Source organism: Ipomoea nil, unplaced genomic scaffold, assembly GCF_001879475.1.
Source record: "Ipomoea nil cultivar Tokyo-kokei standard unplaced genomic scaffold, Asagao_1.1 scaffold2845, whole genome shotgun sequence".
NCBI classification, from domain to species: Eukaryota; Viridiplantae; Streptophyta; class Magnoliopsida; order Solanales; family Convolvulaceae; genus Ipomoea; species Ipomoea nil.
This window is the reverse complement of record NW_017619273.1, coordinates 4,198,510-4,270,598: the sequence shown is the minus strand read 5'-3', so window position 1 is coordinate 4,270,598 and position 72,089 is coordinate 4,198,510. Positions and strand designations below refer to the sequence as shown.

General features: G+C 35.3%; 7 protein-coding genes and 1 non-coding gene across 12 annotated transcripts in view; 3 read left to right on the top strand and 5 right to left on the bottom strand.

Moving 5' to 3' along the window:
- Positions 1–829, bottom strand: part of LOC109160284 (feruloyl CoA ortho-hydroxylase 1-like) — a 16,582-nt gene extending 15,753 nt beyond the window's left edge. Inside the window, exon 1 of the mRNA XM_019308583.1 lies at positions 793–829. The gene's annotated coding sequence lies outside the window, so the exon portion shown is untranslated. The remainder of the gene's footprint in view (positions 1–792) is intronic.
- LOC109160285 (feruloyl CoA ortho-hydroxylase 1-like) overlaps positions 1–853 on the bottom strand; it is a 1,389-nt gene extending 536 nt beyond the window's left edge. Inside the window, exons 1-2 of the mRNA XM_019308584.1 lie at positions 277–853; positions 1–190 (exon numbers count right to left, since the gene is read on the bottom strand). The exon at positions 1–190 is cut by the window's left edge and continues 536 nt beyond it. Of these exons, the coding sequence (XP_019164129.1) occupies positions 1–190; positions 277–776 (690 nt within the window). The 5' untranslated portion in view covers positions 777–853. The remainder of the gene's footprint in view (positions 191–276) is intronic.
- A 24,671-nt stretch (positions 854–25,524) lies between these two features.
- Positions 25,525–26,124, bottom strand: LOC109159863. The gene has a single exon (XM_019307972.1). The coding sequence runs from the start codon at positions 26,122–26,124 to the stop codon at positions 25,525–25,527; it is 600 nt and encodes a 199-aa protein (XP_019163517.1).
- A 1,336-nt stretch (positions 26,125–27,460) lies between these two features.
- On the top strand, positions 27,461–32,709 carry LOC109160335 (feruloyl CoA ortho-hydroxylase 1-like). Of its 2 annotated transcripts, XM_019308660.1 has the most exons (3): positions 27,461–28,025; positions 28,121–28,705; positions 32,690–32,709. In XM_019308660.1, the coding sequence occupies exons 1-2, from the start codon at positions 27,523–27,525 to the stop codon at positions 28,695–28,697; spliced, it is 1,080 nt and encodes a 359-aa protein (XP_019164205.1). In that variant the 5' UTR covers positions 27,461–27,522; the 3' UTR covers positions 28,698–28,705; positions 32,690–32,709. The 2 variants fall into 2 exon arrangements, with proteins under 2 accessions (XP_019164205.1, XP_019164204.1); XM_019308659.1 differs by lacking the exon at positions 32,690–32,709 and having other exon boundaries at positions 28,121–28,804.
- A 2,347-nt stretch (positions 32,710–35,056) lies between these two features.
- Positions 35,057–42,549, top strand: LOC109160336 (feruloyl CoA ortho-hydroxylase 1-like). Of its 2 annotated transcripts, XM_019308662.1 has the most exons (3): positions 35,057–35,650; positions 35,729–36,298; positions 42,414–42,549. In XM_019308662.1, the coding sequence occupies exons 1-3, from the start codon at positions 35,151–35,153 to the stop codon at positions 42,418–42,420; spliced, it is 1,077 nt and encodes a 358-aa protein (XP_019164207.1). In that variant the 5' UTR covers positions 35,057–35,150; the 3' UTR covers positions 42,421–42,549. The 2 variants fall into 2 exon arrangements, with proteins under 2 accessions (XP_019164207.1, XP_019164206.1); XM_019308661.1 differs by lacking the exon at positions 42,414–42,549 and having other exon boundaries at positions 35,729–36,424.
- A 1,345-nt stretch (positions 42,550–43,894) lies between these two features.
- Positions 43,895–51,260, top strand: LOC109160282 (transcription initiation factor TFIID subunit 12b-like). Of its 3 annotated transcripts, none has more exons than XM_019308580.1 (10): positions 43,895–44,095; positions 44,169–45,088; positions 45,526–45,741; positions 48,107–48,673; positions 48,941–49,015; positions 49,145–49,223; positions 49,636–49,700; positions 50,084–50,125; positions 50,229–50,454; positions 51,010–51,260. In XM_019308580.1, the coding sequence occupies exons 2-9, from the start codon at positions 44,378–44,380 to the stop codon at positions 50,412–50,414; spliced, it is 1,941 nt and encodes a 646-aa protein (XP_019164125.1). In that variant the 5' UTR covers positions 43,895–44,095; positions 44,169–44,377; the 3' UTR covers positions 50,415–50,454; positions 51,010–51,260. The 3 variants fall into 3 exon arrangements, with proteins under 3 accessions (XP_019164125.1, XP_019164124.1, XP_019164123.1); XM_019308579.1 differs by having other exon boundaries at positions 48,098–48,673; positions 50,090–50,125; XM_019308578.1 differs by having other exon boundaries at positions 48,098–48,673.
- A 697-nt stretch (positions 51,261–51,957) lies between these two features.
- On the bottom strand, positions 51,958–52,031 carry TRNAI-UAU. The gene has a single exon. It is a non-coding gene; the product is annotated as a tRNA-Ile (tRNA).
- Positions 52,032–61,998: 9,967 nt separating this feature from the next.
- Positions 61,999–64,164, bottom strand: LOC109160316 (probable polyamine transporter At3g13620). The gene is made up of 2 exons (XM_019308636.1): positions 63,404–64,164; positions 61,999–63,219 (listed from the first exon to the last, which is right to left on the bottom strand). Exons 1-2 carry the CDS (start codon positions 64,033–64,035, stop codon positions 62,391–62,393), a joined length of 1,461 nt encoding a protein of 486 aa, XP_019164181.1. The 5' UTR covers positions 64,036–64,164; the 3' UTR covers positions 61,999–62,390.
- Positions 64,165–72,089: the final 7,925 nt, after the last annotated feature.

Here is a 72,089-nt window from a genome sequence, read left to right as displayed (position 1 = left end):
ACGGCCGACGCCGACGGTGAGATCCGGGTTGGGGCACTTTGGGTAGTAATTGATGTTGATCCTACGTGAACCCATTAGAAGTGATTGTTTGGCATCATCAATTTCGTTCACGTTTAGTCCTTGCATCAATGCCTCCAATAGCTTCCTACTCACCATTTCACAGCTTTTCAGGTACTCCAGTGCACCATCTCTGCAGGGACAAATTAAAGAAGTTCAGAATATATGTTATTTTCATTCTTGCATGGAAAAAGGATGAACATATAAATAGTGAGGTACCTGCAAGAAGGAGGCCAATATTGAGCAGCTTCTTCGTCGGAAACATAGAACATACTGAGGTGATCTTTCCACTCCAAAGCCTTCTCTATCTGTGGAAGAAAGCTTGTACTATACCTCACATGGCTAGTCGGACAATTCTCCTTGGAATACTTCTTCTTCTCCTCCGCCGGCTCCCTAAAGAACCGGTAAGTGGCCGTCTTAGCCTTCTCCAGCATCTCAAGGGGAATCCCATGGTTCACAATCTGGAAGAAACCCCTCTTCTCGGCGGCATCGCAAATGAGCTTAGCCACCTTTGGGTCCTCCCAGTTTGAGACGTCAATCACCGGAATGGAGTCGTCGGTAACGACGTCCATGCTGGATAACCTCTCCTCCGGTGGGTGAACGTATTGGTTGGGGAGAGTTTGGAGGCCAAGCTCCGAAAGGCCCTTCACTCCATGGCCTTGTTTCACCACGAAGTCATTGATGTCAGAGAGAACAGTGGAGAGTGTTGATGAAGGCATAGTTTAATAATAAAATGTGCAAATTAAATATATGTATTAAGATGGATGGGATGAGACTTGAGAGGTGAGTGAATTCTTTGATTCGATCTTGAACCCCTTTTTATAGTGGTTTGGGGTGTTGGAGTTGGTGGCTTAATTCAATTATTTTATTTGGTCTTAAGTATGTAGTAAAGTAGCCTTTGAAGACCAATGAAATGAAATATATCTTTTTATGGCAGCTAAAAATGACTTTTCGACCTTCAAAGAGGTGTAGCCCACACCCCATAGCATGCAGACTCAAACTACATACGTTGTAATCGTTTCATACTTAGCCGTTTTCAAAAAATTGGAGTCCAACTTTCAATTATAGTGTGCAAATTTAATTTGAATTATAGATCCTATATCATTATGCAAATTCATCTACACTGTATATATATGCTCAAAATTTGAATTATTTATATATTTGATTTTATGGTTATTATTAGATATTTTCACATCTGAATACAAAATATTATTTTTGTTACATTTGGTATTCGGTCATATCTGGTCCTTCTAAACAAATCTCCTATAGCAAATGGTTGAAATGTGTCACATTTTCGGTTCAAAACCATGTCAAATTAAACACTTTATTACTTTTTAAACGATAACATACAATTTTGAACTAGAAATTAAATATGATGCATTCTAACTAATTTTTACAAGAAATTTGGTTAGAAGCATCAAATGTGTCATAAAAATCATGCACTAAATGTGACAAAAATAATACTACTTGAGAACAAAATATAAGAAACAACGTAAATAATGAATATGAATGAATAGTTAGACTTGTTTTCTTATTTAGAAAACTTAATAGCTGTAGATCAAAAGTGAAAATAATTCTCTAATAATGATTTTATTAGTCACTTTATTTTATTTTTATATTATTAAATGGTATTGATTCATTTAAAAAATAGTAAAATCCAACCTGATCTATTTTACAAGTTATATCAATCATTTACCTGTGACAATGATGATGTCCTTGAATTGTCACATAATTAAACTTAATTGTTGAATTTAATATTGATGGAGAAAATTAATTCGGGATGATTCAACCTAATTGACCAAATTAAATAAATGACCAGAAATATAAAACGGTTAATATAAAAAGTAAAATTGGGAGATTTTTTTTTATTATTATTATGTGAAGAATATAGTCAGGAATGAATAAAAATTTAGTTTTGGTAATGAGGGAAAAAAAAGTTGTCATTCTTGTAAAATAACTGGTTATTAGTATAAAATAAATTAAAGTCCAACTTACTTTTGCAAAAAGAACTATAAGAGATAGTATTTCAAAATAAAAATATTAAATGCAATTTGTAGAATTAATTAAACCGATAAGCAAAAAATAAAATAAAAAATTAAGCCGATGTAATTTTTTTTTTTTTTTTTATCTATGTATTATAAGTGCATAACTGTAACCATTTTCTGTAATAATTCTAAGTTGACATGATACTTTTGATTTGATAATGACACTTTTTATTAGATATTTTAAAATTAATTAAAAATTAAAGTCATTTTTCTTTAATTAATTAAAATTAAAGACATGTTTTGATAAGCAGAATGGATAGTGCATGTACCTAGTCTAACATAGCGCAAACCAATTTCCTCTGCAAACAATTAAAAAATCTCAGCCGCCAAAGCATTATCCAAAAAGCAACGTAAAATAAAGATAATGTTGAGATGAATGTGTAACTATTCCGATCTTTGAGAAAGATCATTATCCTAAATTCTTAATCTCTATATTGCTCAAAGATCATTATCCTAAATTCTTAATCTCTATATTGCAAATGACCAAATCTTAGGAGTTGATGACTGAAATGGGAATACAATTTGTTTTGTTGATAAAATGTTGATAAAAATGGAAAGATTTTAAAACTTGGACTAAAATGGCCTTCTCCTCCTTCCTCAAGTTTAGGCTCGTTTTCCCGAGCATCCCTGAGAATCACGATTCCCAACAACGCCTTTCAATTTCATTCATCCCCTCCTCTGTCCCCTTGGTTTAATAGGCTTCACATCCCCACCATTACCAACGTTTCTCCTGGGTATATTTACACTAAACCACTGTACATATTAGACCATATGCATGAGATTAGCCAGGGATAATTTTGTCAATCTCCTTAGTTGGTTGCAACGGCCTTTGGCGCCTTTTTCCTTGTGTACTTAATGCTTCATACCTGCTTGTAACTGACCAACTTTCTCATTCATTGAATCGACTGGTTTCATTCCTTCCTTCCAGTATGATCTCTCTTTCACATTCACAATAGCGAGTCACTATTCCATCATGGTATCAGAGCCATGGAGGTCGAGTTACGCTACGGCAGTTACTGGCGGCGTATCCAATCAGCCGGCGAGTCCGACGCCTTCAACGAATCAGTCTCCGGCAATTGCAGTCGCACCGAGCAACTTCCAGAGAAGTCAAGTCGAGGATATGGAGAATCCTCTGTATTTCAACGCGAATGAGAATCCTAATAGCGTCTTAGTCAGTCCGGTTCTCACAGGCAGTAACAATTACGGATCATGGAGCATCTCCATGCAAGTGGCGTTGGAGGTGAAGAACAAATGGTCCCTTGTCGATGGCAGTGCGGCGAAACCGGACAGAAATCAGAGCAATTACGGCGCTTGGAGAAGATGTAATTTGATGATTAAGTCGTGGATTCTCAAGGCGGTGGATCCAGGGCAGTGATCTGATGAAAAATAAATCTGAAGCCAGGGCAGTGATCAAAAGCTTTCACAGAAAAATTCAGACTCAACATGGTGCAAATATAAAGATCATTCGTAGTGATAACGGATTAGAATTCAAGATGGCCGAATTTTTGGTGAAACTGGGATAATCCATCAGACATCATGTGTTAATACTCCCCAGCAGAACGCAGTGGTTGAACGGAAGCATCAACATGTCCTAAGTGTGGCTAGGGCACTTCGTTTTCAAGCCAATCTTCCTCTTGAGTTCTGGGGATTGTGTGTTCTTTATGCTACATACATTATCAACAGGGTTCCTTCTCCGGTTACAGATTGGTTAAGTCCCTATCAGAAATTATACAAGCAGCCACCAAACCTTAATGATATGAGGGTGTTCGGTTGCCTTAGCTATGCAGCCACTCTGCCTACAGCTCGCCACAAAATGGCACCGCGCAGTAAACAGTGTATCTTCATTGGTAGACCAGCAAACACCAAGGGATACCTGCTATATGATCTGCAAGACAAATCCATTTTCATATCCCGAGATGTGATCTTTTATGAACATTGCTTCCCTATGGATAATCAAGTTTTTGATGACAATTCACAGGTGTTCAACCCCTCGTTACCACATATTTCCAGTAATGAAGACATTGGTCTACCCACACCTGATCAGGAACACTTGCATGGTACGAGTGTTAGTCACAGTGAGGGACCTCCTTCATTCTTGAGACACAACCCCCCAGTGTTCGAACAGCCAGTATGTGAATCATGTGAGCCGGCAATCCATCCTAGCAATAATGATGTAGATGGCAGCAATAATGATCATCCTAGCAATAATGATCAGTCTAAGCCGCAATCTGTTCATGATGAAGAATCTGAAGCTGGTCAGATCAATATTAATCCCAGGAGATCAAGCAGACAACGAAATGTGCCAACAAAGCTCTTTGACTATTACTGTGACAGTGCCATAAGTCACAGGAGTTCTCCACATTTGCTATCAAAAGTAATGTCTTATGATTCCCTTACTCCTGCACATAAGATGCTGGCCTTAGCTGTTTCCTCAATTAAAGAACCTCGGACTTACAAGCAAGCTGCTCAGCAAGAATGCTGGCAAAAGGCAATGAATGCCGAGATCGTGGCTCTTCAAGACAACCACACATGGGAACTCACCGACCTTCCCCTAGGCAAAACACCAATAGGGTGCAAATGGATTTTTAAAGTCAAGTTGCGCTCGGATGGCACAGTCGAACGGCACAAGGCGAGGCTTGTAGCGAAGGGATTCACTCAACAATTTGGTGTGGATTATTTGGAGACATTCTCCCCGGTTGCTAGACTAACCACCATTCGAACTCTACTGGCTGTGGCCACATCTAAAGATTGGAACATCCATCAAATGGATGTCAACAACGCCTTCCTACAGGGCGACTTAAATGAGGATGTTTATATGGTTTTGCCTCCCGGATTTTAGAGTGAGAAGCCCAACCAAGTCTGTAAGTTGCTTCGATCATTATACGGACTCAAACAAGCGAGTCGTCAGTGGAATGAGAAATTGAGTTCGGCTCTGCTACAAATCGGCTTCCAACAGTCCAAGACCGAACCTTCTTTATTTACCAAAGGGGTAGATGACAACTTCATTGCCTTGCTAATATATGTCGACGACATAATTGCTGCCAGCCCCAGTATTCAAGCAATTAACGCTGTTAAAGAATTCCTAGATGCTGCATTTAAAATCAAAGACCTGGGGCCTATCAGTTACTTCCTGGGAATAGAAGCACGCCAAGTGGATGGTGGTTTGAATCTCTGCCAACGGAAATTTGCGTTAGACATCCTTGACGAGGCAGGCTTTATTGACTGTAAGCCGGCGAGATCTCCCATGGCACAAGGACTGAAACTTACGCATGATGATGGTACTCCTTTGCCAGATCCCAGCAGTTACAGAAGACTGGTGGGGCGTATGCTCTATCTCACTGCCACGAGACCGGATATAGCTTACTCCGTCCAGCAATTGAGCCAGTTCGTGGACTGCCCTACTGACAAGCATATGTTAGCCGCACACCGCATTCTGAGATACATCAAGCAAGCTCCAGGTCAAGGGCTGTTGTTCCCTAAACACTCTGAGCTTCATCTGAAGGTGTTCTCAGACTCCGATTGGGCTGCTTGTTCCGAGAGCCGGAAATCCATTACCGGCTACTGTGTTTTTTTGGGCAATGCTCTAATCTCCTCGAAATCAAAGAAGCAGAGCACAGTCTCACGATCTTCATCCGAAGCTGAATATAGAGCACTGGCTGCTACCACCTGTGAAATTCAATGGCTGAGCTATGTCCTAAAAGATTTACATGTTGAGATGGATAAACCAGCCACGTTATTCTGTGATAGCAACTTGGCCATCGCCATTGCCGAGAATCATGTCTTCCACGAGCGCACCAAACACATCGATATAGATTGTCATATCGTGAGGGAAAAACTTCAAAAGGGATTGATCAAGCTTCTGCTGGTTTCCACGCTGAACCAAGTAGCTGATGGCTTCACGAAGCCCCTTGCCACACTGCAATTCTGTCAATACGTTTCTAAGCTGGGCATACAAAACTTATACGCTCCAGCTTACGGGGGGTATTAGACCATATGCATGAGATTAGCCAGGGATAATTTTGTCAATCTCCTTAGTTGGTTGCAACGGCCTTTGGCGCCTTTTTCCTTGTGTACTTAATGCTTCATACCTGCTTGTAACTGACCAACTTTCTCATTCATTGAATCGACTGGTTTCATTCCTTCCTTCCAGTATGATCTCTCTTTCACATTCACAATAGCGAGTCACTATTCCATCAGTACAATACAAGGTCTAAAAAGAGAAGATGCTAGAAACAACTGTGGACCAATTCTACGAGAGAGAAAATATAACATGTACTAAATCAATTGAATAAAATATACACAAATATTACTCCTTAATATGCCCCAACATGGTGGAGGAACCATCGATTACACAAATCTTGGACCTGAATCGTTGAAAGATGGCCCAACCCAAAGGTTTAGTTAACACATCTGCAACTTGGTCGATGGCGGAAACATGACGAACAGATAGAAGACCTCCAGCCACCATATCACAAACAAAAAAATAATCTAAGGCAAGGTGCTTCATTCTCATAGGCATAAGTCACCCCAATTCAGATTATCACATAGCAGAGATGGCGGTTTAGATAAGTGAACCCCAGCTTCCCGTAAAAAGTTCTAAATCCAAACAAGCTCAGCAGCAGCATGCGCCAAGGCCCGATATTCCACCTCTGATCTGTGGAAGACCTAGACACCGTCTTCTGACGCGTAGACTTCTAAGAGATGACATTATTCTTAAGAGAATCAACATAAGCGGTCGTCAACCTCCCTTTCCCCGTAAGTTACCTCAATCCGAATCAGAAAAAGCGAACAAGCGCAAAGAGGCATCAACTTTCAACAAAAAACCATGATGAGCTGTGGCTTTCAAGTACTGCGGAACACGCTTCGCCCCTTTCCAGTGTTTCGCAATTGGCGCATGCATGAATGTCTGGGCGAGTGATGAGGAGATATCAACCACCTGACTAGAATCATCACGCAACACATAGCCGATAGCCATAGGAGTGGACACTGGTTTCGCACACTCCATTCTAAACCGAGATAGGATGTCGGCCAAGTAATTCCTTTGTGACAAAAAAACGCTAAGAGGAGTGGGAATCACCTCAACACCTAAGAAGTAATAAAGGGGACCCAGCTCTTTTATAGAAAATTTGTTGGCCAATGTCATCCAGAAACCCAACATCATTCTCGGTGAGGATAATGTCATCAATGTACACCATGAAATACGCCATGACTTCGTTTGAGGTATAGACAAACAGAGAAGTATCTACCCGAGAGCGAGTAAAGCCTGCAGAATCAAAAATTTTTGACAACTCCAAATACCAGCACGAGGTGCCTACTTTAGGCCATATAACGGCTTATGGTACAAACAAAGGAAGGATATTGGGTGTCACAATACCCCGACGGTTGTTCCATATATACATCTTTATACAAAGTTCCATGGAGAAACGAGTTGTTAACGTCTAACTGCCTAAGAGACCACCTACGACTCAAAGCAATTGCTAAGATAATTCGAATGGTGACGGGCTTCATGATAGGACTAAAGATTTCAAAATAATCTCGCCTTGATTCCTGACAAGACTAAAGGTTTCAAAATAATCTCGCCCTGATTCCTATAAGAAACTTTTTGCGACCAGGCGTGCCTTATAGCGGCCAATCATTCCACCTGAATTCCGTTTGATACGGTATACCCACATGAAACCTATAGTACAGTGACCATCCCTTGGAACTAAATCCCACGTCTAATTCCGTTGCAACGCCGCAAATTCTTCGTCCATGGCGGTACGCTATAGTGGATATTATATGTCTGAGCATTACAATAATATTCTGTCATCATCGAGAAATTAACGCTTTAAAGGCAGTGTTATTATTACATAGCAGACTCCATTTTCAGAAAGATTGCTAACCTTTATTGATGTTGCTAATCTTTCCCAACAGTTAAAAGCATTAACAATACAACAACAGTCAGCTTCTCAACTCTCTGGCTCCCTATGTCATACCCGATCTATCCAAGATTGTTTCCCTCGACAGGAAAAACTACAAGCGTTGGGTACAACCAATGGTGAGCGCCATAATCATCATGTACCAAAGTATGATGTGTCTATTAAACCGTACACTCAATTTGTTTACAATTGGTAGCAGTGGCGGACCCAGAAATTTTGTTCAGTGGGGGCGAAACATTAAAACAAAAAGGATAGCTTAAAAAAGATGAAAAAGTTAAGACGTTGGCCATAAATATTGTAAGATATGAGCGCAAAATAAAAAATACAATTAAGAAGTTAGCCATAAATATTGTTAGATATGAGCGCAAAACAAAAAAAAAAATATTTATAACAAAATATGAAACATAATTAATTTGATAAAATAATTCTAATAGAAACCACATTATAAATTACACATCTTATTATGCATAGAAAATACATTATAAATTACACATTGAAGTTAACCATAAATATTGTTAGAAATATTTATTACAAAATATAAAAGAAAACACATTATAAATTACACATTTTATTATTGATATAAAGCATATATATTTTGAAATTCTGACTGTTTTGCCACTGTTATTCAAATGGTTTGTTTTGACCGCCACTGTTATTCAAATGGCGTTCAAAGATGCATAGAGGAGAACCCGAACAATGGTCTAATAAACTTGGACAGAAATTTGCGTGCTGAGCTTGAGGAAACACTTTTGCAAGAGGAGCTTAATTGGTTTCAGAAGTCTAAAGAAGAGTGGATTCAGTCAGGGGACAGAAACACGAAGTTCTATCACGCTGCTACCATGATACGAAGGGCTCGAAATAAAATTAATAGCTTGAAGGACAATGATGACAACTTGGTCAGTGATAGAAAGCATTTAGAAGATATGATTCATAGTTATTATAAGAAGTTATATACGAAGGAGGAACCGTGTGACTATCGGGAAGCTATCACATGAGCGTTTCCCAAGATTGAGGAGAACCAGTGGCTTTTAATTAATAGAGAGGTCACAAAGGATGAGGTTAAAGAGGCTCTTTTTGATATGTCCCCAATCAAAGCCCCAGGTCCGGACGGTTTTAATGCATTATTTTACCAGAACTCTTGGGAAGTTGTGGGGGATAGCTTGCATATGCTGGTTCTTGAGTTCTTCATTAATGGCAATATTCCGGATGGCTTGAACCATACAAATATCGTTCTAATCCCCAAGATTCCAAACCCAGAGAAAGTTACTCAGTTAAGGCCTATAAGCCTTTGCAACGTGGCTTATAAGCTCATTACCAAGGTTATGACGAACAGGCTTAAAAGAATTATGCCTGAGTTGACTTGCCCCAACCAAAGCAGCTTTGTGTCGAATCGCCAGATTACGGACAACATCGTCACCTATCAAGAAGCCCTTCACACGATCCGTACGGACAAGCGCCACACCGGTTACATGGTTCTTAAAATCGACCTGGAGAAGGCTTATGATCGTCTTGATTGGAACTTCATCCGAAATACCATCCAGGATATTGGTTTTAACCATGCTTGGACCAGGAATATCATGAACTGCGTTGAAACCTCTTGGATGTCCATTCTTTGGGAAGGAAGGAATCTGGATAAGTTCAAACCGGAGCGGGGGGTCCGTCAGGGTGACCCGATGTCCCCTTATCTTTTCGTGCTTTGCATTGAGAGATTGGGTCACATTATCACCAAAGTTGTGTCTCAGGGCCGCTGGAAAGGAGTTTTGGCATCCAAGGAAGGCCCGAGCATTTCTCACATGTTCTTCGCGGATGACATGGTTCTTTTCGCCGAAGCCGATGAGGATCAAATGCATACCGTCATGGATTGCCTGGAGAATTTTTGTAAGATTTCGGGTCAAAAGGTCAATAAACTTAAGTCTAATATTTTCTTTTCTAAAAATGTTTGCAGGGAAACAGTGGACAAGCTCACATCCATTGCCGGTATCCCCACGACTGATGACTTAGGAAGGTACTTGGGAGTTCCGTCCTTGCATGGTCGCATCACGAGAAACCACTGCAAGAACATTTTGGATAGAGTTCGTGGCAAACTGGAAGGTTGGAAAACTCGGTTCCTCAGCCTAGCGGGGAGGCAGGTGCTTGCTCAGTCCGTTCTCAATGCGATACCCTCATACGCTATGCAGTCTATGCTCATACCTAAGGGGGTCTGCGATGACATTGACAAGATGACCAGAAATTTTTTATGGGGTGGCGATGGACAAACTAGGAAGATCAGCTTGGTTAATTGGGAGACTGTGATCCGACCCAAAAATGAGGGAGGTCTTGGTCTAAAATCCATGCGAAAGATGAATATTTCTCTCCTAGCAAAACTAGGATGGAGAGCCCTCAAAGAGAATAACAAAACCTGGGCTCAGGTCCTAACCAACAAATATATGAAGTCCGGGGCATGCATCGGAAACATTAAGCGAAGGACGTCCGACTCGAACACCTGGAAAGGCATCTGCGCCGCAGCCCATATTCTTAAGAGGGGTGCGGTGAAGGTGGTGAGGAATGGTAGAGACACGCTTTTTTGGACTGATCGTTGGCTCGGAGATGCTCCACTTAGAGAATGGTTGATCGGTCCCATGAATAGAGGTGATGAAGAAATGACAGTGGCGGATGCTTGGGACGACAGGGGGTACTGGAAATGGGATCGAATTGGTACGGGGCTCCACCATGCCAAACGGAGCCAGCTAACAGGGAAGGTCATCCTGAACCCTGATAACAAACATGATACACTGGGCTGGAGTGCAAACGAGAATGGTCAGTTCACCACTAAGTCAGCGTACAACATGGTGCAAGACGATGGGGAAGCGATGGACAAGGAGGACTGGAGTCTTATTTGGAGACTACGAGTCCCTAACAGACTAAGAACTTTCATCTGGCTTGTTAAAAAAGGGAAAATCATGTGCAATGTTGAAAGGAGGAAGCGGGGCTTTACTCCAAACGCAAGATGCAGCGTTTGTGGTGATGAGGAAGAAACGGTGGACCATGTTATCCGCAAGTGCCCGGCAGCCAGGGAAGTGTGGCAGCACCTTAACTATGCTAATGACTCAGGCAACTTCTTTAATGTTGATTTTAAGAATTGGCTAATGGAGAATTTGGCAGGGACTAAAGGCGAGCAAAGGAAGAAGAAGCGCAGCGCAAGGTTCACGATGATCGCATGGGGAATTTGGAAGTGGAGGAACGAGTTTGTTTTCAATGGCAAAGCGCTCGATATTAATGCAAAAATGGATTGGCTGAGCAGACAGTTTCGGGACGTTGAGGCAGCGCTGAACCGGGAGGCTGGAGTGGAGAAGAGAAGAGAACCAGACGCAAGAAGAAGCCACCCATGGACTCCACCTCCACATGGTTGGCTCAAGATCAACACGGATGGATGCTCGTGCAGAAACACTAGAAACGCAGCTTGCGGGGGGGGGGGGGGGGGGGGGTGATTAGGGACGAGAATGCCAGATTCCGGGAAGCCTTCTCCCACCGCATCGGCACCTGCGAGCCTATAGAGGCTGAGATGTGGGGGATCTACTTGGGCATCAAAAGGGCATGGGAGCGAGGCTACCAGAGGGTCAAGTTTGAATCCGACAGTGCAACCACTATCAAGCTGCTGGAAAATGATAGTCATTATGAAGGACCAGGCAATAACTTGGTGACACTTTGCAGAGCTGCAAAGGAGTGGAACTGGGAAATTGAGTTCAAACATATCCTGAGGGAGCAAAACAAGGTTGCCGACTTCATTGCTAAACAAGCCATGGAAGATGATGAGGTGACGAAGTACTACGAGAATGTCACTAGCTTCATGGAAAAATTGGTGCGAGAGGATGAACTCGGCCTCTTGGGTCACAGCAATATTGTGAGAATCAACTAGTGATTCTTGGATATCCTCCTCCATTTCTCCTAAAAAAATATATGGTTTTAAGTGATAAGAAGGAATCCAAACCCTGACCTTCCTTAAACAAGGACGCGTTTTTCGCCATCCAAGCTAAGTCATATTTTGCTAACATTAGCTATTTTCTTTTACTTATACTAAACCTTGTACTATATATACATACAAGGATTATATATGGGGTGGGAGTGGGGTGAGTGGGGGCAGCTGCCCCCACTGCCCCCAGTATAGGTCCGCCTCTGATTGGTAGTCAATAAAAGTGAATGTGCAAAATATGTCAAAATATTTAATATCTTTCAATGTGTTATTTATTTAATATCTTGCAACTCATTTAAGAGATGGCAGAGCAGTATATTACAACGATAAAATGTTTGGGAGTAAAACAGCTAGAAAAGGAAGGAATAATTGAAGGACAAAAATACATGTTTTCTTTATTTTTAATTTTTATTAATTAAACATGATTTTTATATGATATGAAAGTGAGAATATTTTTAAAAGTGGATTCGAATTGCAATAATGCAAAATTGAATAATGTTGAATTACTAATAATATGCATGATAAAATGAAAATGAGACCTAATTTTTAAATTGAAAGAGTATTTGATGGTTGCCCAAAAGGCAAAAACCTAAGAATAATACATCACGTGATATAGTTGGCAGTTTCCTGGCATGATCGAGATGGATGGTTGTGGGTTTAAAAGTAGAAAAAATAGTTATGATTTGATACATATGTATATGGTATGCATGTGCTGCTTTCTTCAGAATTTTGTCCTGTCTAGCCGCCTTTGTAGAAAACATGTATAGCAGTCATGCGTACAGCCTATTTTGGAAAGAAAAGGAAAATACTTGCATATGCTCTCATTTTTACTCTTAATTTTTATTTTTACACACAAAATCTTGATATAAATATTTATATCATATTTCACATAAAAAAAGTAACGAATCAGTATCCGTCATATTATGGAGTAAAATTTAAGAAGTATAATTTGAGAGTTTTATAGGAAATACTTTATCAATTCCTATTTTATGCTTTCAACTTTTATTCTTTTTCACAAATTTTTAATACAAATACTTTTTTGTGCACTCACATAATGAAAATAATCCATCCTTATTTGTCAAATTAAAAAGTATAATTTAGAAATAGGCACAGTAGAATTCAACTCATTTTGGATACACTCACCTAACAAGAAATATATATAATAATGCTTGATTGAAGACCTTTAATTTTGATGTATAATATTGCATTAATAAAAATATTTTATTATCTAATAAATTTTACTAATCCTTCTACGGCCAATGCGTGAAAAAATATACACAATACTATTACTTATTTACTTAGTGTTAAAAAAATTACCTAATTGATTGTCTCATTTGCTTTTTGCACTGTTTTTAATACAACATAACAAATGTTATTTAATTTTCAATTTTGCCCCTCAAAAGTAGGTGTTATTTGTATAAAGTACAATTGTACTTGCCTCCAGAAATTTGAAAAAAATCAAAAAGATAAATTACGAAATGTAGAGTGATAGTTATGTTTAATTTTGGAAAGATGACACTATTTTAGAACAAACTAAAAAAGAAAGTAAAACATGTAAAATGGGACCGTGGGAGTATAATTATATATATAGGCTTAGGATTCTTGTATTGTTTTTTTCGCCGTTATTCTGATTCTCATATGTAAACAATAATTTATTGGAGAAGGAAAGTAACTTAAATACCTATTTTGCCCTTATTTTTAACAATTCAAAAATCCATTTAATAGAGATGGTGAAAAATTGTCACTTTTAAAATAATTGAGGGAGCAACATGTAACATTTTATGTGGAATGGACAAGTTTTTAGGGCAAAAAGTGACATAAACCAATGATATAATATGCTTTCACACATATAAACTTTTTAGATATAATTAGCTTATATTGTAATCAATTAATTTACTGATACTCAATAAATATATAGAAATCATGACACATCACATAATAGATCAGATCAATGAGTAAAATATTTTGTGAAAATTTTGTACTATTGTTATACTCCGTAGCATTTCCCAATAATTATTATTATTATTATTATTGTTATTATTATTATTATTCTAAAGGACAACTACACAGATAGGACCCACTAAAGCCCTCCAGTTGACAGAAGTTTGGAAGGGCTAATCCAACTTTTACTTTGAAACGTAGTGCTGACTGTTAATTTATAAGTATAAGAAAATAATTTTTTATCGTTGTTATTAGTTATAATTTTTAACATATTAAAGCATATCACGTTCTTTAATCTCATGAAAGCATGTTGTGTTGTTGAGCCATTTATAGTTGAGGGGATCGATGTCATTTAATGGGGCAGGTTGACTTGCCATTTTAACCTTTTTTTAACAGCTCTAGTTCATTGAATGTTGTAAGCATAAAATCGAATTTAGTATTGATTTATAAATTCATTGTATAGTTTTAACATTTTTTCAAAATGCTGAACCCCAACTCTAAGGGTTCCATACACTCCGATTCAACAGAGCATTTGCGAGAATGTAAATCATGGTAACTCAACTGAACATGAATCACATAGGTTAGACATTTGCTCACTGCACACAAGAAACCCCTCACTTTGAGAGATTGCTCCCACACTGGCGAGTATAGTTTTAACATGCATTGATGGAATGATGGCTAAGTTTAGTTTTAAAAAACTACTTAATTATCTCGTGCAATAATAAACAAAAGATAATGTTGGTCCAGTTGGATTTTATTTGTTATCTTGGAAAGTCTTAGTAAGGATATAATATTATAATCCTAGATGTATATGGTTTTTACCCAAATTTTGTACACTTTGAGTCTTTGACTAATCTAATCAAATCATGTGAGAATTGAAATATATACCAAATAATTTATAAATATCATGCTTACCTACCCATAAAAGTCTCAGCCACTACCTTCCAAATATTGGTCTCCCAAAATGGCAGCGCAGACAAAAATTTCACTGTACTTAAAGTTATAAAATAAAATAATATATACTAAATTTAATTAAGTGATGATTAGCCGGAGTAGGTCATGTTCTAAAGCGATGGAACCAGATATTTAAGAGTACGTTCTACTACATCCACTTTTAAATTATATTGTCTAAATTTTACTCTTTATATAATAGACATTGATAAGTTACTTTTTTCATATGGGTCTCGATACAATTATTTACATAAAAATTTTATGTGTGAAAATAAAATTTGAAAGTATAAAATGAGAGAACATGTAGTATTTTTTTATATTTAAACGTCATTGGAAATGAGTTTATTATTAAACCCACCCATCCTCTTTAATTAGTAACATGTTTGGTTCACAAAATAAATTTTAATAAATAAAAATGATATTGCATAGAAAATGAAATTGACAAGAAATAAAATAAAAATTGTATTCTATTATTTAATTCTCTAAAAGGAATACATTTTAGAAATGTTATTCTAATGTTTGGTTGGTTTAAAAATAGAAATTGAATATATTTTTAAAAGACATAAATATCTCAATACAATATATATATATATATATATATATATATATATATATATATATATATATATATATATATATATATATATATATAGGTCCATAATTAAGTGATAACCTTGCTCCATGTAAAAATCTATGGACAAATCCAAACCACTGATATAGTAGATCTAACGGTTGAAAATAAACAAAATTTTGTAATATATATGAAAATGATTCGCTAATTTTAAATTTTTTTAATATTTATGAAAATGACCCTGCTCATTTTTTACTTAACTTCTCATCCATCCACAAGTCCTCACCTGAAGAGTGGTTCTCATATGATTATGATTAATATATATATATATATATATATATATATATATATATATATATAAAGTTTAAAAAAATACATTGTAAAAGTTGAAGAGTTTGAATGTGAAAGAGATGCAAGTGTTGTACAAGTGATAAAGAATGTTGGGAAGGGAGAAGAAAATTCTAAACAAATTTTAGATTTAAAGTTAAAAATAACAAATTTTGATATTCCTAAGAATACTATTTTTGGGAACAAAAGGCACTACCAAACATCGTAATAGACCTGTTCAGACCTATTTTATGAACCAAATATGTTGTAATTAGACTTGTTAGGGTTTAGTGACATAAAATGGCATTATTGGGGTAGGTTTCACCTGATTTGAATTGATTTCAGATTGATCTTATAGTGATTAATATATCAGTTGTCGTATGTGCAAACTTTTAAAAAAATAAATGATACTTTTCACGAAATGATTTATTTTGAAAAAATAAGTATTACTAAACAAGTTTTCTAAATAAAAAACAGAGAATGAAAACTAAAAAATTAAAAAATAGAAAACAAAGACCAATTTTCTGTTAGTAAATGGATCTTAGTGTCGATAAGAATTAATAAGCTAATTAATTAAGTCAAGTAATATAATATTTCAAGTATAGAAACTCGTGTCAAAATCAAAGTATCTACCAATTCGTTTATATAAATAAATAATTAAATTTCAAGATGGTAGCTTACCGACCTAAAAGATTCAAACATGACTTTTCAAATCTTATCTATTATATATATATTGACGCTACATCATATCCATCATGACATAACTTTATTATTTTTTTTCCAAAAAAAAAGAAGCAATTTATAGTTCACTAATATCAACACTAATATATTTTCGGAGAGTATAATAAAATTAAAAATTACTAATCGAAGTGTCGGTTCAACATAATTGAGGATTATTAAGGCTATTGGCTCACCTTGCACGTAGTGAGACGTACATGTCGAGCAAAAATAAAACATTAGCATTATCATTATTATCAAAATTAATTTTTAGCAAGTATGTCCAATAAAATTCTAATACAAACATTTTTAATAATCAACAGAAACGCTTTTACAAAACCTTATTATTATTATTATTATTATTATTATTATTATTATTATTATTATTATTATTATTATTATTATTATTATTATTATTATTATTATTATTTTCTATTTTTTTATCATATGTTCTTGTATTATTATTAACTAGTATTTGTCCCGTGCGATGCACGGAAAATATGTTATAAAAATATACCCTTATGAGGTTTATTCATATATAAAATTTTTGTTATTTAATAATTATTATGTGTGAATTCCTATGATAAAATTATGAACATAAATATATTTATAATTAAAATAATATTTAAGGTGGGTGATTACTACAAATCTTAAACCATATTAAAAATTTAGTACATAGTATTTAATATTACAAATTTTTAAGAACTCAGTAAACTACAATAGTAATTGAATTACAATTCCAGAGTCACCACGGATCAAAATTTTTAGACCTTTGAGATTTCTAACTCTAGATATAGCAACGTACAATTGACCTTTAAAGACCAAAATCACAATCTTAGTTCGAACATTGATTTTTTCTTCCAAATGCTATCGAATTAAGTGTGTAATCAATAAAAGATGAGAACTAATAATTCGAGAATATAATCTTAATGTTACTAAGCCTACTTCATGTCAATTAAGTTGGAGAGTGTTGTTGGATAGTATCCGATGAATCCACGAATAACGCATCTTTGTCTCCGTAGTCCTCAATATGCACATCAACAATCTTAAATATTAGACCGCCTAGCTATGCCATATATTAATTTCAAACTTATGAACTTTGGGGTTGCATGAAATAAAAAGTATATTTTAAATTACTAAGGGTACATTATATATGTATGTAAGGTACTTTCAATATAAAAATAATGTATTTTTAATATATTAAAAATGTATTTGATATTCATGATCCCTACAATTATGTGGACCATCATTCACACAATAATTTGCCAGTAGAAATTGAAATATAAATAAATATAATATATATATATATATATATATATATATATATATATATATATATATATATATATATATTAGAAACTGTCAGTGGAAATTATTATCATTATTATTATTGCAATTATTATTACTATTATTGTTATTGTTATTATAATTAACAATATTATTATGGTCTTGTGAAAATTAAATGTTGATGATCACCATTTAATTTTCACAAGACCATATGGCTTTATTATATATAGGATTTAAAAGTTTTGAATTACTAAGCTGCTTTTGTTATTTAATTTGAATTTAACTAAATTATGGATATTATATAATTTTAAACTTTTTACCAACTCAACCTGTTAAGTTTATTATCATTTGAAGATTATAATGTGTTGCCTCTATTTAATTTGTATAGAATGCGTCGTTTTTAATGAAGGGTTTAGTTTGAAAATTTTAGCTATATGAGCTAAATTCCTTGATACACTATGCTAAAAATTATAAATTGACATCCATTATTCCTATGAAAGAATAAAAAGAGTAGTTTTGAATTCATTATCAATTGCAAAATAATTTCGGTACATTAATTTTGAGATGTGGAAGTTTGGAGTATTTTTTCTTTTGATATGTTACATGTTAAGTGAATTTAAGGGTACTCGTAAAATTAAACATGTAAAAATGTCACAAATAAATTATTTGTGAGAAAATAAGACGAGATTGTGTTTGGTCCATCAATATTAATAATCTTTAGCGGTTATTGTCTTACTAACTAAAATCAAGTATAACTATATGAAAATAAAGTTATAAAAGACTTCCATGTTGTAAAACTTATTTAAACTACAACCCTTCCCAAAATTTTAAGCATTCGTATAGTGGTATAGGTAATCATAAGTTATGAGATCTTGTGTGTAGCTTATTACTTGTGCCATCTAAATAATTAATATAATTTTTATATATAACAATTAATCAATATAAAATATAATGATTATTTTCAACATAATCAAAATAAGTATTTTCTACTTGTGATAAAAATAAAAAGTCATGAGTATTTTCAACATAAAGATAAATATTGATGTAGATCATTAGAATAAAAAATAAAAATTATGTCATAAAAATTTCATTTTAAAATTAATGAAGTTTTCTTAATGCGATTTTGATGATAATTAATAAGTCAGTAAAATTCAACTTATTTTTGTTAAAAATAAAATGTCTATAAATCTTTAATGAGCTTACTAATATTGTTAAAGTGAAATTAAAGATATGTTTTTGTTATGTATATGTTTGAAACTTCAATTATAAAATGTCTATAAATCTTTAATGAACTTACTAATATTGTTAAAGAGAAATTAAAGATATGTTTTTAGATATGTTTTTGTTATGTATATGTTTGAAACTTCAATTATAGTTATATGTGAATTATTTTTCTTGCAAACTCTAGTTGATATTTTTAATACTAAATTTTGTTCTTATAAAATTAATTATATAATAAAATTATATTTGAGTGAAGGATCAATATTGCAAAGTTTGAGAAACTAATTTGACAATGATGTGAAACAAACAAGAAACAACAATATAATGATATTTAATTAAATTCACATTATAGTTAAAAGATAAAATTAAATCAATTAATTGTCTTTTTTTTTTGTTTTATTTTTGAGAGCGATGTGAAACAAATAAAAACAATATTTACTTCCACATTATAGTAAAATATAAAAATATCTAATTGTCGATAATCTAGAGATATATTATATATTCAAATTAAAGATTTTTTTTTTTGTCTGATACCACAACATGTGTACACAAACTAATCATAAATAGATTCGTATCATATCATTCGTACCACTGCACATACCTAGATATATTCAAATAATTATAATAATTAATTAAAAAAAAAACTAGTTTTGTCAAATAAATATATTTATTATATTCATTGGTTATCCATGGACTGAAAAATCTCACCATATTAAAATAAAATTTAAAACTACTTTTAATGAAATAAAATAATTAATATTATCTAATATATTAATTAAAGACTAAGAAATAAAATTAAGAAGATTATGTATTTACACCTTTTACTCAAATGAAAATGCTATCTATTGTAGAATCTTGACTATTGACTTTCTTTTCCCATTCTTTTTTTTTTTTTTTTTTTTTTTTTTTGAAAATAAACTTTCTTTTCCCATTCTAATTCCGCAAAAATACAAACTAATGAAACTATATTTAGAAGAATAAAGATTTAGTAATATACAATCACCCTATTAATTTTTGAGTGGGGTCGATTATTATAAGAGCAATGCTATATATATCATTTTTATATATTTTTCATACAACCTTTCTTTCTTGAGGTGGGCTTCAAACCTACGACCATCCATTTAAAACAGTAACCAAGATGTCATCACACTACATGATAGTTTAATATTAATTATTATCTAAATTCATTTTTAAATTAGTGGTGGAGTTTATCGAAATTATTTATTGTGTCCATTCATATATCTATTATATATATTAATCAACTACATGTACCCCCTAAGTGGAAAACTTTTTTATGGAGAGCAGTGTGTGATATACTCCCAACCACAGCAAATTTGATTATAAAGAGGGTAGATGTGAACCCAACATGCATGTTGTGTGGTCTTACAAATGAGAATGTTATGCACTCATTAGTTTTATGTGATTATTCTAGAGCCGTGTGGAATAGTTCGGGATTGCCTATTATGAATATTTCTTCAACATCTTTCCCGAACTGGCTTATGACTGTTATGGATATGCTCACAGGAGAACAGGTCAGACGCGTTGTGGGGGTCCTCTATTTTTTATGGATGGCCAGAAACGAGGCGGTCTGGCAACATGCGGTACGGAGGCCGGAGGTGGTGTGGCGCCGTGCAGCTGCGGGGGAGGCGAGCTACACGGCACTTCATTCTCGTCCAGAAGCGGCACCGGCCGGCGAGGTGCAGACAGTGGCAGCCGGGCGGACGACGTGCTACGTCGACGCCGGATACGATCCGGGGACGGGAGATGCAACCTATGGGGCGGTCTTACTCGATCCGAATGGTTTGTTCAAAGCAGCGGCAAACGGAAAACTCCCGGGGTGTTTAACTCCTCTTATGGCAGAAGCACTAGCATGCAAGGAAGCCTTGTCCTGGCTTAAAGACCGAAACGAGAACGAGGTCGATATTCTTACAGATTGTCTTGTCTTCAGGAATGCGGTTCATGCAGTAACTACACCGAACTTATCTTATGTTGGAATTGTGATTGAGCAGTGCAGGATAGCTATTAATAGTTTCGTTTTTTGTTCGCTTAGTTTTATTCCAAGAACTCTAAATTTACATGCGCATACTCTTGCTAGATTAGCCCATGATCAGGATCATTCTATGTACTGGGATTTAATCCCTCCTGACTCTATCATTCAATTTTTGAATTAATATACTGGTACGCCATATTTCAAAAAAAAAAACTACATGTACGTATCAAAAAGTCTCCATCTAATAAAAACTTTACCTTTACCAACTTCTCCCAGCTCCTCTTTTCCAATTTTCTCCCAAACCCCACACGTACAATAATTTCACTTGTTGCAAGACTCAACTCAAATTATCAAATTATTTTGACATATATGCATATTAAAGTGAAGATGCATAGTTTCTTTTGTAGAATTTAAATTGGAAAGTTTCAAACAGGTGGAAAGAACTTTGAATATATATATATATATATATATATATATATATATATATATATATTTTCTCATAAAACAAAAGTATGGCGAAATATCAATTTTCTATTTTGTCAAAGAAAGAAAGGTCTTTTTTTTTTTTTTTTTTTGAAAATAGAAAGAAAGGTCTTTTAGTTAGTTAATTTTGTTGCGAGTTTATACCTATTTTTTAAAGAAGTTAATTTATGTCCTCCATTGGTTTATTATTATTATTATTATTATTATTATTATTATTATTATTATTATTATTATTATTATTACTAATTTTTTTATGCGCGATGCGCAAAAACATATATACCCAATATTTATATGATTAGAGAAATCACCTCAGATAGATTGCAACAGAAGATAAGATTACAGAGTATATCGATGAAAGAAACTCTAACTAATCCTAACTAATAGAAAAGGCTAAGTCAACTAATCTATCACCACTAGAATACAAACTATACAATATAGAAATAATAATAATAATAATAATAATAATAATAATAATAATAATAATAGTAATAATAATAATAATAATAATAATAATAATAATAATAATAATAATAATAATAATAATAATAATAAGATAGGCTAACACACCCCCTCAAACACAAGGTTGTAAGGAGACAACATTGAGCTTGTCTCGTAAAGCAGCAAACCTCGGTGCTGGGAGTGGTTTGGTGAAGATGTCTGCAAGCTGGTCCGTAGTAGACACGTAGTTGACGACGAAGTCCCTGGAGGCCACCTTGTCACGGACGAAATGATAGTCGATTTCTACATGCTTGGTGCGAGCATGAAACACCGGATTAGCACACAGATAAGTGGCGCCAAGATTGTCGCACCACAACGTGGAAGGCTGACCAGAATGCATACCCAACTCTCGTAGTAAAGACACAACCCAGGTCACTTCGGCAGAGACGTCAGCTAACGCTTTGTATTCAGCTTCAGTAGAGGAGCGTGCCACAGTGCGCTGTTTCTTGGATAGCCAAGAGATAAGATTAGAGCTGAGATATACCGCGAACCCACTCGTACTTTTCCTGTCTACTGGGCAACCCGCCCAGTCTGAGTCCGAAAAGGCATGTATGCTGGTCGATGCGGAAGGTGTGAGGTGGAGCCCGTAGTCAAGGGTCCCCTTGATGTACCGTAAGACACGCTTCACAAGCGCCCAATGATCAACAGTCGGTGTGTGCATGAACTGGCACAGTCGGTTGACTGCGTAAGCCAAGTCAGGACGAGTGATGGTTAAGTACTGTAAGGCGCCAACTATCCGACGATACTGAGTCGGGTTGTTAAATAGTTCTTCAGTCGGTGTAGCTGGCTTGGTGACAGCAGCTGGTATAGTGAGGGGCTTGTAGTCCAACATCCCTGAACGGCCCAGGAGATCCGACATATAACGCCGCTGGGAAAGAATGAAGCCTTGACCTGACACCACTGTCTCTATACCCAAGAAGAAACCAGGAGATCCTAGATCCCGAATTTTGAACGTAGTGGACAGTCGATGTAACAGTGAAGTTACTAGGTTGGCGTCGTTGCCCATCATTATAATATCGTCGACGTATACCAACAAAAACACTTGGGACTCTCCAGCCGAGTAGTAAAACAAGGATACGTCGGTTTTGGATGATTTAAAACCTGCAGTCAACAGAAAATCATGAAGACGCTTAAACCAGGCTCGTGGGGCCTGTTTCAAGCCATATAGGGACCTCTGTAGATGACACACGTGCCCGGGTGTCGTAGGGTCCTCATACCCTGGAGGTTGCTTCATGTACACAGTTTCTGCCAGATGACCATTAAGGAAGGCATTGTGGACATCTAACTGACGTAGAGTCCACTTGTTGGATACCGCGAGAGAAAAGAGCATCCGAACTGTGGTCGGTTTGACTACCGGGCTGAATGTGTCAAAGAAATCTTCTCCTGCTACCTGATTGAACCCTTTCGCCACAAGCCGGGCTTTGTACCGCTCAACTGAACCATCAGCGGTGCGCTTCGTGCGAAAAACCCACTTGCAGCCAATGATGTTCATGTGAGGCTGAGGTGGGACCAACCGCCAGGTGTTGTTATGTAGTAAGGCATTAAACTCCTGGTCCATAGCCTCACGCCAATGTGCGTGACCCACTGCTTGTTAGTAGCAAGTCGGGTCTGCAACTGCAGTCAAAGCATGAAACGGCTCGTCTGTGCCCTTTGTCATGTTGCGAAGACGCATAACATGATCACGGGGCTGGGGTTGTTTGCGAGACTTCCGTGCTTTTGCCGGAGCAGTATGTGTTATAGCCAATCGTGGAGACTCACGGGCTAATGGAACCGGTTCAGGGCCTGAAGGTGTGCAGGTGAGTCACGTGGAGCCGGGGGCGATGTCGTGTCCGAAATTGGACCATGTGACACGACCGATGCTGATGCCCACGGAAGAGTCGGTGTAGCAGCCACTTGTTGAGAATAATCTGTAGCAAAGGGGAAAACAGACTCGTCAAAGCGGACATGACGACAGATATAAGTCTTTCCGCTAATTAGATCAGTGCACCTATACCCCCTAAAGGACGGTGGATAACCTAAGAAGACACAAGGTGCGGAGCGATACTCAATCTTGTGCCGGTTATAAGGCCTTAGATATGGGTAGCACCGATACCCGAAGACACGAAGGAACGTGTATGGGGGTGCAGTTTTAAATAGACGAGTGTATGGACTCTCATTATTTATGACCGATGATGGTAAGTAATTGATTAAGGTATTTGCCGTTTCAAAGGCATATTCCCAATATTGGAGGGGTACTTTGCCTTCAGCAAGTAGAGCTAAGCCTGTTTCGACAATATGCCGATTGTGCCACTCTACTCGCCCGTTTTGTTCATGTGTATAGGCGCAGGACTGACGGTGGTTTATCCCTAAGGTTTGGAATATGGTGTGCAATTTTCGGTACTCACCCCCTAGATCAGATTGTATAGATTTGATTGAACGCGCAAACTGGCGCTCTACCAAGACACGGAACGACTCAAAAACTTTATATATGTCTGATTTTACCCGTAATGGATAAAACCAGCAGAATCTTGAGTAATCGTCTACAAATAGGCAAAAATAAAGAAAACCACTATTAGATATTACAGGAGAAGGACCCCAAATATCTGTAAAAATTAAGTCTAATACATTCATAGTGGAATTTGGAACACTATCTAATTTGAATCTGGACGATTTTCCCAAGTGACACGATGCGCACGACTCAACTAGTGCTACGTTATTGCTCGTGACGGGACAGGTTTGGAGTATTTTATTTAGAACTTGCTTGTGCGGGTGTCCTAACCGGCGATGCCATATAGTGGGAGTGGCCCGGGAACTGATGAACGCAAAATTTGGCTTTGACACCGGGAGTTTGTACAACCCGCCTGACGTTGGCCCCTTAAGAAGTACTGCTTTGGTTGTGGAGTCCTTCACAATAAAACAGTTATCATGAAATTCAAAAAAAACATTGTTGTCAACTGTAAATTTATGTACAGAAAGCAACGGAACAGAAAGATTTGGGACATAGAGGATATTATTTAGATATAGAGATTTTGACACTGATGGTATAGTTGCACGACCAATTCGCGAAATAGACAAACCTGCCCCATTACCCACTCTTAAGACATCTGATCCGCCATATTCATCCGATTGCCTGAGCATGTTTGCGTCCGGTGTGGCGTGAGCGGTGGCGCCGGTGTCCGGATACCACCCATCCGCCGGGACGACGACCGGAGATGCCGGTGCCTCGCCGGACATCGCAACGTGCGCCTGGGGTTGCGGTGGCTGCGTTGTGTATCTTTTATAACAGTACACTGCCGAATGCCCGTGGGAACGGCAGATCTGACATCTCGGCGCACCCCTACCGCCACGGCCTCCTCGGTTCTGGCCGCCGCGACCTTGCCGGCCACCACGCGGCTGTTGCGTGGATTGATGCTGCCGGCCACCTCCATGCGAGCCACGGCCTGCTCCTGCGTACAAGGCTGTGTGCCCAGCTCCAACATCAACCGAGGGATAGTCATCCACCAGGATGAATTCGTGTGCCTGCAAGAAGTCAGAAAGGTGAGTGAGGGTGACCGGTGCGCCGGTGGCGGTCAGCGACGTGGCCAGCGATTTTAGTCCGGACGGAGGCCCCGGATAACGTATAGATTCTGTTCCATCAAGGTGAGCAGCCGGCCAGCTTGGATCAGGGACTCAACGAGGACTCCGGCTCTGCCCAGGTAGTTCGCCGTCGACAAGTTGCCCTGGCGCAACATCTGAAACTGGTTGAGCAGCGTCAGGCACCGTGCTTGACTGGATGATCCAAGAGCGCCGGTGACGGAGGTCCAAATCTCGGCAGACGTCTCTCGGCCAAGTGCAAGGTGAAGGACATCGTCCGCCATGGAGGATACCAACAGCGACACGATCGTCTGATCCTGCCTAATCCACGCATGATACTCCGGGTTTGGCACCGGAGTGGGCTCGGCAGACGTCGTGGTCGAGTCGCCGGTGGAGGAGGCGGCGGGGACAGTCGCCGGTGGGCATGGATGAGTGCCGTCCACGAAACCTAGGAGATCCTGGCCGCGAAGGAAGGAGAGGAGTTGCATCCTCCAGAACAGAAAGTTCTTCATCGTCAACTTCATGGTGATGTAATGGTGGGCGCCGGAGAGGTTGTTGCCGGAGGCTGGCGACTGGGTTCCGGCGGCGGATATGGTACGTTCGGATGATGCCGACATTATGGAGTCGGAGATCGATCGTCGGACAGGGTGAGGGAGGGAAAATTGGTGGTGGAGGTTGGAGAGGATCGGATAACCTGTCTGATACCCGATTAGAGAAATCACCTCAGATAGATTGCAACAGAAGATAGGATTACAGAGTATATCGATGAAAGAAACTCTAACTAATCCTAACTAATAGAAAAGGCTAAGTCAACTAATCTATCACCACTAGAATACAAACTATACAATATAGAAATAATAATAATAATAAGATAGGCTAACCGTGCTCCATCTCAACTAAAAGCCTAAGCTGATAGTTGGATACACATTAATGGATATATGCTCACACGCCCCCTCACGTGTACGGTGGATTCCAACCAACACGTGGACCGGTAAACCGTAGTCGCTTACGAGTGACGTTGAGATTCAAACCCATGACCTTTGGTCTGGCTCTGATATCAAATTGAAGCATGTGCTCCATCTCAACTAAAAGCCTAAGCTGATAGTTGGATACACATTAATGGATATATGCTCACATATATATTTTTAAAAAATAACTAATAAATCTCTACTAATTAAAATATATATGAAATCAAATTTATTTATTATAATAATTATATATATATATATATATATATATATATAATATCTACAAATATTATTATCATTAAAGAATATAAGAAAATATATGGTGGATGCATGCGCATGATAAAAATAATGGAAAAGATAACGGAAGTTATAATGGTAGGGATATTTTTGTCCAAAAAATTATATAGTACAACACTAAAAGCATAATGTACAAAATGATTAGTAGTAAAAACATGGACATAAATGAGGGATATAACTTTGATTGAGACTTATTATTATTATTATTATTATTATTATTATTGTTGTTGTTGTTGTTGTTGTTGTTGTTGTTGTTGTTGTTGTTGTTGTTATTATTATTATTATTATTATTATTATTATTATTATTATTATTTTCCATTGCAATATGATAAATTCATTTTTTTTAACAGGCCAAGGTAAGGCAAATAGAGGTTGTCTGACTTTCAATATGATCCCGGGCGAGCTGTGGTTGGTCAATATTGCACATCCCTCCTTTTTTGAAGCTCTAAAAGTAATCTTTAGCTGCCTGCCTGCCTTCAATTCATCAATGATATATAGAATTATATAATAGTCTTCGTTCATCGTATTTACCAAATGAATTACTCTCATCTTATATATATACTCAAAAAAGATAATATTAAATAATTGAAATAAGCCACCAACCCCTAACCCCAAACCACTATAAAAAGGGGTAGAAGGGATGAAGGAATTCACTCATCTCCATCTTAGCACATACTACTCTATCTCAATCAATCTTTCTTTCTCATCTATTTACCACATTTCATCATATCAAACATAAACCAATAGAATATGCCTTCAGCAACAGAACTCTCTACTGTTCTCTCTGACATCAATGACTTTGTGGTGAAACAAGGCCACGGAGTGAAGGGCCTTTCGGAGCTTGGCCTCCAAACCCTCCCCAACCAATACGTTCACCCGCCGGAGGAGAGGCTCTCCAGCATGGATGTCGTTACCGACGACTCCATTCCGGTCATTGACGTCTCAAACTGGGAGGACCCAAAGGTGGCTAAGCTCATTTGCGACGCCGCCGAGAAGAGGGGTTTCTTCCAGATTGTGAACCATGGGATTCCCCTTGAGATGCTGGAGAAGGCTAAGGCGGCTACATACCGGTTCTTTAGGGAGCCCGCGGAGGAGAAGAAGAAGTATTCCAAGGAGAACTCTCCGACTAGCCATGTGAGGTATAGCACAAGCTTTCTTCCACAAATAGAGAAGGCTTTGGAGTGGAAAGATCACCTCAGTATGTTCTATGTTTCTGACCAGGAAGCTGCGAAATATTGGCCTCCTTCTTGCAGGTACCTAGCACTATTTATATATTATTCCTTTTTCCATGCAAGAATGAAAATAACATAATGATTGTATTCTCATCTTCTTTAATTTGTCCCTGCAGAGATGATGCACTGGAGTACCTGAAAAGCTGTGAAATGGTGAGTAGGAAGCTATTGGAGGCATTGATGCAAGGACTAAACGTGAACGAAATTGACGATTCCAAAGAATCACTTCTAATGGGTTCACGTAGGATCAACATCAACTACTACCCAAAGTGCCCCAACCCCGATCTCACCGTCGGCGTGGGCCGTCACTCCGACATCTCCACCCTCACACTCCTCCTCCAGGACGACATCGGAGGCCTGTACGTGCGCAAACTGGAGCACGAGGCCTGGTCGCACGTGCCGCCGGTGAAGGGCGCTCTGGTGATCAACATCGGCGACGCTCTCCAGATCATGAGCAATGGTCGATACAAGAGCATCGAGCATCGCGTTATGGCCAATGAGAACAATGACAGGATCTCAGTGCCAGTTTTTGTGAACCCGAGGCCTAATGATATCGTGGCGCCGCTCCCGGAAGTGCTGGCGAGCGGGGAGAAGGCGGTATACAAGCCAGTTCTCTACTCCGACTACGCCAAGCATTTCTACCGGAAAGCTCATAATGGAAAAGACACTATTGCCTTCGCCAGAATAGAATAAGGAAGTTCAATATATGAACTATACAAATCATATGCGATATATACATATTTGTTAGCATGCTTCATTATTTTATATGTTTCCAATAAATCCGAGTACTCTGAAATTAATAAGAACTTTCAGTTTATCGTTTAATGTATTTTGGTGCAAATTGGATTTACCTAGGGCCCGATTTTGAACCGTTCAAGATGCCCAACAGCATAGGGGCTTTAATTTTTAGAGTGTCCAATATTTACTTTTGACATAGTTAAAGAATTAAATTAAAAAAAATCTACAATTAATTCTAAACTTCATCATTTTTTTAAAAATCATTTATATCTCCTAATAATTAGGACCTAATTAATTGAGCATGGAATACCCATTTTTTTCCCCAACGGCACAGATGATGGTCCCTTGACCGACGTAATTTCTGCTGCAGTTGTTACATCAGACGCCGTCATCGCTACTTCAGTGGAGATCACCTAGCAAATCATCATCGGGGCTATTGAATTTTGTACATATGCTACTTTTAGTTGCCCTAACTTTAATTTAAATTGGAAGTGAATTGAAGTAAAAAACTGTAATTTTTGCATTCAATTGGTGTTACACCGTTCATACTTACAAAATTCAATTTAATTAATTTTTTATCAATATAATTTTGGGGGATCAAACATATATGCGTTTAGTTTCTCTCAATCTCATAATATAATGCATGCATATTCATTTTGATTTATTATCTTTCTTCTTATCCTTTTCTTCCTATTTATAGCTAGTATTTCACCATTCTCCTATTCTCGATCTTTTTCTTCCTATTTATAGCCAACATTTCATCATTTTTTCTTCTCTCCGTGCTTTATGGCTATCTTTACTGATTTTAATTTCCTTTCTATTTTTAGATTATAACATCTTCGTGGAATCGTGGCTCATCTTTACTGATTTTAATTTCCTTTCTATTTTTAGATTATAACATCTTCGTGGAATCGTGGCTCACCGATACATTGCATTCTCAACGGAAGAAGCTCGATCAAATTTTGCCAATTTCATAAAAACAGTTATGGATCCGTTTGGTTTCAATTTGAATAGAATAGAAGAAAGCTAAGGAGAAGTGTTTGGACACAAATTCTCTTTAAAAGTAATTAACGCATTGATGATGCATTTACTTGCGTCAAAAGTTGGTTAAGAGACCACTTTAACAGCACTTAGCTTGCACTTCTCATATCATGCGTGACACAAATGATATAAAAAATCCTTAAAAAAGAAAATGATTAAGTATTATCTAATACGGTTATTTGAAATGGTTAGTAAGTGGATAGCTACAGTAACTAGATGTTTTGACGGCTAAGATATTTTAATGATATGTGCAGTCTTGGAAGCGAATTATACCGTGGAGTCAAAAAATTAACATGTAATATACAAAAAGTGAAACAAATGAAAATAAAGTATATTAAAAATGAATATGTGTGTTGATTGTAGTATATTTTTCAAACAAATAATTATTCGGAGTAACGAGTTATCGATCTACATGGAAGTGGGCGTATCAAGCACTAGCTACTAATTTATTATTGTAAAGCTAATCCTAACGAAAGGCATGGATGGATGATTAAAACTAAATTAAAAGCAAAGTAGCTGGTTTGTGAAAACAATAGAGAGAGAATGAGATTCAATTCCTGGGATTCAAGTGTTTAATCACCAAGTGTCAAACTTAAGTGCAATATTAGATCTGGTTTAAACAAGTGTGAGAATGCAACAAGGGAAAGGGTTACTCCCATAATCTCTAACTTAAATGAATATTCACTCACGTGATATAAATACCCAACAATGAAAGAACAAGCATTCATAATAAACTTTTATCTTATCTACTACCATTTCTCGATGTGCAATAATTAAGAATTAACTTCCTTAACCAATATGCCATCTCCCAAGATGTAACAGTTAAGTGCAATTGTGTGTGGCCTAAATTATGCATAACTCCCGTTATGACATAAAGATAGCTATGAAATAAGTAATCATGGCCACTAATTACAAGCATCAACAATATGAAATCACAATTGCAACACAAATATAAAACTCAAATATAAATATTATAGAAATCTGAGAACTAGGCACATAGGTTCATAAACATTTTTTATCCAAGAATCTCTATGAAAAATTAGCCACACATGGCTAATATAGAATTCATAACAATAATAAAGAGTTTACAAATAACCAAAGAGAGTACAAGAACAAACCAAGTGATTTTCCCAATCTCCCTAGCTTTCTTCTTTCTTCCCAAGACAACTTTTAGCTCTCAATTCTCTTCTTTCTTGTCTCCAAAACACAGCATACCCCTTCTAGGTTTGAGGGAGGCGGGATTTTATAGCGGGAACCAAGTTGGGGATGAAATAGGAAATTTCAGCGTGACTTTTGGAAGCTGCCAGTTCGACCGCTCGATACGTCGAATCCGAGGCGTCGATTTCTCGGATGCATGCTGGGACATCTCGACGAGTCGAGAGATGGCTTGACGCGTCGAGTCTTCGACTCCTCGCTCCAGACCGCTATTGGAATTTCTCGACGCGTTGAGAAGTGATCTCGACGCGTCGAGTCTTCTAAGCTTCGAATGGACACCCTACTGGAACATTTGTTGGCTCGATGCGTCGAACTCCCTGTATCTTCACCACTCGGTCCTTTTCGGCTCCTAGAACTTCTCTTGCTTTTGCAGTTGACCTACAATGGTTCCAAAACACTAACCAACACCGTAAAATATTCAAAACAAGTGTAAAACCAATTCTTAATAAGAAAACAAGGGAATATATGCAATAATTAAAGCAACATTATCATGAACTTAAACCCAACAAATATACTCAAACTAACACGAGAAACATGTACAATTAAGCTCACATCAAACTCCCCCATACTTAAACCTTTTCTTGTCCTAAAACAAAACCATATAATAAATCACAGGTCAAACACACAAATTACTTCTACTTTCTCTTGCACAACCTAACTTACCACCAACCAACTTGCCACAAGATAACATGCTTCAAGAGTCATCTCAACTTGACACATAAGACCCATTCTCGAGTCAATAACCAAGCACCCAAATTATTAAAGTGCGTGAAGATCAAGTGCGCACAAACACTAAGTTGAGATTATGCAAAACACGGCTTTGAATAAGATCTCATAGGCTTGCCTTTTATACTCCCACTGGCTCAACTCTAAGATTGCATGTTAAGATCAAATAGGATTTTATTAAGCTTGTAATATGGCTACGGGTGAATGGCTAACAAAGAAGTGGTAAGAAAAATTAATAAAAAGGGATAATATCACAATTATCCATCTTTTCTAAGCTTAGAAGAGATAAGACACTAGCAACCAAAGGAGCAAAATACAACTCAAGAACAAAACAACATTCTAATGAAGTGGGGGTCTAAACAACAAACTTTCAATCTTTTATTTTTCCTTTATTTTCTCTTTCAACGAACCGACATCGTATAGTATTCGTTAATATGGAGACCATCTCATATTTCTCCTTTTTTTTTTTCAATTCTTTATAATGTAATAAGTTCTTTAGTATTATTTGTTCATAATAGTTTAAATTTTATTTATCATCATAATTTTTAGTAATATATAATTGGTTGTGATTGTGAATAAGAGTCTTTACAAAGATTTTGGTTTGGAATCCAAAAACACGTATGGCTTCCTAGATCCACATTGGATTCAACCAAAAATGGCGACTAGAGATAAGCAGATAGCGTATATAAATGCCACCATGCAATATGGGAAGAAAAATTGTTATTTAGCCACATATGTAGTTCTCACGTAAGTATTAATTACGTTTTAAATACGATTACTTATATATAATATTAATATATACTTCTCTTATATATTATATTCACTTAAAACTAATAAATTTTACTTATTTGTAGTGGGCATTGGATGCTGATGGCAATTTGTCCACTATTATATGAAATTAATTGGTTTGATTCATTTGTTTTCGAGCCATGTGATGACATTAAAGAGATAATGGAAACGTATGTAAATTTATAAATAATTAATAGTTATTATTGATATAGTGATGTCAAGTGCTTACATATATTTTATGTCTTATATTAATAGGTGTGTCAATGCAACAAGCATACTGAGTGGAAGGAAACAAAGTCATCCACCAAAATGGACTACATATTGGGTAAGTACTTCATACACTTTGTAAAACTGCATATATCTTATTGTTTTTATTAAAAAAAATCTTAATTGTATTGTAATTCAAATTTAGTGTGCCAAACAAAGAGGAAATTCATATTGAAAATTGTTTCCTTCCAAGCATACAAAGGGATGAATAAGGCAAGTAATTTAATAAAATATCTTTCTCCTTCAAATTTTTGAAAATACTACTATGTAGAGTTTGGAGAGACAAGGAAGATTGTCCTACAAACAACAAGAGATTGATGAAGTTAGAGACGCATGATCTAAGTTGCGTATTGATGAATATGTTAATAAAATGCTTCTTTAGTTGATGTTGATAATTTAAGTTTTAAATTATTATTATTAATTACTGTCAATTGTATAATTAATTTATTAGCTTGATTAATTGTGACATTTATTAGTTTGATTAATTGAAAAATTTATTAGCTTGATCAATTGTGAGATTTTGAATGTCAAATTATTGTACATGTTCTGAAAATTGATGTGATTTGTAAAATTGTACATATGTTGGTTGGAAATCACAAAATAAAATTAATAATTAAAAAAATACTATAAACGACGTTGGTTTTTAAATCAAACTGACGTTGTATAATAAATTTTTAAAAATAAAAAAATAAATGACATCGTTTTTTTTATTAAAAAAAAAAACGACGTCGTTTATTTTTTAAAAGAATTTAAATTAATATACGACGTTAGTTTTTACAAAAATTGACATTATAATTTTTTAAAATTTTTAAAATAACACATACGATGTCGATTTTTACTAAAAACTGACATCGTATGGTATTTTAATTTTTTTAAAAAAATAAACGATGTCTATTTTTCTTAAAAATCGACGTCATTTATTTATTAAAAATTGTTAAATTAATATATGATGTCGGTTTTTAGTAAAAAATCGGCATCCTATGTTGAATTTTAAAAATTAAAAAAATATATATACGACGTCAGTTTTTTATAACATACGTCGTATCAATTATTTATTACGTCTGCTAGATCGACTTTAAAAAAAATCGACGTTAAAAGTGTTATTTGCAGTAGTCTTTTGTTCCTTTAGGTCCCTGGATCATGTCATGATACTTCCAACTAGCTCTTTTCACTTTCTTGACCTCTCATGACTTCCTGAACACGCCTTTGTACCAATTAACCAATACCTCCAAATCACCTAAACGACACAAATGAATAAAATAAGCACATACTTAGCTTCCTATTAACATGAAATTATTTGAATTTGATATCAATTGTGCATATAAAAATACTAATAAGAATTAACACTTATCAGGTATATAAATTGTCACCAAATACTATTTGAAATTTTGAGTTTGAGCCGCATGCTCCACTACATTGTTTATTTAGTTGTTGGAGTACGGACTTATTAGGCGGCTAATCTAATATGGAGTACCTTTTTATCTATAACAAAAAAAAATTAAGTATTGTCAATTGGCACCACTCCAATTAGGTAGATACTTAGCAATTTTTGAATGAAGGGTCAATATTGGAAAGTTGGAGAGACTAATTTTTTCTTTTTTGGGTATACAAAGACTATTTTTTTTTTTTTGAATGTCACTGGCTCTATTACAATGTAGTATCTGTTCATATACTTTTTCAAAGGCTCAAACTCACATCCTTTCAAATGGAAGTCCAACCCGGATACTATTAGACCACACAGTCTTGGTAATTTAATTTGACAACAATGTGAAATAATTATAACAAAGATATATATCCACACTATAGTAAAAGATAAAATTAACTCAACTAATTGTCTTTATTGATTGGTTTTGACAATGATGTGAAACAAATAACAATGATATTTACATCCATATTATATTAAATGATAAAATTAACTCAACTAATTATTATTATTTTTTTAATTTTTGGTTTTGAAAATGGTCTGATGTAAAACAAATAACAATGATATTTACTTCCCCATTACAGTAAAAGATAAAAAAAAAAATAATTCATTGTTAATAAAAATAAAAAACAACAAATACGGAGTAACAATTATATTCCCATCCCGGGCTGTTATTGGTCAATATTGCACATCCCTCAGCCCCTTGTTTGAGTACATGCAGTTGCCTTCAATTCAAGGATAGAATTTTAGTCTTTAAAGGCTCCCAAAAAACATTAAATAATAGAGAAAAGCCACCAACTCCTAAACCCCAAAACCACTATAAAAAGGGGTAGAAGGGATTAAGGAATTCACTGCACTCTTCTCCAATCTCCATCTTAACACATTTATTTATATTGTACTACTCTCAATCAATCTTTCTATTTACATTTCATCAAACTTAAGAGAATATGCCCGCAACAGCACTCTCCACTGTTCTCTCCGACATCAATGACTTCGTGGTGAAACAAGGTCACGGAGTGAAGGGCCTTTCAGAGCTTGGCCTCCAAACCCTCCCCAACCAATACGTTCACCCGCCGGAGGAGAGGCTCTCCAGCATGGATGTCGTTACCGACGACTCCATTCCGGTCATTGACGTCTCAAACTGGGAGGACCCAAAGGTGGCTAAGCTCATTTGCGACGCCGCCGAGAAGAGGGGTTTCTTCCAGATTGTGAACCATGGGATTCCCCTTGAGATGCTGGAGAAGGCTAAGGCGGCTACATACCGCTTCTTTAGGGAGCCCGCGGAGGAGAAGAAGAAGTATTCCAAGGAGAACTCTCCGACTAGCCATGTGAGGTATAGCACAAGCTTTCTTCCACAGATAGAGAAGGCTTTGGAGTGGAAAGATCACCTCAGTATGTTCTATGTTTCTGACCAAGAAGCCGCTCAATATTGGCCTCCTTCTTGCAGGTACCTAGCTCACTATTTATATGTTTATATATTATTCCTTTTTCCATGCAATAATGAAAATAACATAATTTGTCCCAGGGATGATGCACTGGAGTACCTGAAAAGCTGTGAAATGGTGAGTAAGAAGCTATTGGAGGCATTGATGCAAGGACTAAACGTGAATGAAATTGACGATTCCAAACAATCACTTCTAATGGGTTCACGTAGGATCAACATCAACTACTACCCAAAGTGCCCCAACCCGGATCTCACCGTCGGCGTCGGCCGTCACTCCGACATCTCCACCCTCACACTCCTCCTCCAGGACGACATCGGAGGCCTGTACGTGCGCAAACTGGAGCACGAGGCCTGGTCGCACGTGCCGCCGGTGAAGGGCGCTCTGGTGATCAACATCGGCGACGCTCTCCAGATCATGAGCAACGGTCGATACAAGAGCATCGAGCATCGCGTTATGGCCAATGAGAACAATGACAGGATCTCAGTGCCAGTTTTTGTGAACCCGAGGCCTAATGATATCGTGGCGCCGCTCCCGGAAGTGCTGGCGAGCGGGGAGAAGGCGGTATACAAGCCGGTTCTCTACTCCGACTACGCCAAGCATTTCTACCGGAAAGCTCATAATGGGAAAGACACTATTGCCTTCGCCAGAATAGAATAAGGAAGTTCAATATGAACTATACAAATCATATCCGATATATACATATTTGTTAGCATGCTTCATTATTTTATATGTTTCCAATAAGTCCGAGTACTATGAAATGAATAAGAACTTTCAGCAGATCGTTTAATGTTTTTTTTTGAAAATCGCAGATCGTTTAATGTATTTTGGTGCAAATTGGATTTAGCTAAGGCCGGATTTTGAACCGTTCAAGATGCCCAACAGCACAGTGGCTTTAATTTTTAGAGTGCCCAATATTTATTTTTGACATAGTTACTTAAGAAATTTAAATAAAAAAATCTACAATTAATTTTAAAATTCATCAATTTTTTTTTTTTTTCAAATCACTTCTCTCTCCTAATAATTAGGACCTAATTAATTAAGTATGGAAAACCCATTCTTTTTTCCCAACGGCACAGATGATGGTCCCTTAGACCGACGTAATTTCTGCTGCCGTTGTTACATCAGACGCCGTCGTCACCACTTCGGTGGAGATCACCTAGCAAATCATCATCGGGGCTCGGGGCTATTGAATTTTGTACATATGCTACTTTTAGTTGCCCTAGCTCTAATTTAAATTGGAAATGAATTGAAGTAAAATATATATATATATATATATATATATATATATATATATATATATATATATATATATATATATATAATTTTTGCATTCAACTGGTGTTACATCGTTCATACTTACAAAATTCAATTTAATTAATTTTATATCAATATAATTTTGGGGGATCAAACATATATGCGTTTAGTTTCTCTCAATCTCATAATATAATTCATGCATGCATATTCATTTTGATTTATTATCTTTCTTCTTATCCTTTCAATCTCATAATATAATTCATGCATGCATATTCATTTTGATTTATTATCTTTCTTCTTATCCTTTTCTTCCTATTTATAGCTAGTATTTCATCATTCTCCTATTCTCGATCTTTTTCTTCCTATTTATAGCCAACATTTCATTATTTTTTTCCTTTTCTCCGTACTTTGTTGCTATCTTTACTGACTTTCCTTTATATTTTTAGATTATAACATCTTCGTGGCTCACCGATACATTGTATTCTCAACGGAAGAAGCTCGATCAAATTTTGCCAATTACATAAAAATAGCTATGGATCCGTTTGGTTTCGATTTGAATAGAATAGAAGCAAGCTAAGGAGAAGTGTTTGGACACAAATTCTCTTTAAAAGTAATTAACGCATTGATGATGCATTTACTTGCGTCAAAAGTTGGTTAAGAGACCACTTTAACAGCACTTAGCTTGCACTTCTCATATCATGCGTGACACAAATAATATACTAAAATCCAAAAAAAAAAATCTTTAAAAAGAGAAAATGATTAACTATTATCTAATACGGTAATTTGAAATGGTTAGTAAGTGGATAGCTACTGTTACTAGATGTTTTGGTGGCTAAGATATTTAAATGATATATGCAGTCTTGGAAGTGAATTATACCGTGGAGTCAAAAAATTAACATGTAATATACAAAAAGTGAAACAAATGAAAATAAAGTATATTAAAAATGAATATGCATGTGTGTGATTGCCATATATTTTTCAAACAAATAATTATTCGGAGTAACGAGTTATCGATCTACATGGAAGTGGGTGTATCAAACACTAGCTACTAATTTATTCTTGTGAAGTTAATCCTAACGAAAGACATGGATGGTGGATTAAAACTAAATTAAAAGCAAAGTAGCAGGTTTGTGAAAACAATAGAGAAAGAATGAGATTCAATTCCTTGGATTCAAGTGTTTAATCACTAAGTGCCAAACTTAAGTGCAATATTAGATCTGGGTTTAAATAAGTGTGTGAATGCAACAAGGGAAAGAGTTACTCCCGTAATCTCTAACCTAAATGAATATTCACTCCCGTGATATAAATACCCAACAATGAAAGAACAAGCATTCATAATAAACTCTTATCTACTACCATCCCCCGATGTGCAATAACTAAGAATTAACTTCCTTAACCAATATGTCATCTCCCAATGTGCAACAGTTAAATGAAATTGTGTGTGCCTTAAATTATGCCTTAACTCTCGTTATGACATAAAGATAGCTATGAAACAAGTAATCATGACCACTAATTACAAGCATCAACAATATGAAATCACAATTGATACACAAGTATAAAACCCAAATATAAATATTATAGAAATCTGAGAATTAGGCACTTAGGTTCATAAGCACTTTTTACCAAGAATCTCTAAGATAAATTAGTCACACATGGCTAATATAGAATTCATAACAATAATAAAGAGAGTTTACAAATAATCAAAGAGAGTACAAGAATAAACCTAGTGATTTTCCCAATCTCCCTAGCTTTCTTCTTTCTTCCCAAGACAACTTTTAGCTCTTAATTCTCTTCTTTCTTTTCAACAAAACACAGCATACCCCTTTTGGGGTTGAGGAAGGCGTGATTTTATAGTGGGAACCAAGTTCGGGACGAAATAGGAAATTTCAGCACGACTTTTAATTTGGAAGCTGCCAGTTGAACCGCTCGACGCGTTGAATCTGAGGCGTCGATTTCTCGGATGCGTGCTGGGACATCTCGACCCGTCGAGAGATGGCTTGACGCGTCGAGTCTTCGACTCCTTGCTCCGAACTGCTATTGGAATTTCTCGACGCGTTGAATCTACTGAGCTTCAAACGGATACCCTACTGGAACATTTGTTGGCTCGATGCGTCGAACTGCCTGTATCATCACCGCTCGGTCCTTTTCGGCTCCTAGAACTTCCCTTGCTTTTGCAATTAACCTACAATGGTTCCAAAACACTAACCAACGCCGTAAAACATTCAAAACAAGTGTAAAACTAATTCTTAATAAGAAAACAAGGGAATATATGCAATTAAAACAATATTATCATGAACTTAAATCACCAAGACTATGTGGTCTAATGGTACCGGGTTGGACTTTCATTTGGAAGGTTGTGAGTTCGAGCCTCAGTAGAGGCGTTATTGATTCTTTGGGTTTCAGTAGGTTTGAATTAGGACTTTCTAAGCTCCTAAGACACTAGCATGCATGATAGGACTTTATTATAATGTGGCTACATGTGAATGAACAAAGCAACATTCTAATGAAGTGGGGGTCTAAATTAAGCAACAAACTTTCAATATATCTTTTATTCTTCCTTTCTTTTCTTTTCTTTTTCTTTCAACGAACCAACATCGTATAGTATTCGTTAATATGGAGACCATCCCATATTTCTCTTTTTTTTTTTTTTTTTTCAGTTCTTTATAAAGTAATAAGTTCTTTAGTATTATTTGTTCATAATAGTTTAAATTTTATTTATCATCATATTTTTTAATAATATATAATTGGTTGTGACTGTGAATAAGAGTCTTTACAAAGATTTTGGTTTGGAATCCAAAAACACGTATGGCTTCCTAGATCCACATTGGATTCAACCAAAAATGAGACTAGAGATGAGAGGATATCGTATATAAATGCCACCATACAAGTAAGTATTTAGCCACATATGTTCTCAAGTAAGTATTAATTACGTTTAAAATACAATTACTTATATATAATATATACTTCTCTTATATATTATATTCACTTAAAACTAATAAATTACTTATTTGTAGTGGGCATTGGATGCTGATGGCAGTTTGTCCACTGTTATATGAAATTTATTGGTTTGATTCATTTGTTTTCGAGCCACGTGATGGAATTAAAGAGATAATGGAAACGTATGTAAATTTAAAAATAATTAATAGTTATTATTGATATAGTGATGTCAAGTGCTTACATATATTTTATGTTTTATATTAATAGGTGTGTCAATGCAACAAGCATACTGAGTGGAAGGAAATTAACAAAGTCGTCCACCAAAATGGACTACATGTTGGGTAAGTACTTCATACACTTTGTAAAACTGCATATATCTTATTGTTTTTTATTAAAAAAATTCTTAATTATTTGTAATTCAAATTTAGTGTGCCAATCAAAGAGGAACTACCGAATGCGGCTATTATGTGATGAAATTTATGTTGAAAATTGTTCCCATCCAAGCATACAAAGGAATGACTAATGCAAGTAATTTAATAAAATATCTCTCTCCTTCAAATTTTTGAAAATACTAGCTTATTGATTATTTATCGCTTTTCAACTTTGTAGAGTTTGGAGAGACAAGGAAGATTGTCCTACAATCAACAAGATCAGATTGATGAAGTTAGAGACGCATGGTCTAAGTTGCTTATTGATGAATAGGTTAATAAAATGGTTCTTTAGTTGATGTTGATAATTTAAGTTTTAAATTATTATTATTAATTACTATCAATTGTAGAATTAATTTATTAGCTTGATTAATTGTGACATTTATTAGTTTGAATAATTGAAAAATTTATTAGCTTGATCAATTATGAGATTTTGAATGTTAAATTGATGCACAGGTTTTGAAATTGATGTGAATTATAAAATTTTACAGCTGTTGGTTGGAAATCATAAAATAAAATTAATAATTAAAAAAAATAGTATAAACGACATTGATTTTTAAATCAAACCGACGTTGTATAATAAATTTTTAAAAATAAAAAAATAAATGACATCAATTTTTTATAATAATAAAAAAAACCGACGTGGTTTATTTTTTAAAAGAATTTAAATTAATATACGACATTAATTTTTACAAAAAATTGATGTTATAATTTTTTAAAATTTTTAAAATAACACATACGACGTCGGTTTTTACTAAAAATCGACGTCTATGGTATTTTATTTTAAAAAAAAAAAATAAACGACATCTGTTTTTCTTAAAAACCAACGTCGTTTATTTATTAAAAATTGTTAAATTAATATACAACGTCGGTTTTTAGTAAAAATTCGACGTCTTATGTTGAATTTTAAAATTTTTAAAAAATATACGACGTCAGTTTTTTATAACCGACGTCATATCATTTATTTATTACGTCTACTAGATCGACGTTAGATGATACTTCCAACTAGCTCTTTTTTCACTTTCTTGACCTCTCATGACTCCCTGAACACGACTTTGTGCCAATTAAGATGACTTCAAAACATATCCAATTGAGCTCCAATTTACATGATTTTATAACCAATGCCTCCAAATCGCCTAAATAACACAAATAAATAAAATAAGCACATACTTAGCTTCCAATTAATATGAAATTATTTAAATTTGATATCAATTGTGCACATAAAAATACTAAAAATTAACACTTATCAAGTATATAAATTTTCACCAATACTATTTGAAAATTTGAGTTTGAGCCGCATGCTCCACTACATTGTTTATTTAGTTGTTGGAGTGGACTTATTGGGCGGCTAATATAATATGGAGTACCTTTTTATCTATACCAAAAAAAAAAAAAAAAAAAGTATTGTCAATTGGCACCACTCCAATTAAGCTAGATATACTTAGCAATTTTTGAATGAAGGATCAATATTGCAAAGTTTGCCAGACTAATTTTTTTTTTTTTGGTATACAGAGACTAATTTAATTTGACAACAATGTGAAATAAATAACAAAGATATATATCCACATTATAGTAAAAGATAAAATTAACTCAACTAATTGTCTTTATTGATTGGTTTTGACAATGATGTGAAACAAATAACAATGATATTTACATCCATATTATATTAAATGATAAAATTAACTCAACTAATTATCTTTTTTTTTTTTTTTTTTTTTTTGGTTTTGATAATGATCTGATGTAAAACAAATAACAATGATATTTACTTCCCCATTACAGTAAAAGATAAAAAAAAAATTGTTAATAAAAATAAAAAATAACAAATACGGAGTAACAATTATATTCCCATCCCCGGCTGTTATTGGTCAATATTGCACATCCCTCAGCCCCTTGTTTGAGTACATGCAGTTGCCTTCAATTCAAGGATAGAATTTTAGTCTTTAAAGGCTCCCAAAAAACATTAAATAATAGAGAAAAGCCACCAACTCCTAAACCCCAAAACCACTATAAAAAGGGGTAGAAGGGATTAAGGAATTCACTGCACTCTTCTCCAATCTCCATCTTAACACATTTATTTATATTGTACTACTCTCAATCAATCTTTCTATTTACATTTCATCATGGGAAGGACACTATTGCGTTCGCCAGAATAGAATAGGGAAATTAAGAAAGTTGAATATGTGATAAATACTTATTTATCACTATGGTTCATTATTTTATTCATACCTAATAAGTCCGAGTATGTGAAATTAATAAGAAATTTCAGCCGATTCTTTAATATACTATGAGCAAGTTGGATTTACCTTTACAAGTCAGCCATTCTTATCATGTATATTAATGTTTTATGTTATAATGTGAACTATATATGGTCCACGATATATATAACAGGGCAATTTATTTTTCTAAATACATAAAAACAAGTCTTTAATTTATAATTTAATTTAATTTGTACTATCCAATACATTTGCGATTTATTATAAATTTTGATTTTTAAAAAATGAAAAATGTAATATGATAGTGTTATTACAATACCACTTGTGATTTTGCATTCAATCCCCATATATAATGTCAATGATAAAGTTATTAAGCTTGGATCATATATGCTACACTGTATTTTAGGTTGAATAATACAAGTTTTAATTAGAAATAATGAAAACGTGTGCTATTGACGGTATTAGAGTCCTTATTATAAGTCCTAGTATAATGTAATACGAGTTCGAGATACCATTACAAAAGTAACATATAATGTCAGTTTTTCATAAACCGACATCAAAATATTACATTAATTTATAATTGTTTTATAGACTTTTGATGTTGATTTTTAATAAAAATCAACATCATAAACTAATTATAAACAATTACAAAATGATTATAAATGTATAATATAACGACCTATTTTTAAACTTTTTTTTTTAATAATTGGTATCTAACATCAGTTTTTAATATAACCATCGTAGTACATTACTGCATTTTTTAATTTTACTTAAATAAATATACGACATCGATTTTTAGCAAACTGATGTTATGTATAGTTACACATTTTTTTTAATCAATGAGTATACAACGTCGATATTTTACAAAATCGACGCCGTATACCTAAATTATTTATATTTAATTAATATTAGTATGACGTCGCTTGTATATATACAACCGACGTATATTCTGAAACACACCACACCACACCACACCACACCACACAATAATTTGCCATATTATAGTTTGCCAAATGCCAACACAATACACCGGTGCTTTGACATACCAGCGAGACGGAACCCCTAGGGCACTGTGAGAATTTGGTTAGATGGTGCAAATATTGGCTTAAGAGAGAGTGGACAGTCGTCATTGATCATACACCAAGAGGAACACAACGTTGTTGCAGACGAGCTCGCAAAAATGACGCTGAGAAGTCATTGTGATTGGATCGAGTTTAACGTGCCACCAGAGTGCATTACAGAATCCTTGAGGAGAGACCGGGAGCTCTTCACCGAAGGCACCAAGTCTTAGCTTTGCTGGGCTCACCCCCCTTTTTATCCCAAAAAAAAAAAAAAAAATATAACATGGAGTATGAATGATTTTCGAGCCCTATTGGATGCACAATTGGGTCGGACCTAGTTACCAAGACCCGAACGCTGACCCCAAATGAAAACGGACACGAACCGGCTCACTCTCCATGGAGTCACCTTGTCCAGTGGGAAGAAGCATCTCATCTCTGCCACCGGAAACCCTCTTCCTATTCCTCTTCCTGTCAGCTTCGCCGGAAACCTATTTCTCATAACAAAGCTTTTCGCTCAAGCTTCCTTCTCTGCTCCAGAAGATCCAATTTTCGAGGTAACATGTTTATCTGATTGCGTTTATTCAAATTTATTTTCAGGCCAACTAAATTTCTTCTTCTTCTTCATAGAAAATTACCGCTGCCGCTGCGTAATCTTTCTGTCAATACTCTTTCCTTCTTTTCTCCGGCAAAACGCGATATAGGATAAGAAGGTTTCCTTAGCGAATTTTCTTCTCCGATAGTAGCAGTTTCTCCCCAAATCGAAAGGAGCCTTTTGGATACTGAATATACACCACACAAGTACATTACTGGTCTTGAATTTTCCGAATTGAGTGAAAATGGCGGAAAATCCATCGTCATCCCCGAAACCAATGCAATCAGGAAATCAAGTTATGGAAGCGTCGAACACGCAGTTACAAACGGTCGCTGCGGCCGGGGCGGCTGGGACAGTGTCGAATACTGGAATCCCCATGGCCTCGCCGTCAAATTCAATTTCCCACTCGCCTTCCGTTGACCTCCCGCAAATCCCCATGACCCCATCGCAACAACAGCCGCAGATGCTTCAGCAACAACAACAACAGCAGCAACAAATGCAGCAGCTTCAGCAGCAGAGTAGTAATAGCAACAACAATAACAATAGTAGCAGTAACAACAATAATAATATGATGGCGGCTGCCATGGCGTCTAATTTTCAGATGCAGCAAAGCTTGCAGAGATCGCCCTCAATGTCGAGGTTGAGTCAAGTGCAGCAACAGCAGCAGCAGCAGTTTGGTATGACGAGACAGCAAATGGCGGCTGGGCTTTACGGGCAGATGAATTTTGGTGGTGGCGGTGGCGGTGTACCTCAGCAACAGCAGCAGCAACCCCAACAACAACAGCAGCAGAATCCCCAACAGCAACAAATGGGGCAGATGGTTGGCGGTGGGAATTTATCTAGATCGGCATTGATAGGGCAGACCGGGCAACTCTCCATGTTACCTGGACAAAATGTCATGGCTGCTGCTGCGGCGACTGCCCAATTTAATTTGCAGTCTCAATTTTTGTCAACGGTATGGAAGTTGCTTGTTTATTCATCTGCATTCACTATTTGTTTAGCAACACTATATTCCCCTAGCATATAGTTCCAAGTTTGAAATTGAGCATTGACACGTAGACAAGCTCAGATGTGTGTTTATCTGATCCTGTTCCAGAACCGTAATCTAAGCATATGGGAATATGAGCTTGACCCATAGAGATAGTCATTATAATCTTGCGAGTTTTGCTGGAATGGTGGTGCCATCATAGTGCTAAAAGGCCTCTTTTATTAATAATATTTCTGTATTTTAACGAGTGATATTAGCGTGGTGCATGTATTTTGTAAAGAAGTTCATTACTATATATATATATATATATATATATATATATATATATAGATAGAGAGAGAGAGAGAGAGAGAGAGAGTTTGTTTCTTTGTGCATTTCTGAAGTGGTTTTGCTTCTTGTTGCAGCCTCGGCAGAAGACTGGTTTGGTGCAGGGATCTCAGCTGCATTCAGGGAGCTCCCATGGGCAGCCATTGCAGGGAATTCAGGCAATGGGGATGATGGGATCTCTAAATTTGAGCTCTCAACTTAGAGCCAATGGATCCCTTTATGCCCAGCAAAGGATGAACCCGGCCCACCTGAGGCAACAAGTGTCTCAGCAAACTCCGCTCACCTCCAATCAGGTATTTATTTTAATATTTTGCTAGTATGCATCCATTATGGTAGAATCTACTCTTGCAATGTTTCTTTTATTTATTTATTATTTATTTTGGTTCTTTCACTTCATAGTATTGGTAGACTTGTAGTAAACCTTTTAAAGAATTTAGTTGCAGTCATATCCTTAAATTAGGTTTTACTTTAGATTATATTAGGCCATGTATTTGCCCAATAGTTTTCAATCCCAAGCAACATGAGTTGTCTAGTTTTTGTTCTAGAGAAAAAATTTCAGGCATAAGAAATAGTCCTTTGGGAGCAACATTTGATAGTGTTTGGTGAATTTCTAGCCTATCTGGGCCTCTGGGGATATACTACTCGACATTTTGGCATTTCTAGAATTTTCTTCTTTGGCTTCTTTCCAATCCAAGTTGCTGATCAGCTCTACCTCCAGAATATTCTGCGTTGATCCCAATCATCCCATGCCCCATTGACTAATGCCACCATTAAAATTAGAGTTTATTACCGAAATGGTCCCTCGACTATAGCGAAATTACCAATTTGGTCCTCGACAATTTTTCTTACCCAATTAAGTCCTCGACTTTAAAAATATTAACCATTTTAGTCCTCCATCCGGTCAGGCGTTAAAAGTCCATTAATTTAGAGGGCATTGATGGAATTTCGCACTTCTTGGTGGTGGGGATTTGCAGTCGCCGGGACCGCTGAGGTTTCCAGATTGCGGAAGAGCCAAAGAAAGATTCGAAAGCCTTGCGCTGTTGGTCGGACCCGACAACCTTAACCATGGTGACGGATTCCAGATCCTGAAGCATCTGCTGCGCTCTCTCGAAGGCTTTGAGGTGAGAATCTATGCCTCTGGGGCCGTCCTCCATTGCCGGTTTTATGCGGCGGAGTCTCTTTAGCCTCCCCCACTCTCCCTTGTTGCATCAAGCAAATCCCCAGATTACACATCTTGTTGTTGTCTGATGCTATCGCTAAAGCCCTTCTGTATGCATCTTCTGCTTCTATGTAGTTGCTTTGCTGCATCAAAGCCCACCCCAAATTCCCCTGCATACAAACAATGATTTTTAAATTTTTTTTGGGGTTTCTTTCTCTCAATTTACTGATCATCTGTTGAGATTAGATGAATGAATGGGTTTCTTTCTCTCAATTTACTAATCATCTTTGAAGTAAATTGAGAAGACCCATGAACAATTTGTGCCTCAACAGATCTGCGCATGAGAAGACCCATTCAATCATCCAATCTCCCACATCTGTCAACACCACAAATAAGTGTAAAAATTCAATCTTTGCAATGTATTTGTTTGCCCTATATTACAACTTTGAACTCAGATTGGCGCAGATCTTTGAAGTAATAATGCTCTTAGATTTTCTCAAAAAAAAAAGAAAAGAATTCGCTTGAAAACATCGTCTCTTCTTACCACCGGGCAGTTGTTCTTCTCCCTGCCGTGGAGGAGATATCACTGCTTCCAGGCCTTGGAGTTAGTGAAGTTGTGTAGCTCTTCCATGATTTCCTGTTTCTAGGTTGTTCCATAACCAGAGTGTTGAAATTGAAAGCTCTATGTTTTAGGTTAAACAAATTGGGGATTTCTCCCCTTGTCTGTAAACACAGTGCGTGGGCACTATGGGCAGCCCATTCATCAAGTAAAATTCCATTAATGCCCTCCACTTAAACAGATTTCTTACGCCTAAATGAACAGAGGACCAAAATGGTTAACATTTTCAAAGGCGAGGACTTAATTGGGTAAGAAAAATTGTCGAGGACCAAATTGGTAATTTCACTATAGTCGAGAGACCATTTCGGTAATAAACTCTTAAAATTATAACTCCTGTTTGAATTCTCACTAGAAATCAACAATTCAGTGCAATACTGAAAGGACCAACAATTTTGTGCTGCTTAAGCTGACTATACTATATGATACAGAGTACTAGTCTAGTACACTTTGCTTAGGCTTACTTTTACTTCTTAAATTCACTCTAGTTCAGGATTTGAGTCAAGTCTTACTGGCATACTGGCAGTGAAAACTTTGTATCTAAGGCATACTTTAGGGAAGCTTAATCTTGGTAAAAGTACATGCTATGTCTTCTTTTTAGCATTTCCATTGCTATATGGCTTGTTACACACATACACTTGCTGAAAGCGTGAGAATATGAAAGTAGAGTTTATGCTGCCTTTTCTTTTTCCTATTGATGAGGTGTCATTGATCTTTTCCCATTTAAGGTGATGTAACTTCTAACTAGGTGGAGGTTATTTAAGAGCATTTATTATGTCAGTGTCTTTAGTACATTGTGTTTTAAATTTTCTGCTCATGTGTTGACTGCTACATTCTTCTCAATTTATTTTTTTTGCGTCATAATGTTGTCTAGACATTACAGGCACAGAACCTTCAAAGGACGTCATTTATGAATTCTCAGTTATCTGGATTGACTCCAAATGTTCAATCTGCTATGATACAGAACACTTTAGCTCAGCAACAGTGGTTAAAGCAAATGCCTACATTATCTTCTTCACCAAATTCCCCTTCATTCCGTCTTCAGCAGCAGCAGAGGCAATTACTTATTCAGCAGCAATTAGCTTCAAATCAACAGTTACATCAAAATTCAATGGGTTTGAACCAACAACAGTTATCCCAAATTGTACAGCAGCAACAAATGGGGCATCCCCAGATGCAGCAGCAGCAGGCACCGCCAGCACCAGCACAGCAACAGTCGCAGCCAGCAGACCAGCAGCAACAACAGCCTGGACAGCAGCTTTTGCATCAACAACAGCAGTCTTCTCCACATATGGTTGCCCCCACATGCCAAAAGTCAATGAGTTTAACTGGATCACAACCAGATGCTACTGCATCTGGAGCCACTACTCCTGGGGGAAGCTCAAGCCAGGGAACTGAAGCAAGCAACCAACTTCTTGGGAAGAGAAAAATACAGGATCTAGTTTCACAGGTTCAATCTCTGGATTCACTTGTTTAAAAGTTTCCTTTATGAATAATAGTTAAACCATAAGAACATCAGTTCAGTTTCATTTTAGGTTGAAAATTGTTTCCACTTTAAGCTCTATACAAAATTAAAGTAAATTAGTAATTTAAGAATCTGATATCTGGCAAGAGACTTTCTTACATGTAATGTTATAAGATGTCTTTGTTGCTTCAAGTAATTCATCCCTTAAGGATATTTTTTCAAGTGCTCTGATCAATCTTTATAATGGTCCAGGTGGATTCTCTGGGTAAGCTTGATCCTAATGTTGAAGAACTTCTTTTAGAGTTTGCTGATGACTTCATTGATTCAGTGAGACTCTGAAATACTCTTTCTTTCTCTTTTTGGTGTCTGGCATTCAAAGCTATCTATGCAAATCACATCATTTTCATTTTACCTTTTCTTAATATATAGAAATCTTTTGTTGCATGGTTATTGCAGGTTACTACATTCGCTTGCAATTTGGCGAAGCATAGAAAATCATCAACCCTGGAATCAAAGGATGTATTGTTGCATCTAGGTCTGTCCTGCAACAGTGAGCTTACTTATTTGTGTTGTTTGTCTATTTATTTTCCTTAGAATCATGCCATTTATGACTTCATAACTTCAAGTTTCATTGTAGTTATGCCAAGTCTTGCAAAGTATTACATTCCAATTACTAATGGAGGGCATTTGTTTTGGTTTACTTTACTGCACAGTTAAATTGGTTGCCGTAAAATAAACCTTTCCAATTAATGCAGGGCAGGGCACTATACCACTTAATATGATTTTATGGAAGGGTTATCCATTCATATAAGTGGTACACTGCCTTTTTATTTTATTTTTTGGAATGTGAGTTGATGGATACACTACTGTCAAATCATATTATTCTTGCCTTAACATCAGATGGAAAATCATTGAGGCTTTCAGTAATTAACTCAAATTTTTTACAGAAAAGAACTGGAACCTGACAATTCCAGGCTTCTCAAGTGAGGAGAAGAAACAGCAATCAGAGCATGTAAGTCTTATCTCTCTCTCTGAATTCCAACCAAAATGTATATTCAGTTTTGTGTTTCTGCTGTTCATCTGTAAAAGAAAAAAATCTTAGTTTTAATGGCCAGCTGAAGTAGCCTAATGTGCTAATATTTGAGCTGGGTTAAGAGGTTAGGCTTAGTCATTAAGAGCACAATTGAGGCCTTGAATCAGAACCTGTTCCTCTTCACCCCATCCACCGAGAAATGAAAATGATAAAATAAGCTGTTGCTGATTAATATTTGTTTTATTTCCTTTGGTGGGTTAGGGAATTCTATTAATAAGGGCAGTGTGGAAGAACTGAGGTCAATACTCTTGTAGCTTGTAATGAGCTAGAACTCAAAATAAATGATACTGGTTTTACTTTTATTGCAGCCATCAAGTGATATCCACAAAAAGCGCTTGGATGTGGTAAGTAAAGAGTGGTATACCTATTTCTCTTTATACATACACACATATATTACCTTCTTTCAAGTTGGTTAACTTTTGAAACCGTCATATATATTTTTCTTAGATACGTTCATTGATGGAAGCTTCACATGCTGAAACAAGCACAAGTGCAAATAATGCTAAGCAGATGGTTAGGCAGGGGATGGGTGATCATATTGGTCAAAACCACATGATAAGAGCTCCAAGTTCAGAGCAGTTGGTTTCACAGGCTAATGCTTCTAAGATGTTGCAACAAATGACTCGGTTTTGATGCACATCTTTTATTGGACTCCCTATTGAGGAACTTGTAGGTAAGGGCATATCAATAACATCAGTGAATGAATTATCCATGTTTTTATTAACTCTTGATACATGGGGGTTTAGGGGCCTTGAATTTACATCGATCCTGTCTTTTGCTTGCTGTTTGTGGGATCCACATCAATTGTAGTTTTGAATAAATAATTTCATTCCCAAGATTTAATTCATGCTTGGTCGACATAGAAGTCAAAGTACCAGTAATCTTAACTTGTCAAAGATGAATGCACTTAGAAGTTAGGACCTTCTATCCTAATACTTAAAGAGAAGCTAAACTGCATGTATGCTGTTTGATGCTTGAAGTATATTATGTTGAGCTCCCTCGATGATGCCTATTTGGTGTTTCTCCATGTCCTTGCTACCAAAATATAGCCATATACGTATCCTTTATTTGCAACTTTTGTCAGATTGGCAGAATTGATGCCATAAACTACTTTATTATTATAATATAATGACATTAGCTTATTCTTTCTTCAATTCCCGCTCCTTTGTCTTGAATGGATGATTTGGCTACAAAATTTTCAACAACGTACCTCTAATCCATGTTACAGATTATTATAGTGATGAAAGCAGAACTTCTTCAGCTTACCAAAGTTGGAACACCTGAGCATGTTTGTGAAGTCTTTGTGTTATCAAGTGGTGCCAAATTTCTCATAGTTTCTGTAAGTTAACATGTCTTCTGCAGAATGTTAAATCTTGGTCAGATTTTTTTTTTTTTTTTTTAAAGAATGGTTATATAGTGTTTATAGACTGCATCTAAAAAGTCAGTTTGTGACAATATCTGTTTGTTTAGTAGCCTAAACTATACACTTCTTCTCCAAAAGGTTGAATCTCCGACCCTATAGCTCAATGGCTCCGCAGACAAAAACTATACACTTTCTAGAGGGATTGCTGAAGTATTTTTTTTTTTTCAGACTTGAACAATTAATCTACTGCCCAATTCTAAAATATTTCTTCTAACAAGAGGCTTTTCTTGTGTAGCCAATTCTAAAATTTTACATTCCACTATTTCATTATACTTGTATATGGCACAAAAGATCACGGCTATCGGAAATTGTACCATTTGTTGGGTCTTCTCTTATTTTCTTTATTTTTTTAAAGTTTTAAATTCAACATGTTATGCTTAATATTACTTTTAAAATAATTTATAAATATATGTTTTATATAGTAATACAGTAATATTAAATTAAATATCACAAGTGTTTCAACAACAACAACAACAACAACAATAATAATAATAATAATAATAATAATAATAATAATAATAATAATAATAATTAATATTAATATCACAAAACAATTTAAATCGTAAAGAGTGTGAATAAATGTAAAAAATTACAATAATTGTAGCGTATGTGGTCATTGTTTGATTGTTTTAGGTTTTTTTTTTTTTTTTTTTTTTTTTTTTTTGAGATTTGTCAAGTTCTATGCCCGTGGGGTTAAGTACAATTTAAATGTAATTTATTGTTCAAGACTTTATCAATAGGTTCACTATTAGCTGGTCCTGGCGGGGCTTGAACCCGCGACCTTCGGCTCATAAGACCAACGCTCTAACCAACTGAGCTACGGGACCATTTTAATATCATATGTTTATTATAACAATATTGTCGGTTGATTAAGATAACATCGATTTGCATATTATCATTTTCACATTTTTTTTTTGTATAAATAAAATCAATGTTACAAAATATGTTATGAAAAACATCTTTTGAATGATACTCATACTAATATATTTTGAATCTGAGTTATTTATTGATTGACTTGCAATATTGATAAAATGATCATGTTACATTGTGAAAATGAACATCCAATATTCTCTTTATGAACCTATTTTAGGTTCATCGGTATTATGATATAGTTGCATTATTATTGTAACAGTATTGTAAAAATGAACCACCAATATTGTGAAAATAAGTTTGCAATGTTTCATTAATTAATATATTTGAGATCTATCACTAATGGCATGAAATTGGTTAGTTTAGGGATTCAATTGTAGCCTTTTTAGGTTCAGTGGCCTAATTGCATTAACGCGTGCAGTTCGATGGCCTATTTGACCCTTATTCCAATTTAATTTTTGAATATATAAAACTTTATTTTCTAGTATTAAATTATACAATCGTGTTATAGTGTTAAACCAATCCTCAATGTTTGAAACAAACACAAAATATGAACAGAATAATAATAATAATAATAATAATAATAATAATATATGTAGTATCTAACCCTTATGTAAATGTGGACAATAATAATAATTTAAATATGAGTAAAAGACATTTCTGGTCCTAAATTTATAGTGGCTTGGACAATTTTAGTCCTTTATAAAAAAATTTGTCATTTTATGGACAGAGTTATTGTGGCGAGGACATTTTTGGTCCTCCATTATATTTCTGTTAGATAACCGTCTGAGAGAGGGATAATTACGTCAATTTAGGCTATCTCCTTCTATCTATTATATCTATGTGTGTTTTGTTTTCTTCTCGGTCATAATTCGAAGGAGTCGGAGAGTCCAAGTTGCAGTTGTACGAAGAAATTGCCAGAGAATCGAAGCCGCCAAACAGGTTACTAATCAAATAGATAAAAGGAGAATCGAAGCCGCCAAACACACATAGATATAATAGATAGAAGGAGATAGCCTAAATTGACGTAATTGTCCTTCTCTCATACGGTTATCTAACAGAAATATAGACGGAGGACCAAAAATGTCCCCGCCACAATAACTCTGTCCATAAAATGACAATTTTTTTTATAAATGACTAAAATTGTCCAAGCCTATAAGTCTAGGACCAAAAATGTCTTTTACTCTTTAAATATGTATAGGTCACTATACTGCATGAGAAGTAATGTATATAGATTGGTGATAATATGGTGTATAATTTGTGTGGTGAGTGGATAAGGAACCTTATACCAATCGCACCCAATTATTGCATTAGGAATATTGAAAAGCAATTTTAATTGGATTAATTAGATTGCCAACCTCATATTGATATTAATAAGGGAAAATTAAAATTTTAGTCTGTTAATGTAAAATTAATATTTCATTATTATGAGTTATTAAAGTTGGCCCTTAATTAAAATTAATAATTATAAAATTGATTACTTTTGTCTTTCAAATAACCAAAACAATCACTTATGAATGTTGTATTTTTAGTTCTTATAATACATCTTTGATGGACGAAAAATCACTTTTATGACTAATTGGATATAACTAAAGCCTATGATCGGATGGAATGGTAATTCCTGCGAAGAATGTTGGAGGTTATGGGGTTTGATGATCGTTGGATTAATCTAATCATGCAATGTGTCACTACAGTTCAGTATAATATTCTGGTGAATGGTGCTAACAGTGGCAGGTTAATACCAACTAGGGGTCTCAGACAGGGGATCTGTTTTCTCCATATTTGTTTATTATGAAGGATTGTCTATGTTGCTACAAAGAGCCCAGATGGCTGGCTCTTTACATGGGTGTAGAGTGGCGCGGGCCCCTCGATATCACATCTATTTTTTGCAGATGATAGTCTGCTTTCTTCAAGGCGAATGCTCAGGAGGCGGGTGTGATAAAGGAGTTCCTGGAACGTTATAAGGAGCTATCTGGACAAAAGGTAAATTATCATAAATTCAATATTTGTTTCAGTAAAATACCACGGAGGAAGACAGGGAAGTAGTTGCAGAATGTTTACAGGTAGATCAGGCGCCTAATTTTGGGAAGTACCTAGGTTTACCCTGTTTTATTGGGAGGAATAAGAGAATGGTTTTCTCTTATACTGAGGATAAGATTAAACAGAGGATTGGGTCGTGGAACAAAAAATTACTTACACAGGCAGGTAAGGAGGTGCTATTGAAAAGTGTGGCGCAATCAATGCCAACCTTTTCAATGAGTGTTTTCTTGTTACCTGATGCAGTTTGTTTGTCGATCCAAAGAACCATGAACAGATATTGGTGGGGGAGTGGTGGAGAAATGGGGATTCATTGGAAAGCCTGGGATAAGTTATGTGTCCTTAAGAAGTTTGGGGGGGTCTGGGTTTTAAGGATCTCAAAAGTTTTAATTTGGCAATGCTAGGGAAACAGGCATGGCGTTTTCTCACAAATCCTAGTTCCCTGGTTGCAAAAGTTTATAAGGCTTCCTGTTACATCTTTTGTTGATACCAAGGTTGACAATTGCTCAAGTTATGCCTGGAGAAGTATTATGGCTGCACATGATATGGTGGTTGCAGGGTACGTATGAGGATTGGGGATGGAAAAACAACTTTGATCTGTGGATACCCGTGGTTACCCGATGATCTAAGTCCTCTCGTTCAAACATATATGCCTGAGGAGCTCAGACATGCTAAAGTTGCAGGTTTAATTGATGATCAGACTAATATGTGGGATCCCCATATCTTGTCAGATTTATTTAATGCTAAGGATGTCAATCGTATACTCAGGATCCCTGTAAGCCTGGATATGATGACTCATGGTATTGGCCTGGGGACCCAAATGGAGTTTATACAGTAAAGAATGCCTACAGGAATATTGTGGGAAATTATGAGCATATACCAGGAGAGTTTGATGGATGGGTTAATATGTGGAAAATGAAGGTCCCCCAAAATGGAAGACTTTTTTGTGGCGAGCGATCTGCAATATCCTCCCTACCACTACTAATTTAATTATGAAGAGGGTCGATGTTGATCCAACATGCCAGATGTGTGGTTTAATGCAGGAGAATATTATACATGCTCTAGTTATTTGTGACTATTCTAAAATTATTTGGAATATTTCAGGATTGCCTGTCACAAATATTGTTACGGATTCTTTCTCTGTCTAGCTAACGGCTGCACTTGCAATTTTGATAGACGAACAGAGGGGTGTCTTGGTGGCGGTTCTATACTATTTGTGGACAAGCCGAAATTCGGCCGTGTGGGAGAAATCATTACCCCACCCCGCCGGCTTATGGAGAAGGGCAACCACAACCATCGCCTCGTACCGTCAAGCAAACCAGCGCCCTCCACCACCCTTGGTGTCGCACGAACTGGAAGTGGGAACCCAAGTCAGGCCAAGGTGTTATGTAGATGTTGGCTACCGGCATACAACGGGGGAGGCAACCTATGGTATGGTACTCCTCATGCCGAACGGGACCTTTATGTCGACGCGAAATGGAAGACTGCCGGTTTGTGTCTCGCCTTTTATGGCAGAAGCCTTAGCTTGTAAAGAGGCTTTATCCTGGTTGCTCGAGAAGAATGTAGTGGATGTGGATATACTAACCGATTGCTTACAGCTCAGAAACATCATGCGTCAGGTATCAACAACTATAATGTCATATGTTGGAGTCACGATAGCAGGAGGATGGTGGCTTTGTTTATGTATTGTTCATTCAGTTATATTTCTAGACAGCTTAATTTGTCTGCACATGTCTAGCTTCATTAGCTTTTACTCAGGACCAGTTTATGTTATGGGATGCAATCCCTCCTGACTCTATTGCAGCTTTGCTCCATTAATACAATCATTTATTGGTTGGCTTTCAAAAAAAGTGTTAAATTTACAATTTATATTAATTATAAGAGATTATACCAACTGGATCCTTAACTATTGCGATTTCTCTATAAAAATCACCTAATTAATTTTTTTAGGGATGTCAATTGTACCTTACCCGACGAGGAACCCAATTTCCCGCCCTACGGGGTCGGGGATGGTGACAAAAATAGGAGATCGGGGATGAGGATGAGGGCAATTTTGAATTCCCCGCCAGGGACGGGGGCGGAGATGGGGAGTACACCCCGCCCCCAATATATATATATATATATATATATATATATATATATATATATATATATATATATATATATATATATATATATATATATATATATATATATATATATATATATATATATATATATATATATATATATATATATATGATAGTGTTAATTGCCACGTAATGCGGTAATTAAATAAACACGAGACCAATTAAAGCAAATAAATAACTCTTATTGATCAAAGTGAAGGCCCTAAGTACAATCTACTTGGTTGCTTTGAGTACCGACTGGATGCCTTCGGGATTCTCTAACAACAACCTTTCGATCGTCCAAAAGTCCCTCACACTGTTGCTATCGCGGGTATTTATAGCCGCGGAGCCGGAGACACAAATCCGGTCGTTCGGCATGCTTCCCACGTAGCAACCACGTGTCGCCTCCCCGGGTGCCCTGCCTGTCAACGCATGGAGCCGCCACGTGTCCCTCGTCAGCTTTCACGCCAAAGGGCTACTGCTCGGTGATCGACACTGCTGCTCGGGTAACTCCCGGTCGGATCCTGACCGGGTTCTTCACAAGGAACCCGACCTGTAACCTGCAAAGACAAGAAGAAGGCACACCGGTCGGGGGTAATGCTATGCCAGTCGGGGTATTCCCTACCAATATATATATATATATATATATATATATATATATATATATATATATATATATATATATATATATATAGCCACATAACACACACATATGTATTACTTTGTTATAATATATATAGTTTTAGAACTTTAGAAGCATTCTTCTCATTCTATGTCATGCTTATGAAATATAATGCATATTTAGATGACATGTTTAATTGTAAAATATTGAATACTACTTTAAGTTGGAGATGAATATATATATATATGCGTTATTTATTTAAATATTTTTTAATGTTTAATTTTTAATTATTTTATAACTTATATATAAACAGGGTGGGGAGTCCCTGTCCCCGAATAACCCCCGTGGGGATGGGGATGTGGACGGGGATGGAGAATGGAAAGAAAGTCAGGGGCGGGGATGGGGGTATGTCCCCCGCCCCCACTCCGCTCCGTTGACATCTATAAATTTTTTGTTCGATTTAGTCCCTTAGCTACGAAAACGTTACCTAAAGTAATCCTCTGTTAGATTTTACGTTAAATCTATGTTTGACACAAGGAAAATAATGGAGTACATGTTTACTAAAATGTGTTATGTATTTGAGATATATATCATGTAAGAAGGTTTCACAAAATAATTTTCATTAGTTACTCTTGAATTAATAACTCATTTCCAAGTCTCTAACTACTATATAGTGTGATAACACATCTTTTACCATTTCAAATGAATAGTCACAAAATTGAACTCCAGTGGTGGAATATTGATTAAGTGTAATATTAACACCATTAACTATCGTCTTTAATTGTACTACTTTTTTAAATACAAGAATTAAATTAAACAAAGTTAAGATTTAATGATTAAATTGAACAAAATATTATAATAAAGAAAGTTGATGGGTACTTTGACATCAATCGATAATGTCATAATAATAAATAAACAAACCTGCATGGGCAGCTCAATTGGTCATAGAGGTGAAAGCTTGAAAGAATGATCAGGAATTGAATCTCACCAGCGGCAGTCAGTGAAGGGTTTCTTGTGCGATAAACAAGCAATGATAAAATATTACGTGTAGGAATAATAATAAATAATGTTTTTGGGAAAAATAATAATAAATAAACATTTTAAAAATTTATTTGCCTACTCGTGCGGTTTGTTCTCCCACATGGATAATAAAATAATACTTTGTTAGGGAACACGATTAAGTAAAAGTCCTTATTTTATTTCTTAAAATGTGATTCCCCATAAAGATATGCTTGTATTGACAGGATTTGTTACTATAATACACAACTTGTAACGTGATTTTGATTTTGACGTATAACTTTTTTTATTTTATTTTATTTGAATGTGGAGGAAAATTCACAGTTATTATACAAAAATGTGTACTAAATAAATTTATAAATCTCATTTGTGATCGTAATTGATCAAGATAACTAATGAATTACACTCGCTATTTAAACATGTAATTTTATGATTATTAAATCAACAATTAAACCAATTTTGTTAAAATTGTTCCGCTTATCACGTATAAATTTAAATTTACTATTGGTTATGCATGTCAATATCAAGATTCACATGTAACTTTGAAATTGTAATGCTGCCAAATTAATTTAGCGTTTATTTCCACATTTTAATTTTTTTTAAAAAATAAAATAAAATAGACTAAGGTAGACCGAGAATACTAATTAATTAAATCGTGTTAAATGGAATGGATATTATAGAAAAGAGAGTAAGGAACACCATTACTACATAAACTCCTAAAATTATACTCCCTCATTTATACTTCCTGAGTGACAAATTAGGATTAGTTATTTTTATCATGTGGGTGATGCGGTGTAGACCCAACGGGCTTATGGCACAAGAAGGGGAAAGGGTCAAAGCCCAGGGATGAAGAGGCCCAAAGATAGATACGGGCCAAATCGAGTAGTCGGTCGAGTCGAAGGTCGGGACGAACGCGAGATCGGCACAAGTAGTAGGTCGACCTGGAAGTAGCCGTTAGCATTAAAGAAACCTATTAAAACACCCATTTATTTCCCTATTCAAAACCCACTAAATACCCTCCTTATTTCTAATTTTCATAACCCCCCACATAAACTCCTATTTACTACCCAACTAAAACCACCCATAAATTCCTTACTAAATGCTCCAACGGCTATAATCTTGAACCTTGGCTAGCCATAAAAAGGAAGAGAAGACAAGAAGATGGGGGGATCATCTACTCCTACACACTAGAAAACCACTTACTATTCTTTCTCCTCTAAGATGGCATATTACTCATCCTCACGTGGAAGCACTCTTCCTACACTACTCTCCCAAGAATACTCCATTCATCACTCATGAAGAAGACTTCATCCAAGGCTAGAAAAGAGAAGAGATAGCTCTATTCTTACACCATATTACATGTACAAAATAGCTCTACAATATGTACAAAGACACCTACAAAATACATAGTGGATATAGGCTTGGCACCGCCCAAAAAGGCTCGTAGTTTTCACATTCCGATTTTCACGTAAAAAATCATCGAGCCCATATTTTTAGCAGCTTTATTATGAACGGTGAATCCACCAACCACCGTTGTGTTGGACCTTCGAGGGCCCAAAAGCCCTAAAACCAACAGTGGGTACACAGAAAAATGTTTACATCAAAAGCATGTGAGAGGGATACAAGTTGAGAGTTCAAAATAAGAGTACACCAAGTATTTTCCTTTTAAGTTAGGCAATAAAATATAGAATAGTCTAAGGGGGCGTTTGGTTCAGGTCATCTTAGATTACCTAGGTAATCTGAGTCTGGTATTGTTATATTACCTTGTTTGGTTCAAGTTATAAGATTACCTGGTAATGTTATATTACCTGAAAGCTAATGTGGCGGTAATATTTCAAGGTAATGTGATTACCCCCAATTTTTTAGGTAATCTTAGATTACCTTGAATTATTCCAACTTTGCCCTTGTTAACTAATCCTTATATAATAATAATAATAATAATAATAATAATAATAATAATAATAATAATAATAATAATAATAATAATAAATAAATAAATAAATAATAATGAAATTAATATATGTTTATATAATCAAATATATATGTGTATATTTATATATATTTAATTTTTTTAATATTTAAGCATTGATATACATTCATACATATAAATAAATAAACACATTATACATACATATATATATATATATATATATATATATATATATATATATATATATATATATATATATATATATATATATATATATATATATATATATATATATATAATATATATATATATATATATATTATTGAGGACATTATTGTAAATTGATCCATATAACCTAAAATATAACCTTGAACCAAACAAGGTGATATTATATTACACTATCCAAACCAAATACACAAGGTAATCTTACATTCCCAACATCTTACATTACCTTCCTGGAGGTAATCCTATTACCTGAGGTAATCCAAGATTCCGTGAACCAAACGCCCCTAACAGAATTCTCATAAAGGGAATATTACATTTAATTTAGTCATAAAAGTTCTAACCGCCAACTAATGCACCGTACCTTAATTAATTGACCTTTTAATCAACTAATACCAATCATAAAAAGTGACATAACTTTATTGTTTTTTATTCTAAAATTTTAGAAAAAAAAGAAATTAATGAATTGTTATAATAACTATATTCAATGAATTGGCATTCAAAAAAAATTATTCAATGAATCGTGTTAGAAATATTTATTAATTAATTGATATATTATATTTATAATGTAAAATGTCCTAAATTGTAATATTGTGACTGGACTCTATGCTAATCCAACTATCCAAGTGTACTCTATACTATAAAAGTTATATTCACCTTTTTTGGTTATCTACATTCTTAAAAGTTTACCTCTTTCAAGGTGACATGGCATAAGTCATATCACTATTTATTTATTAATTTTTTTAAAACATGAGGTGGCTTGCAATCCTTGTAAGTTTTGTAAAGATTGAAAGTCTGAAAAATGTGACTCTGTTTTGCAGGGCTTATTTAGGAGCTTATAGCTTATTTTAAGCTTCTAATAAGTTATAAGCTCTGTTTGGTAATATTCCCAAAATAAGCATCTGGCTTAAAATAAGAGCTTATTTTGGAACGCTGCCTTAGGTAGCGTTTCAAAATAAGCTCCTAGCTTCCTAACTTTTTTTCCATTTTTATTCTTATTATTTTAAAGAAATGACATAATTTACCCTTCCCAATTAAAACCATTTTCTCTTCTCCTTTATCTGCAACTTTCACCGCAAATATTATTATTATTATTATTATTATTATTATTATTATTATTGAAGAGATTATTATTATTATTATTATTATTATTATTATTATTATTATTATTATTATTATTATTATTATTATTATTATGAGATTTGTCACAATATTGCTACTTCATTATGAGATGCTAGATCATGATTACACTAATAGTTTTATTTTAAAATGTTAAATTTTAATATGTAAACAAACTAATTTAAATTTTATGAAGATGTCCTTTTTAGTCTTTCTACATTTATAAGCTTATCAAAAAGCTAATTTTACCAAATATTTTCAATCATAACAGCTAGCTTAACCGCTCTTCAGTTTTCAGCTCCGAGCTTATAGCTTTTCCGTTTTCAGCTCCTAGCTTATAGCTTTTCAGCTAGGTTTGCCAAACAGACCCAATGTCATGAATAGAGAGATAATTTTTAACCATTTTTTTCTTAGTATTTGTAAAAATTTAAATGATGTTGCATAAGGACAATACACACACAATGATCCTGCATGTATTTCGTGTGTATCTCACCGACGAATTTAAAAAATCTCTGGAATTGACTTGAGTTACACGTATGGTTCTGACTGTATTGACCATACCTTTTGCCGTAACTGGTCACTCCTTACATCGAGACCAAATTGGTTATTGGGCAAACAGGTGTACCAAAAGCTATTCATGTAATAGGATCGCCTTTGGTAGAATTATTGCGGAGGAGCGATAATGTGAGACTCTACTTTGACTTGTTTTTATGTTTAGTTGTTTACACACTTTTGTATTGTCGTTTCTTACAGTCATATTTATGTTAATACACTTTTCAATGATATGTAAACAAGACATTTCCGGACCTTTGTAGAGAAAATGTTACAAAGATTTGTGATCTATCATTTATCAGTTGGTCTATATATATATGATAACTTTAGAAATCACACAAATTGGACCACAAGGAGCTTTACAATTAGAAGTCTTCAAGGATGGAAACAAGATTTTCTTTCCAAAAGGTTGAATCCCAACTTTAAGGACCCCCTACACTCCGGTCGAATACACGAGTTTCAGACTGTACTACACAATCTCTGTAAAGCCTAAATAGGAAAATACTACATCACTCCCATTACATTCTCCCTACTTTTACTTCTACACTTAAAATATCGATATAAACACTTTTATCGGAGCTCACATGAAAGAAAATAACCTATAGAGCCTACCACATCACCAAGTAAATTTGGGAGAATAAAATTTGGGAGTACATGTAGTAGAACTTGTTTAAATAATATATAAGTTTCCCTATCAAAGATATGAACATTAATCATCAATCTCCTCTGCCTCTTCGCCATGATGAACATGTCCACTGCTAAATTTGAGCCATTTCTTGGCCTTGCAAAGCTTCATCAGAAAATGCCACCCAACCCCACCCACCGTCATCAACCCACTCACCAGAAACACAATCTTGGTGGCTATGGCCATGATATAGATCAAGAAAACAGATGGGATGAGGCACATGACCACCAACGCCGGCAGCTTCAACGGCACCCTGTACGGGCGTTTCAGCGCCGGCGCCTTTCTTCTCAGCCACAGAAACGAAGCGAATTCGAGTAACATCCCCAGGCTGTAGAGGAAATTGGCGGACGAGATTAGGTCGGTGAAGTCCAGGTAAGAAACGGCGAGGGAGATGAGCGTTGCGAGGAGGATTCCGACCCAGGGGGTGTTGAACCACTTGGACCTCGCGCCGAAGAATTTGGGGAGGAAGGCGAGGTCGGCTTGGCCTTGGATTTGGTACGCGCAGCAGCTTAGTTGGGCTTCGAATAGTCCGATGGCGGATAGGACTGCGCCGATTTCTACCCAGAGCTGTAGCCATTTTCCGGCCAGCATTTTCGCCGCCACCGCCATGAACCCGGACTCCCACTCGCTCTGGTCCACGGCCACCGCTCCGGTGACGGCGAATAGCGGGATTATGTAGCCCACACACGTGAAGATCACCGCCACGAACAGGGCTAGTGGGTAAATCTTTCTCGGGTTCTCCACTTCTCCGGCCATCGTGCTCACGTTATCCCAGAAATTTAGGTTCCAAAACAGGGTGTTGAAGTATAAGTTCCAGTCTTTCTTCACCCCCTTCTGCCCTAAACTTCCCCACCTGTTTCCACAAATGTTATTCAGATCAGAAATCTGAGAAACAGTTACAATTTATTGAGATTAACAAGAACAATAAACAATAATAATGACAGAAAGTAAAGAATACAAAATTTATATTAGATAAACTCATATTCTTAATCCTTATACTTATACGAGACAACAGAAAACAGAAAGAATGACATGACCTGTGAGGGTGGATTTTGGGGATGGCGATGAGGGACATGAGAACGAAAGGCGCGAGGGAGACGACGCCGAGGGCGACGGCGGTCCAGCCGACGATGCTCAGGCCGGTGTAGTTGAGGAAAGAGAGGAAAGTTGTAAAGACCAGAACCGCCATGTATCTGGGTAAGCCGGAGGAGAAGACCGGGAATATTCTCTTCAGGTAATCGATGCAGAGGGCCGGAAAAGTGGCGATGTTGATGACGCCGCTGAGGAACTTCAAGGTTCCCATCAGCGACCCTACGAAGGGGCCGAAAGCCCGGTGGGCCCAGATCACGAAGCCACCGTTGCCGGGGAATGCGGTGGAGAGCTCGGCGGTGATCAAGGCCTCCGGGATGCTCCAGATGAATGGGAAGATGAGGAAGCCGAGGATGGCCAGCAGTGGGCCGGCGGCTTGGACCGCCGGTTCCTCACCGTAGGGTCCTCCGGCGACCTCGAAGTATATGAGGAAGATGAGTGGGATTAGGGTGAGCTTTCCCTTGTTCTTCTCGGCGGCGGCGGCGCCGGTAGTTGTAGGGAGTTCTTCAGGATTTGACGGCGGTGGCGAGACGGTTGTCATGGTGGTTGGCGGAGTCTGATTTACCATCTGCTGTGCCATTAATATATACTCCGTATTGTATAGTGATCTCTATCTGCCTACGGGATTAAAAGAATCTGACACTAAACATTTTGCTTGAATTATCAGCAGAATCTTTCATTAAATATGGGAAACAATTATGTGCCCATAAAGTTTACAAATAAAAAATAAAAAATTAAGGCAATTGATTCTAATATAATGACAAACACTAATATGAGCACAAACAAAAAAAAAAAAATTTAAAAGCACTAATCCAAACATAAAAATCAGATTATTAATCAGATGGAATGATACCGTTTTTAATTAGGGGATGATATTTTTAATTGAATGGGTAATCAAATCAAATCCCATAGTTGTGTTTTAAAAAATTGTCAACCAAACACTAACTATGATTTTGATTCCATTTGTAGTGTGTAATCTCATGAACCAAACACACCCTTAATTTGTCAGGAAATGAAAGTGAGGGAATAGAAATTTGGAGTATATGTAGTAAAACTCTACAACATTTGTTTAAGGTGTAAACTCAATTAGTTTGATCGATCACTCTAAAAGTTTTATTCCAGCCACAATATAAGAGTTCGAAACTCACCGAGCACCTGAGAATTATGATGAAAACCCTTTGTGTGCGGAACAAATATGACATTGAATATCTACAGTCTACACTATTTGATACTAATATAAGGCTTAGCTTTGGACAGAAATAATTAGTGACATCATAATACACCATCCTAATTAATTACAATATTTTTTTTGGTAACAAATTACAACAATTTCAAAAATTGTAACACATGTTTCAATTGTCGGCACTCGGCAAGTTTGTACCTATCAATATGACGTTTTAAAACAATATTTTTCCAACGATTCATTAATGGTTTTTAATTTCTTTTTCTGGCATGTCATATCTGGACTCTGGCTGCCAAAGTTGACCAAAATGATTATTTAACATTATTGACAGTACAAATGTTGAAAAAAAAAAAAGGAAAGAATAAAGGTAAATTTGGTAAATTATTTTTCAATATGATTGTAATTCGATTCTCAAAAGATTCCAAAGTGATATCTAAAGTTGAGAGAATCTCTTATCTACTGGATTAATCTTTAGATATGAATTGTTCCTTAAGGCTCAATCGTTATACCCTGCACCGGGGACGGAGCCAAAATTCGAGTGAGGGGGGACAAAAAAATAGGGACGAAATCAGAAATTTTTTTCAATAAAAACGAAATATTAAAATAAAAGAGATAATTTAAAAAAAATTAATTAATTAATTAATTTGATAAAATAATTCGAATAGAAAACACATTATAAATTATACATCTCATTATTAATATAAAAGAATATTATATATAATATGTGTGTGCATTAAAAAAACACTATAAAAATAATATGTTAATACTAGGATTTGAAACATTGACCTTTACAATTGCCAAACATGTACTCTACCAACTAATCTAACTCATTCTTATTAACATTTAATAGTTTTTTTTATATTAATACTAAAACATGTACTATATATACATATATACATACAAAGATTATAGGGGTGGGGTGGGGTGAGGGGGGCAGCCGCCCCCCTTTGGCTCCGTCCCTGCCTGCACCACGACGCACATAGCACTGCGTCCCGCGCATCAAAAAACGACGTCGTTTTGGTAAGTTATGTAGGAAGTTGACATGATTATGTGTATTTTTAATACAATTATGTATATTTGTTTATACAATTATGTACATTGTTTATGCAATTATGGCCCTGTTTGGTAAAATGGTTGTTAGCTGATAGCTGTTAGCTGTTGGCTGATTGTGTTAATTAGATGGTATAAATAGTTGATAACATTAGCTGATTGTAGAAAAGTGTTTGGTAAATTAGCTATTAGCTGATAGCTGTTTGGTATAATATCTTTTCTCAAAAAGCTAATTGAAAAAGTTGCTTAGAGTAACTTTTTGAATTTTAACCTTTTGGAGTTGCAAAAAACTAATTAACCAAACATTTCTATTGATATTTTAACTAAATCAAACAATTAATAGTGGAAAAATAAGCCAAAATTGGCCTCTGTATATTTTTTTTTATACAATTATGTACATCCGAAACAAGAAATTTATGTGTATTATGTTAAGAGTTTATGTGTATTATGTTAAAAGTTTATGTGTATTATGTTAAAAGTTTATGTATATTATGTATTATGTTAGATTATGTGAATTATCTTTTAAAAAAAGTATGTGTATTTTGTTATACAATTATGTACATTCATGTATACAATTATGTGTATTCTAGTATAAAACTATGTACATTTTTTAACGTGAGATTTTTTTTAAAAAAAGAAAATTAACTGCCAACATAGGGTAGCAAAATTTCAAAAGAAAAAAAAATAAAAAAAATCTGAAACGAGGTCGTTTTGTATCAGGACGCACAATGCAATGCGTGCTCCGATGCACGATATAAATTGCCCTTAAGGCTCTAGGTGAAATTGTCCAAAGTGTTTGGAGTGAGAGCTAGTTGAAAATTAAAATTTGTTAAAATAGATTATTGAATTAGATATATTTGGTAAAATTAGATGTTACGAAAAATAAAGAATTAATTCCACCAGAGGTCCCTTGTCTTTGGTGGCAATTTCAGATTTAGTCCCAAACTATTATTTTTTACATTTAATATCCCATACTTTCATCTTTTGGATACGTTTAGTCCTTCCGGTGACTTTTTTGGCGAAAGCCTATTATAGGAAAGGGCAATTTGGTCTTCACTTATTTCTCTTGTTTTAAAAACATTTTTAAGCTCAGATTTTTGTTTAAACTTATTTTTAAAGAAGCTTTATGAGGATGTACATGTGAATTTTTGTTTTTTTTTTTAATCAAAACTAAAATGTGAAAAAAAAAAAATAAGTGAAGAGACCAAATTGTCCTTTTTTAAAATAGACTTTCTCCCGAAAGTCATCGGAAGGACTAAAAGTGTCCAAAATATGAAAGTCTGGGATGTTAAATGACAAAAATGATAGTCTGAGACTAAAGTTAGAATTGCCACCAAAGACGGGGGATCTCCGCTGGAATTAACCCAAAAATAAATGGTAAAAACATAAAAAGAATAGGGAAAATGGTTGAATAGACTCTTAAACTCGGGGCCGGCCTTGAGGGGTGTGCGAGATGGGCACTCGTCCTGGGCCCAACATTGCGAGAGACCCCTAGTTTGATTTTTTTTTTTTTTTTTTTTTTTGAAGTTAAAAAAAATATCAAAAAAAATGCTTACATATGCAAAGATTTGAATCTATGAGTTCAAAATTATTTATTAATTTTAAATCGACTTAACAATTACAACTATGAGATATACTTATATCAATTAATAGATATATATTAGCTAACCAATGTTAAATTAATTTATAATTAAACTTCATATAGGGGTCCAAAGTTTAAATAACACTAATTCAATACTAATCTATCTACTTGCGAGAGGCCCCTAGCTTAATTTATATTAGCTAGCCAATGTTGATCCCTCACGGTCTCTACTTGTTTCCTTGCTTTCTGTTTCCTTTATATGTAAAGGTGGATTTGATGTTTAGTTACTTCTTGACAATAATTAATATATATATATGTCGAATCTAGTTCAAGATGTTTGAAACATTGTCATATGAATAATGGTAAATTTGATTAAAGTGATGGTATTTTGAAAAGAATTTGATCAATTTCAAAAGTTAAAAAAATTAAAATTTGTCAAATTAATATTTTTTTTTGAATGCTACTGGCTCTATTACAATGTAGTGTCTGTTCATATACTTTCTCAACCTACTGAAACACAAAAAATCAATAACGCCTCCACCGAGGCGTTGAGGCGTCAAATTAATATATAGTTGATACTTAAATGTGAAAATATCATTAAGACAAATTGATGAGTTTATAATATATAAAGTATAAATATGCCATTATTAACATTCAGATAGAAAATTGTAATTATTAATTTATTTTTTAACTTGGGTTGCAAATTGTAGAAATTAATGAGAATTAATAACTCCATTAATTAACTTACCTTTCAAATTAATTGGATTTGGCATTAACAAGTCAACATATATGTGTGAGCCGTGTGGCATGAAAATAATATTTCGAAGATATTCTGAAAGACTGAAACCTAAAACTAAAACAGTCAAGAGACGTGACGCAAACGGGGAATAGTAGAGGTGGACAGGTGGTGGGCGCTAATTATACCATGAATCAGGTCTACCTTGTATTTTAGACTCTAGTTCAAAAATAACCTTTAAATTTTGTATTTATAGTTGACACATTTTGTACTTGCAGTTAATAGTTTCTGTACATATAGTTATTATATTGTGTGTCATCAATTATCAAGTCAGATTCTGTATCTATAGTTGACACATTTTGTACCTGCAGTTGATAGTTTTTGTACCTGTAACTATCATAATGTGTCAGCAATTATCAAGTTATTTGCTTACATGTACAAAAACTGTTAACTGTAGGTACAGAATGTGTTAACTGAATGTACAAAATTTTCGTATCAGGGTGCAATATGAACCCTAGTCCATGGTATATCAATTGGATGGTGGGATAGTGAATCAATCATTATTGTATAAACTATACTATCAAATAATGTACATTTAATAGACAAATAATGTACTTTTAGTATATAAAAATATATCTTTTTTTATAATTCACACAGCATTTTATAGATTATAATTCACACAATAATTTGCCGATAGTGCTATAATTGTTGGACTAGGCCAGAGTTCCAAGACTTGTTCCTAGAGCTTTTTTTATGGGCTTACTCACAAGTCACTCAAGCAACCCTTAGGTTCCCGTCCCAGCTTGTACACTTCTATACATAATGAGTCGTTGCATAATTGATCAATCAGCGCTCTGAGTTCTCAGTATGGTTCGTTGAGTGTTGATTGGTTTATGCTCTTATTTTTAGTAAATTTTAAATTCCTTCCTAATCTCTTGAGGTGGGACTTAAGTTAATTGATCAATGCCATCTTTTATTATTATTATTTTTTGTTAAATGATTAACTCTAATATGTAAAGTAATATATTGTGTTTGAAAATAGATTGTGGATTTGGATGGGTTGAGGAATATTGTGTACAACTGTTAGGATTTAGGAATATGTCTTTATAATATTAAACTAGAATATGATTTTAAAAATACGATAATAAAATAATATTTGATATTATTATAATCTATCGAAATAATTGAAAGAGAGTTTATACAAGTTGTTGAATAGTAGCCAGCCAACGGCCACTATCAAAAAGACGATGCGTTTCAAACGTTACGGACTTAAAAGAAGACTTCTTTTGTAGAAGAATAATAGCATATTTTCGGGAAGGTTGGCCGTTGGCGTAGAAAATGAAGCAAGAGCATTAAAAGCAATCTTGCTTAGAAATGGTAATATATAGGCATATATGCACAATTTGAAAATAGGGATATGCTTTGTTCTTTTCAAAAAACTTATGTAATTTCTTACTTTATAACGTAAAGACCAGTGTGCAAGATATGTTGCATTGTAGAATATCATTTTAAGTTTTTTTTTTTTTTTTTTTCAAATTAAGGTTTTGTAAATTTTTATTTATTAAAATTAATGTTAATATTAAATAAAGTTCTAGAAAATTAATAATTGATATTTTTGTATATATACTGAATATAATATTAATTTATTATTTAAAATTATAAATAGTACTAATTAATATATATTTAGTTCAATTTTATTTTTATTTTTATTTTTATTTTTATTTTTATTTTTTGCAAACTAGTTCAAAATATATAAGAAAATCAAAGTACAAGATTATTAGGAAATATTTAGTGTTTAAAAAATTATTTTGAAATTTTTTCTTTATGAGTTTCTTCCTAATTGATGTTATTATTACATATAAAAGAATAATGTTATATTTCCTCCCAAATGATTTATATTCATTATGTGCCTATGAATTGACTAATCCCATCAAGAACTTAAAAAAAAAAAAAAAAAAAAAAAAGGGTTAAATAGGCCATCGAACTGCACATGATAATACAATTAGGTCACTGAACTCAAAAAAATCAACAATTGGGTTCCTAAACTAACCAATTTCAAACAATTCTTCCAATTTGAAGGTTTCCAACATGTCATCCTCCCAAATTAATTACTAAAAAAAAAAAACATAATCCGGCCGGAGACGAAGAAACCTTCTAGGCTCAGTGGCCTAATTTGATTATCGTGTGCAGTTCGATAGCCTATTTGACCCTTATTCCAAAAAAAAAAAAGTTTACTAGTGATAGGGAATATCCCCCGGACTTACTTACCTATACGTATTGCATACCTGCGCGGAATCCTGTCAAGCTACTGAGAGGAACAATTCCCGACCACAATTGACTTTAAAGCTGACTGACCCGACCTAAGCAAAAGGACGAGCAAAGGCTTAGCTGACAGTAGTCTTCACCCGCCTTTAGATCCATCACGGCCTTCTTAGGTCGAGACGAACTATCCGACCTTCTCCACTTTGAAAGCTAAGCCTTACTCCTTTAGTTCAACCCGATCACAGCAGAAACGGGGGGATCAGGAACCTTAGCACACGTGGGGAAATCAGCGGAGCCTCCGGCATTCCCCCGTGCATGGGTCACACGTGTCGCGCATGCCGAGCCTCCAGCATGTGCTCCCTTCACCCCTATAAATATCGCATTAAATGCTAATAATGCGAACTTTTTGGCATCTTAACCTACCATACTATAGCTCGATAGTCTTCGACCTCACGTCGTTTCCCGAGCATAAACTTAAACCAACAAGCAGACTATTAAGAGGACCCATCTACGCCCCAACCTCACGAGTTTATACGTATTTGAGGAATCACGACGTATTTACTACATCTGTAACATCCCCGAATCCTAACACTAGAGCCTAGGATAATTATATACTTATGTAGAAAAATAAATTAAAAAGGTTCCATTCATGCTAAGATATCACTTAGAATCCTTAATATCATACGGGGAATGTTACCGCCGCAACTATCCACTCCTGGGGAGCTATAAGGCTAAATCAAACACAAACATACATACATAACTAAAAGATAAAGTAAGGGCTCTATCTAACTTCAACATTTCTACACAATTCAAGTAAAATCTTCTTAATACTACAACCTTATGCAATACTACACAACCTCCAGGAACTAATTTATTACTATCCAAAAATAATCTTTGAGGTGTTAAACCTCTACAACGCGCTTTCAAAGCTAGCCACAACTTCGAAACCTAAAAACAGTAAGGGTGAAAGGACATGGAACAAAGGAATTAGCATAAAAATGCTAAGTATGGTTCACTCCGCCTTATCAAATAAGTACATTTTTAGTTTGGAAATAGTTTTATATTTTGTAATTAGGTTTTGATGAAACTCGAGTATACCACATTTTAGAAAACGTCTAGCCAAGGGCTTAGAAGGAACATTTTTAAAAGGGTTTCAAAAAAACTTTAAGTCAACACTCTGATCAAATGAAGACTTTTTAGAATAAGAGAAGGAGACTCTACAATTGTAATTCACACCAAAGCAAGAGGTTTTTTTTTTTTTTTTTTTTTTTTTTTTTTTCAAAACAAAGGTTTAAGATCATTTTCCCCAAAAGCACGCACACCAAACCAAAGATATGATTTTTCTTAAAAAAAACAGTTGAGACTCTAGAAACACACCAAGTAGCAATAATCATACTATGAACATCGCTATTAACAAGACAGTTTCACTCAATGCCTTAGATGAGATTATAATACATATACCTCAAAATAGTTTCCCAAAATAATATAAGTACCATAGTCATAATACAGGATATTCAAATATAATTTTCATATGTCATAATGGATAATAGACTTCAAAGTAATAATAATCAACGCTACTCAGAACATAGCATAATATATAGTACAACAGATTCCTTAGTAAGATAGTAACTAATATTTTCAAACCTTGTAACTATTTCAATATTCATAAGTATGGAGGATATCAAAGTAATCTTTCTCACATAATACTTTACAACATAATAATCATTTCAAGACATAATCTTTTCTCATAAGCATTTCCAAAACATAATATAGATATGGAGGAACTCATAACATCATATAACATTACTCATCTCGAGTATA

Coding starts and splice junctions, on each gene's coding strand:
- LOC109159863 (XM_019307972.1), bottom strand. CDS start 26,124: ATGTCGGCATCATCCGAACGTACCATATCCGCCGCCGGAACCCAGTCG.
- LOC109160335 (XM_019308660.1), top strand. CDS start 27,523: ATGCCTTCAGCAACAGAACTCTCTACTGTTCTCTCTGACATCAATGAC. Junction 28,026..28,120: donor TATTGGCCTCCTTCTTGCAG/GTACCTAGCACT, acceptor TTGTCCCTGCAG/AGATGATGCACTGGAGTACC.
- LOC109160336 (XM_019308662.1), top strand. CDS start 35,151: ATGCCCGCAACAGCACTCTCCACTGTTCTCTCCGACATCAATGACTTC. Junction 35,651..35,728: donor TATTGGCCTCCTTCTTGCAG/GTACCTAGCTCA, acceptor AATTTGTCCCAG/GGATGATGCACTGGAGTACC.
- LOC109160282 (XM_019308578.1), top strand. CDS start 44,378: ATGGCGGAAAATCCATCGTCATCCCCGAAACCAATGCAATCAGGAAAT. Junction 45,089..45,525: donor AGTCTCAATTTTTGTCAACG/GTATGGAAGTTG, acceptor TTCTTGTTGCAG/CCTCGGCAGAAGACTGGTTT. Junction 50,126..50,228: donor ACAAAAAGCGCTTGGATGTG/GTAAGTAAAGAG, acceptor TATTTTTCTTAG/ATACGTTCATTGATGGAAGC.
- LOC109160316 (XM_019308636.1), bottom strand. CDS start 64,035: ATGGCACAGCAGATGGTAAATCAGACTCCGCCAACCACCATGACAACC. Junction 63,220..63,403: donor CCCAAAATCCACCCTCACAG/GTCATGTCATTC, acceptor TTGTGGAAACAG/GTGGGGAAGTTTAGGGCAGA.